This window comes from Mustela putorius, unplaced genomic scaffold (assembly GCF_011764305.1).
Source record: "Mustela putorius furo isolate JIRA1106 unplaced genomic scaffold, ASM1176430v1.1 tig00003869_pilon_pilon_pilon, whole genome shotgun sequence".
NCBI classification, from domain to species: Eukaryota; Metazoa; Chordata; class Mammalia; order Carnivora; family Mustelidae; genus Mustela; species Mustela putorius.
In genome coordinates this window covers 10,223,693-10,295,781 of record NW_025422021.1, presented here as the reverse complement: position 1 = coordinate 10,295,781, position 72,089 = coordinate 10,223,693, and the positions used below count along the sequence as shown (strand labels likewise).

At 41.8% G+C, this 72,089-nt stretch overlaps 1 protein-coding gene, 1 non-coding gene and 1 pseudogene across 2 annotated transcripts; 2 read left to right on the top strand and 1 right to left on the bottom strand.

Annotated features, from left to right (window-relative positions):
- Window positions 1-17,108: 17,108 nt before the first annotated feature.
- Window positions 17,109-52,532, top strand: LOC101679032 (plasma membrane ascorbate-dependent reductase CYBRD1). Its single transcript, XM_004744064.3, has 4 exons — window positions 17,109-17,399; window positions 33,397-33,605; window positions 47,797-47,951; window positions 48,478-52,532. The coding sequence occupies exons 1-4, from the start codon at window positions 17,207-17,209 to the stop codon at window positions 48,773-48,775; spliced, it is 855 nt and encodes a 284-aa protein (XP_004744121.1). The 5' UTR covers window positions 17,109-17,206; the 3' UTR covers window positions 48,776-52,532.
- LOC123388037 lies at window positions 23,266-23,372 on the top strand. The gene has a single exon (XR_006602571.1). It is a non-coding gene; the product is annotated as a U6 spliceosomal RNA (small nuclear RNA).
- Window positions 26,226-29,010, bottom strand: LOC106004948 (annotated as a pseudogene).
- Window positions 52,533-72,089: the final 19,557 nt, after the last annotated feature.

Below are 72,089 nucleotides of genomic sequence, written 5' to 3'. Positions count from 1 at the left end.
AGTGAAGCACAGAGAGATTGTGCCTTACCCAGCAGTGAAAGTAGTTCAAATACACAGACTTTCTCTGTCAGTCTGCTTCCAGCATATTAATAGAATTATTCTGTTCTAAGTTTCACTTTTGATGCACAATAGTTGCCAGTAATGAAGACCATCCGAGGAAAATAATCTCTCATTCTTTGGAACTGGATTTCAGTAATAAAGAGGACATAGCACTTAAAAGGCTCCCACCAGAAATGTAAAGCTGATGGCAAATATCCTTATGCCCCAAATCATAGCAGTCCAGAATCAATGTAAAGTGTTCTAACTTTAATCTTGAAAAAATATTTAAGGTCAGAGTATATGAATATATTCTTCTCAACTTCAGTGTCTATGCCAAACCACAGAGCCAAGGGTGGACTTTCAGATCATTAAACATTTCCATAAAAGGCCTTCCTGTGAGTTTAACATGGGTGAATCATGCAAATTCTCTGACAGAATAAATTCTAAAGTTAACTCTTCTGAAGGATACCAAATAAAATTGTATTTTAATCATACATATTCATTGTACTCATCCAGTGTACATTTGCTGAGGTAATGGAGAATTTATTTTGAGGATATGTACATAATATATACAAAGAGACAGCAAAAATGTCTGGAAAGATATATAGCAAAATGTTAGTAGTTATTTATGGAGGGTGGGAAGGTTATAGGTGAGTGTCTTCTTAATTGGCTATCTTAACTTACCAGGTTTGTTTGTTTGTTTGTTTCAAAATAAGTATTACTTGGGTAATTTTAAAAATTAAAAATACAGGAAGCAAGCAAGGAAAAAAAAACCCAGGTTTATACGATAGTGATACTAACCATCTTACCATCTGGATTCACACACCTTGTCCCATATTAAGTCCTGTCAGAGGGCCTGGGCTAAAAGTATGGGTATAACTTACTGCAGCTGCCCAGGGTCCTCACTCTCTAGCCTTTAGTCTGCCTGCATATGAGGAATGCTATCTTGGGACCTCCTGAATGGGAGTTGAACTCTGAACATGATGTCTTTGAATATGTCATTGACTGCTTGGGACCACCTTACGACTCCAGCCCTGGGTTCCAGCCTGAGAGACGGACTTCCTTTCCTGGTATTTGGCAGGAATCTGGAGATTAATGTAGCACTTTACTCTTCAGGCAAAGCCTGCATCCCCTCAATACCCATTCGCTAGGTGCTCTGCATGGGTAGATGTTTTTGTGATTTGTCTCATAGAACTGACCACCTGGGCCTGCATGTACACAGGCTAGGGAATGTTGTTTGTAAGACTTATGCTCTGTGATTAACCTTAGGATCCTAATTGTTTAAAATATATTATCTAGGGGCACCTGGGTGGCTCTGTCGGTTACACATCTGTCTTTGGCTTAATCATCATCCCAGAGTCCTTGGATTGGAAGGCTCTGCGCTCAGCAGGGAGTTTTTTGAGATTCTCTCTTTGGCTCTGCACTCAGCAGGGGAATTTGGCTTGAGATTCCCTCTCTCCGTCTCCCTCCGCTCCTCCACCAGCTTGTGCGCGCCTGCTCTCTCTCCATCTCCCTCTCTCTTGCCTACACTCTCAAATAAATAAAATCATTTAAAAAAAAAAAAAAAAAAGAAATGTATTATCTGGCCTCCAGGTCAGAGCTGGCCCTTCTGTCGTGGATGCCAAAGCTACAAATCTTGTCTCACGCCCCTTCCTGCTCCAGGCTGCCCCCTGCTCCCGCCCCAGTGGAAACCAGAAGGGGAGGCAGACACACAGAGCCCAGGCTCCTTGAAATACAGAAACTTGATAACATGGAAATGCAGCTCCCTCCAAAAGGCACGTAGGCAAACAACTGTTTAATTTGAAACCTATTACTTGCCCTGTAAATACGGCCCTTAGGGGCATGGTCAGTTGGAAATTTCACCTGAGAGGAAGGCCTCCACCCAGGCCTCTCCAGCCTGGCCGTTTCCACGGGGCTTCCCTAGCTAATGAGGTTGGATGTTGTTAAGAACCCGATTTGGTGTAACTTTTGCCTTATTCTCATTTATTGCCTACTATTACCTTCATCTATGTGTAGATTCCTTCCCTCTTCTGTTTCTATAATAATAATAATAAAATTTTCTTTCCTTTTCAAAGCTGAAGCACGGTTTGGCGAATCTTTTGCAGGACACCAGGATGAAAGCTTTAAGAGAGCACTTTGTTTTGTTCACTGCTGTGTCCCAAGAGCCCAGAAGAATGCCTGACACATAATAGATTCTCAAGATATTGAAATAATTTCTTCTGTACAGGAGGAAATGGCTTGGTCTTTTACAGGCCACAAAAAATAATAATCTCTTTATATTCTAGGACAAGGCTATTTTTTTTTTTTTTTTTTTGCTTTCTCTCTCATTCTCCACCCACACTTACCGCATCTCCTGGAAGAGGAATGCTGATTAGTTTGTCAGAAATTTGGACAATGACTGAGTTTTCTAGGGATAGAGTGTTCAAAGATGTTAAAGCTCAGTAAAAGGTCACAGTTTTTGAGTGAATGGCCTCCCCTCAAGTTATCTGCCTTCCACATCCTCTCACACCCTGGGGCTCCATTCCCCTGCTGCTAGAAGTGGGTACTGGATCTCCTTTTCCTCATATTTGAACTGATTGCAGGTCCAGGACTCAGGTTTAGTATTTGGAGGGGACTGGGAGTTCTATGAGGATAGAGACCTTGTCAGTTTCTGCTCTCAGTTATGTTCTCAGTGCCTAGCATGGTGCCTGGCCTCTCTCTCTCTCTCTCTCTCTCTCTCTCTCTCTGTCTCTTGTCTCTGTCATCTCTGTCTCTCTCATCTATCCAGGTTGTTTTAAACGAAAGAATGTGGTTGGGACACCTGGGTGGCTCAGTCATTAACCATCTGCCTTGGGCTTATGTCATGATCCCAGGGTTCTGGGATTGAGCCCCATGTCAGGCTCCCTGCTGAACAGGAGACCTGCTTCTTCCTCTCCCACTCCCCCTGCTTGTGTTCCCTCTCTCACTGTCTCTCTCTCTCTATCAAATAAATAAAATCTTAAAAAAATAAAAAAAATTAGTGAATGAATGTGGAGAGGTAGAGCTCAAACCATGATTTGGATAATTTAGGAGAAAGGAGACTTCCTCATGATCTAGCTTGGCAGATCAGAGTACTACTATGAAGTATGGGGTCAAAATCCACTCATTGTTAAATAAATGTCACTTCACCTTCTATGTGTTGGTCATTGAACTAGGCATACATTTCCATCAAGAATCTTGAAGTTCTGGGGCACCTGGGTGGCTCAGTGGTTAAAGCCTCTGCCTTCGGCTCAGGTCATGATCCCAGGGTCCTGGGATCAAGCCTCACATCAGGCTCTCTGCTCAGCAGGGAGCCTGCCCCCTCCTCCTCTCTCTCTCTCTGCCTGCCTCTCTGCCTACTTCTGATCTGTCTGTCAAATAAATAAAAATCTTTAAGAACCTTGAAGTTTTACTGGGTTCTCTGATCATAGCATCATTTAAGTGCCTCAAATCTCATCCTATTTTCCAACACGAGTCATTTTTTAAAAAAGTTATAGCATCTATGCAAGAATTATGGTCAGGCTCTTAAAGGAGACCTTTCAGGACAGATTGTAGCCTTTGAAAAAGCTTATTGATCTGAGATACGGAGCCTTGGAAAATTACAGACCCCTGTCTCTGGCACTAGCTAAGCATCTGAAAGGTTCGCAGCTGGCCAGGCTGTGGTGGTTAAGTTGTGATTGCCAGGTGCTAGGCTACTTGAGGTGGAGCTTCTCAAACTTTAATGTGCTTATTAATCCCCTGCAAGTTTATTTTATTTTTTTTAAAAATATTTTATTTATTTGACATAGAGAGAGAAATCACAAGTAGGCAGAGAGGCAGGCAGAGAGAGGGGAGAAAGCAGGCTCCCTGTGGAGCAGAGAGCCCGACGTGGGGCTCAATCCCAGGACCCTGGGATCATGACCTGAGGTGAAGGCAGAGGCTTTAACTCACTGAGCCACCCAGGTGCCCCCCCTGCAGGTTTATTAAAATGCAATGCAGTGGAGCCTGAAGTCCTGCATTTTTTTTTAAAAAGATTTTATTTATTTGACACACAGAGATCACAAGTAGGCAGGGAGAGAGAGAGGAGGAAGCAGGCTCCCTGCTAAGCAGAGAGCCCGATGAGGGGCTTGATCCTAGGACCCTGGGATCATGACCTGAGCCCAAGGCAGAGGCTTTAACCCACTGAGCCACCCAGGTGCCCCAAAGTCCTGCATTTCTAACAAGCTTGTCCATAGATCGCCCTTTGAGTAGCGAGCACCTAGAACACTGACTCCCTCTTCTTCACTTATGCCCAAGTTGCCCCACACGAGTAGAGCATAAATAGTTTTTGAAAGTGACAGACTATTTAAGCTTATATCTCTGTTTAATTACTTTTTTTTGATAAAACTAATATTTGGGTAAAGTCCTTTTTCTTCAGTATATGTTAAGCAATCACCCAGGAACAGAGTGAATTTTTTTTTTTTTAAGACTTATTTATTTGGGGCGCCTGGGTGGCTCAGTTGGTTAAGCAACCGCCTTCGGCTCAGGTCACGGTCCCGGAGTCCTGGGATCGAGTCCCGCACCAGGCTCCCAACTCCATGGGGAGTCTGCTTCTCTCTCTGACCTTCTCGCCTCTCATGCTCTCTCTCACTGTCTCTCTCTCAAATAAATAAATAAAATCTTTAAAAAAAAAAAAAGACTTATTTATTTGTTTTAGAGAAAGCACGTGAGAGCAGGAGCAAGAGGGCCAGAGGGAGAGGGAGAGAGAATCTCAAGCCATCTCCACACTGACACAGAGCCTGGGGTGGGGCTCGTCCCAGGACCCTGAGCTCATGACCTGAACCAAAACCGAGAGTTGGATGCTTGAATGACTAAGCTACCAAGGCTCCCACAGAGTGAATTTTTAAAAAACAAACAAACAAATAAATAAATAAATCTGTCCTTTCTTCTGCAAAGGCTTGATTTTGAAATTTTAATCTACTTAAATATCTCACAGTATGATCAGTATAAATATAACCTAATCCAAAGCTGTGAGAAGCTGGGATATTATTTCTTTGTTTCCAGCATAGTTTAGGGTGAACACATTGCATATTAAGCGAGTAATCTGATTTGAGATTAAAGGACTTCTTTTTCTCAGCACAATTTTGATCATGTCTATTATTAATTTCTTTTTTCCCAGCATTATCTCATCATTCGTTTTTTTTTTTTAAGATTTTTAAAATTTATTTGACAGACAGAGATCACAAGTAGGCAGAGAGGCAGGCAGAGAGAGAGAGGAGGAAGCAGGCTCCCCGCTGAGCAGAGAGCCCAGTGTGGGGCTCGATCCCAGTACATGACCTGAACTGAAGACAGCGGCTTTAACCCACTGAGCCACCCAGGTGCCCCTATTTCATCATTCTTATGATTTTTTTTTTTTTTTTTTTTTTTGCTGTGTCAAATTGACTGCTATATGGCCAAAAAAAAAAAAAATCTTATAATTCATTTCACAGTCTTTTCCTTGGTTATTTTACTATAGGCCTAAGAACTGTATAACTGTTGAGAGTGCTAATAAACATGGTTATATTTGCAAAGGACCCCATGAGTCAATTTTATTTGCTTCTTCTTATTTGTAGCTACTTAATCAGACTGAAAAGAGCCATCAGGCAGAAGAAGGCTCATGGGGCCACTAGATTCTAACCTACAACAACAACGTGTGCAAAGTAAAGGTCAGAAATAAGAGCATGACATTTGGGGGGACACTACAAATAATTCAAGATGGCAGCATCCAAGATTGCTGGAGGAGGGCAGAAAGAGATGAGGCTCATTCAGAAAGGCCTTGCATGCCATGGCAAGGAAGTTTTCTTGAAACCTGAGGCCACAGGAAGATTTAATCAAGGGAATGTGCTCAGGTTTATATTTTTGGATATCTTTTGATGTAGTGTGGGAAATGTGTGGCCTGGGGAAGGAGTGGTGAGAATAGAAGCAGAAAACCTATTGGGTGGTTGTTTGCTAATCTAGGTTTGAAAATAGACTTGCTGGAATTAAAGTAGCAGAAAAGATGGAGAGAAATTGATGGATTTCTCAGGGGGTAGAATGGACCCATTAACTGAATGTAGGGACTAAAAAGGGGAGGCAAGCTCGAAAGACACACAGTTCTCCCTCTCCCTAGGGATCTGTGAAGAACATTGAAAATAGAACCTCATGGTGTACAAATTTGAGGTTCCAAAAAGGAGTAATTTAAGGTAGGATGAGTAATAGTAATCAGCATTTATACTAAAAAATGTGACATCTATAAAGGAAGGTTGAGAGAAGAAACATGCTTAGTAGGGAACTGTTTTAGAATACAATTTTTTGAAAAGCAGCTTGAGAATCTCAAGAACAAGATATGGGAACAGAAAGTGATCCCTGGTCCAAAACAAGGTGTTGCTGACTTACAGCAACCCAAGTAAGTTTCCAGGTCTCATGACACTGGAACATTGTAAGACATTGTGAAATCTCAGTCTTGTCCTGCTTAGCGAAGAACTAACATTTATTATTTCCAGTTAAATCTTCCCAAAGCTATATGTTAAGAATTTATTGGGGAGTAAAGATTACACAAAATTATATACACACACACACACACATACATATATATATATATACACACACACACATATATTTATTTTAGAGTGAGAGCGCACAAGCAGAGGGAGGTGCAGAGGGAAAGGCACAAGCAGACTCTTTGCTGAGCACAGAACCTACCCCGGGACTGATTACAGGAAACCGAGATCATGACCCAGGCCAAAACCAAGAGTGGGAGGCTTAACCAACTAGCCACCCAGGCACCCCCTACACAAAATTTTATTTAAATGGTCAAAAGAATCCAAAGGGGCACGTGCACCCGAATGTTTATAGCAGCAATGTCCACAATAGCCAAACTATGGAAAGAACCTAGATGTCCATCAACAGATGAATGGATCAAGAAGATGTGGTATATATACACAATGGAATACTATGCAGCCATCAAAAGAAATGAAATCTTGCCATTTGCGACAACATGGATGGAACTAGAGCGTATCATGCTTAGCAAAATAAGTCAAGCAGAGAAAGACAACTATCATATGATCTCCCTGATATGAGGAAGTGGTGATGCAACATGGGGGCTTAAGTGGGTAGGAGAAGAATAAATGAAACAAGATGGGATTGGGAGGGAGACAAATCATAAGTGACTCTTAATCTCACAAAACAAACAGCGTTGCTAGGGGGAGGGGGTTTGGGAGAAGGGGGTGGGATTATGGACATTGGGGAGGGTATGAGCTTTGGTGAGTGCTGTGAAGTGTGTAAACCTGGTGATTCACAGACCTGTACCCCTAGGGATAAAAATATATGTTTATAAAAAATAAAAAATTTTAAAAAAAATGGTCAAAAGAGAGAAACAAGTAATCACAAAAGACATACAAATGACCGATTAATACATGAGAAATACTACATTGTATAACACAAATTATAATGAGATATCATGTGATGTCCATCAGATTGGCAAACATTTTGGAAAGAGGGGCAGAGAGAGAATCCGAGGCAGGCTCCATGCCCAATATGGAGCCCCATGCAGAGCTCAGTCTCACGACCCTGAGATCATGATCTGAGCCAAAATTAAGAGTCAGACAGTTAACGGAGACACCCCCAAACATTTTTATGTTTTTTATTTTTATTATTTATTTATTTATTTTTTAAAAGATTTTATTTACTTATTTGTCAGAGAGAGAGAGAGCGAGAGCGAGCACAGGCAGAGTGGCAGGCAGACAGAGGGAGAAGCAGGCTCCCTGCGGAGCAAGGAGCCCGATGTGGGACTCGATCCCAGGACACTGGGATCATGACCTGAGCCGAAGGCTTTAACCCACTGAGCCACCCAGGCGTCCCCCCCAAACATTTTTAAAATACAGTAATGTATTTTAAAATACAATAATGCCCTTTATTGGCAATGATGTGAAGGGACACAATCATACAGTCTGGTCAAATTGCTGCAATCTTTTGTAAGATAATTAAGCAATTCATTCATTTAAAAAATTTTAACCTGGGGGTGCCTGGGTGGCTCAGTGGGTTAAAGCCTCTGCTTTCGGCTCAGGTCGTGATCTCAGGGTCCTGGGATGGAGTCCCGCATCGGGCTCTCTTCTCGGCGGGCTTCCTCCTCTCTCTCTGCCTGCCTCTCTGCCTACTTGTGATCTCTGTCAAATAAATAAATAAAATCTTAAAAAAAAAAAACTGATTTAAAAAAATGTTAACCTGGTAGTTTCACTTTTAGGAATTTGCCCTAAAGAAACAACCAGAAGTGTAAAATTATTTATGTATGAAGACATTCATGAAGGCAATTTCCTGGTACTGAAAAGCTGTAAACAACATAAACGTCAACTCAACAAACAGGGAATTTGTTACATAAATCATGGTAGTTTAGCATAGTATTCACAAGTATAGGAACGGAGCCAAACTACTTGAGTTTGAATTCCAACCCCATGACCTCCTTGCTGTGGGAACTTGGGCAAGTTGACTACCTTCTGGGTAGCTCAATTTCCCCATCTATAAAATGGGATTGTTGTAAGAATCAAATTATTTAATAACATGAATAATTTATAGAACTGTGCTTCGTGTATGCTCAATTGTCAATAAGCATATGTGTAATGCTCATGGTGTTAGTATGACCACCAATACTCAGCATGAAAGAGACCTGCAATCACTCAATATTAATAGATTGTAAAAGAAGGTTTCATCTCTATCCGGGGACCTTGATGGTAGTAGGAAGATCTGAGTGTTGGGGGTTCTTGTACGAAATGTGGGTGTTGGGAAGAACAACCAGGGGAGGGAGAGGAGGCTACCAAAAGAGGGAGCAACAGGACACCCATGACAAACAAGTAATGTTTAATACTCTTGCCTAGCTCAGCTATGCTTTTAGACCACATCTATCAAACCATTGGTAAATAAAGATTAAGCAATGAAGGAGCAGGCTTTTATTTTTGAGGAAGTATGACACTCAGGACAAGTCAGCATTTAAGAGTAGCTCTGGATTAAGAGAATACAAGGCTTTTCTAGGTTGGCTTTTCAAGAGTTGTATCAAGTTCTTCAAGTATTGTTTTTTACATTCGTATGTAGTAGAATGGTGACCGTACTTTGTAAGATGTGATTTGGATTGAGTTGATAGCCTGCCCCTGGATTTCTGGGTTAAAAAAGCAAAAATAAGCCCTCGAGGTCATTTAACTCAGGGGTTCTTAAGCTTTTGTGAGCCATGGACTTCTTTGGCAGGCTAAATAAAACCTATGGACCTCTCCACCGAATGTTGTTTTAAAATGCATAAAATTCAGGGGCATCTGGGTGGCCCAGTGGGTTAAAGCCTCTGCCTTGGGCTCAGGTCATGATTCCAGGATCCTGGGATGGAGCCCCGCATCAGGCTCCCTGCTCGGTGTGGAGCCTCCTTCTCCTTCTTGTGCTCCCCCTGCTTGTGCTTGCTCTTTCTCTCTTTCTGTCAAATAAATAAATAACATCTTTTAAAAAATAATAAAAAATAAAATGCATGAAATTTTTAAAAATAGGACTACAAAGAAAACCAATTACATTAAAAAAGGAGTTATCACAGTTTAAAAGGAAATTATGATATGTGATTTGTTATTGATGCATTAACAAGATCTGCAGGTCTAATAATTGCTGTGACTCTGAAAAGTGCTGAGTATAAATGATACACTGAGGTGTCTGTAACAACTCTTAACGAGACATAAAAATATCTATGATTTCTATTGGTGACAGGGTCATAGCCACTGCGAATACTAGTGGGGTTTGTTGTCTGCATTCATAATTCAAGAAAATGCTAAGTTTCAGTTATAACATAAGGAAAATAACGTTGCAGTTTCCCCCCACTGCAGATCCTATCCACAACCCTGATCTAATTCCAAGCTGTCCTGTCACAGATTAGCAAACCGCAGGCCAGTTTTGGGCCCCTGTAAATTGTCTGATTATACAGCAAGCGAGTAGCAGATTGAAGCCCCAGAGCAACGACCGCTTCCTCATTCCAGACTGCTTCCTGCTGACTGGAGCTCAAGGATCTAGTCTTGGAGGCAACATACAAATGACAAGAGGCCAAGCTAAATTATTCTGGAACAAAAATAAAATTTGAACTTATACCGTTTGGTTTTCTCTTTAAAAAGAACTTCTAAGAGGGGCACCTGGGTGGCTCAGTGGGTTGATCTCAGGGTTGGGGGATCCAGAGCCCCAAATCGAGTCCAGCTCCGTGGTCAGCGGGGAGTCTGGTTGGGCTTTTCTCCCTCTCTTCTATCCTCCCCATCCTCTCCCTCTCCCAGGTTGCTCTCTCTCTCTCAAATGGATTGATAAATCTTTTTTTTTTTTTTTTTAAAGAACTTCTTATAGTAATTATAATCTCTTCCCGAGATCCAGTGCGGTCAGTTTAAGCTGTTTGCAGATAAAAGTTATTTAGCCAAATATTTGAACAAGTAAGACAGCCTCTGTGTTCTACTTTCAGAGTTCTTTTTTGGACATGCATGATTCTTTCAAACTTCGATAAGATCCTGAGATCCATGAGTCAAAATTCTAGAAATACATTTCTGAATCTGTGAACTCCCTTAAAAAATTAGAATAGCTTAACTCCTGTTATTTCAGTGCCAAAAAAGGAAGCATCCAATAAAGTTCTCCAAAGGTAAAATGATGTTTGGCTACTCAATAATACTATAACCCAATTTTTAACATACTTTGATATCCCACCTGAATAGTCCAATGCACTTATAAAATCTGGATGAGGTGGCAGAAAGGTTTTCCAGAACATTCTTTCTCTTGCAAATTCCCCGATTTGACCTCAGGCTCTCCAATCTAACCCTACAGTCAGGCAGTCCACAAACGTGTTCTTAAATGCCTTTTCCCTGTCAACAGTTGTCCTAGGCTGTATTAACTGTCTTTTCTTCTTTTCCATATTCTTGATGCTCTGGCACCTGGGGCCCTGTGCACCTGGGGACTGCCTCTCTGAGGGTTAACTAATTTCTAAAGATAACAATTGGCCTGCCAGCACACCTTTGCTATGTAGATCAACCACTTCAGAGTCCACTCCCCTACCTAGCTCTTTTAGCAAATTCTAGTACTTCCCGGGCACCATCCCCTGGCCCTAATCACCACAGGACCAGGAACAAGACTACTGCGAACCTCCTCAATAAACCAAAACCCACGGAAATTATTCCAACTACCCAATCCTGAGTTTGTTCCACTTGCTTACCTTGCCTCACCCATTCCTTCCCTTAAAAACCGCAATGAAGTCTCCAGCCTGTGGTTCCCCTTTCTGCCTACTCATTTGGTTTTGGCCCTTCCCTGGGTGGCCCTGCAGGGGCTCGGCGTACTTCCAGTGCTTCCTGTTCCTTGAGGACTATGAATATAAAAAAGTAACCTCTTCCTTCACCGCAGTCCTTTCCACGTCTATGTGTCCAATGCACCCAATCACAACAATTCTCAGCACTTTTAAAACACAGACCCTAAAAGAGCAGCAGCAAATAAGGTAGACCAAATCCTCACCTTCAAGTTTACATTTTAATCTAGGGTTTTTAAGTTTGTGTGGGGAGGAGGGCTATAAAGTAAATTGAACCTAGGTATGACCAAGCCCCATTCTGTTCTTCTTCATCTGGCTATTTCCTGCTAATGTATGAAATAAAGGTGGTGGATGAGATTCGGAGAATCAGAGAATTGAATCCTATTTATCTTCTGCCTGGGCAAAGGCCAGGCTTTGCTTGGACAAGGCTCGGCCTACTAATGTCTTGGGCTGAAGAGTTAGCGCCAGAAGAGGAACATTGTAATTTTACTTTGCCAGATGGTTAGGAGAGGGCAAGATGATTAGGAAGAATTACTAATCCCTTTCCTAAGGGCTTCCTGCCTCATCAAACTCCCAAAACTCTCATGGGATGATGATGGATGCCATTCTAAAAATTAAATGAAGGGTCAGTTAGATCTTACAGAGCAGTATAGAGTGGGCGAACAAAAGCAACACCTTGATATGACCACAGCCCCCCACCCACCGACCCTCCGGGGGAAGAGGCCCTTATTGAGTTAGGCCTTTTGCTTGGGCACCTCTTAAAGTGCTTTACTCGCTTCCTCTGTTCTCCCTAGCATCTTCCTCTTCTTGTGTCTGCTTCCCAGGCTGGTGGCCCATTCTGCTTTCTGAGGAAGAGAGCTACTTTCTGCCAATCCCCAAACTAGGGTTCCTGAAATGAAATCTATCTGTATTTCAGCTCTGCCCTCTTGGGGCAGGTAGATTCTGAGAGCCTCTAGAGTTAGAGAGATAAGAGAGGCTGACTCCACAGCCGGTCTCCCCACAGCCAGAGCTGGAGCTAATCTCCTCACCAGTTTTCCCTTTAGAGGAGAAACATCTCAGCAAAGCAGACATTCGGTTTTTTTTCTACAAAGACAACAGTCTAGCCTCACATGGGGAAGTATATTCCTCTTATTAACATGGGCTTTTGTTCTTTTCAAAGTCATAATCCTTGCTCTATTTTGCTAAGGAGCCTTGGACTACTGCCCGAGCTTGGTTACATCTTGGGTCAGGGTGTCAGCTGTGAGTCACCGAGACAGCCTTCTGATCCTCAGATCTCTTGTCCAGTAGAAGGGAGAACAAGATGTTTGAGTTCATTCCTCCTACTTGTGGTTTTTTCTTGGTTCATATATTTGTCCTTTCATAATATGTCCTAAAAAGGCATAGGCAATTATGTGGGGCTAAGGGAAAAGTCACACTGGTGAGACAATTTTTCTACTTGTCTGTCAGAATCCTGGAGGAAACAGCTGGTGTGTGCCAAGTTTCATGAAAGACAGTGTAATAAAGGGAGTATTTACAGAGGTGCAAACAGGCTTAAGAAAAGCCAACAAGGAATAGTGAAGACAAGGGACAAGCAAGGGGGCGCTCACACTGCTGGGCTTGTGGGCATGGTGTTACCTGACCCTGGGAGAGTTCCAGATGGAATAGGGGTCACTCAAACCTTGTTATGGCAAAGGAATGTACCATTGCAAAAACCATGGCCTGGGAAGGAGGCAGAGAAAGATAAAAAGGTGGACCTCTCTTTCTTCCTGCCCTCTAATCTCCATCTTTAGCACATTGGCCAAAGCCCATTGGAAGCCAATTGTCAAGGAGCCTGCCAGGGCAGAAGACAAGGCAATGAAGGATGGAGAATGGAGGGTCAAATAGAGTAACCAACACACAGTCACTATTTGAAAATTTAAATAATGGTCCACTTATTCCATAAAGCAAACCAGTAGGCACAATTTACTACACTTCACATTAGAATAGTGGACTTCTGGGGTGCCTGGGTGGCTCAGTGGGTTAAGCCTCTGCCTTCGGCTCAGGGCATGATCTCAAGCTCCTGGGATCAAGCCCCACATCAGGCTCTCTGCTCAGCAGGGAGCCTGCTTCTCTCTCTCTCTCTCTCTCTCTCTCTCTGCCTGCCTCCCTGCCAGCTTGTGATTTCTGAGTGTCAAATAAATAAATAAAATCTTAAAAAAAAAATAGTGGACTTCTGTATGCACCAAAAAAAATGTAACAATACCTCATGCATCTAGGACACCTGGTTCCTGATCTCCTGATGGGTGGGGTTTGGATTTTCTTTCCTTATCCCTTCTGGTCCTCTCTTTACTCTGCATTCTATGTCTGTCAGGGACAAAACAAAACAAAACCTATACCAACCTGTGCATGTTTGAAGCATCCCAGGGTTTTAGGAAGACTAGCCTGTGGTGTGCATTGCCGCACCCGCAGGCCCCATCTTCCCCCACAGACATCAGGAATCCCTTTGATAGCATTGCTGACAGATTGTCTAGTCTGACTTTGGTGACAAATTGTTTACCATCTCCCAAGGGAAACCTCTGGTATTGAACAACTCTTGTTTTAAAAAGTTGTTAACACTAAGCCACAACAATATTTATTAAAAATGTTTCTCTTTCAAGTGACAAGTTTTATCAAAGTTAGGTCCTTTAAGGATATTAAGAAACAAATGGAGACCAGGCTTGAAAATTGCCTGAACAGACAAAATGAGTTTAGCCATACAAGCAAAGCTTAATTTAGCTCACTTTGTAAGACTAATTTGACAAAGGTCATTTTTGGCTTATGCCTCTGGAAATCATAACCAAAACTTGGAGTGTTTCAAAAGATTGATATGAGATAACCACTGATCAATTCCCTATCTTTTACAAAAACCTAATATTAAAACCAGTCACTGAGAGGGGTGCCTGGGTGGTTCAGTCCTTAAGCGTCTGTCTTCACCTCAGGTCCTGATCCTACGATTCTGGGATGAAGCATCCGGCTCCCTGCTAAGTGGGAAGGCTCCTTCTCCCTCTCCCACTCCCCTTGCTTGTGTTCCTTCTCTCACTGTCTCTTTCTCAGTCAAATAAATAAATAAAATCATAAACAAACAAATAAATAAAATTAAATAAAAAAGAATATCTAATATTAAAACCAGTCACTGTGAAGGGTGCCTGGGTGGCTCAGTCGGTTGAGCATCTGCCTTTAGCTCTGGTCATGATCTTGGAGTTCCTGTGATCCAGCCTTATGTCAGACTTCCTGCTTGGTGGGGTGCCCATTTCTCTCTCTCTCTGCCTGCCTCTCCCCTTGCTTGTGCTCTCCGTCAGATAAATAAATTTAAAAAAAAAAAAAAAAAAAACTTTGACAAAAAATCACTGTGAAAAACTAATAGTCACCGATTTCTCACTACATAAGCTGCTTTATAACAATATACCTGTACCCCTGAACTTCAATCCATGTTTTGATTTGAATGTTCCTATTCTGTAAACTGTCTTTTTGCTGTGTGCCCAATAAATAAACTTTTACTAGTAACTACTTGCATGATTTATTGGTTTTCTGTTCTTTCTGAACTTTTGACAAGAACGACTTAAAAGTTGAAATCCTCTCAGTTTAGCTTATAAGTGCAAGATAATTCAACACCATCTGTACCATTTGGCCATGTTTTCATTCTCCTAAGATGTTTTGTTAAATGGAATGGAATCCATTAACTGGATTGAATGGAATCTGGAATCCCAGAGATTCTTATTTGCTGCTTCTGTGGAGCAAAATAAACTCCAGAGTGGAGTACAGATGTTGAGTAAAGGAGGTGAAGAGGTTAACTGGGGACAAGGAATAGCTACGTTAAGGGAAAAGAATAGGGACGCAATGACATTGTTAAAGAATTACTAGCTGAAGATCACAAAGGAAGAGAAACAGCATAACATTAAATAGGGAATGTTTATGGCACTCAGGAGCCAAAAAAGTAAAAAAAAAAAAAGACTGGACGATTCGGTGATAGTTTCTCTTCGTTCCTATGGGTTTGCTTCTACCCTTTTCCACCCTGGTGTGTGTCCTGGAAGGCTGATCTATACAGACTACATCAGCTTCTGAGGAGGGTCAGCCATTTGGGACCCTGGACAGGAAACTGGAGGGGAAGAGAGTCAGACTGGAATATTCATCCTGCTTCTCATTCCTCCTGCCTGTGAGGTCGCTGCAGGCTCAACTCAAGGCCAGAACCTCAGTGAGACTGCCCTCTTTACACAGTTCTCTCGGTTCCAGTAACCCTCTTCCCTTCAGGCCTGGGCACTGCCAAACCCTTGTGGTTTCCTATGCCCTGCCCACAACTTTGCAAATAGTCCCGTTCATCATTAAATTGCCCAGTTGGAATGTGTCATCATTTCTGGCCAGGATCCTTATATGCTCAGTCCGCTTCCTTTACTGAGTAACTACTAGATGCCAAGGAAGAATAAAATGATAAATCAGACAGTTCATACTCTCCAGGGGACGGTCTGGGGAGTGGAGACAGCCATAGGAACAGATGATTACATCACAGTTTGAAAATGAAACACAGAGGCACTGGATGGGGAGGTAGGGGAGTGGAGGCATAAAGCAAGGGCAGATTTGGAGAAGGTGTGTTGGTGGAGATGGGGTCAGGAAAATTCAAAGGCAAGGATGTGAGTAGAGGGGTCAGGAGCTGGGTGAGAAGTTTACAGCTATGGACTTCGGGGCCAGTCAGGGTGTGTAAAGACGAGAGAGGAGGGTGAGGCTGGGCCAGACCACAGAAAGCCTTATACTGCAGGCACGGGTCCTTCTTTCCGACATACGTATTCTCCCTCTCTTTCTCCACTAAGGGCAAAGTAATGACAGGTGAAGTGTGCCGCCTCCTACTCATAACCCTTAATCCTGCCCTACCACCAGGGCTCGCCACTCCTACTTCCTTGGTCTTTCTGTTGAAAATCACTTCTACACGCTGCCTGCACATCCAAAGATCTTTCAAAATGGCAACAAGACAATATGGTAAACCAGTCCTTGGAGATGAGCTACAGGGGGAAGCTAGAAGTGAATGTTCCAATGCGTTCTAGAGGCCCTCACAGTCCAGAGTCACGTTTTTGGTTTTGTTTTGCGTTGTTGTTGTTGTTTAAGATTTAATTTATTTAACAGAGAGAGAGAGAGAGCATGGGCAGGGGGAGCAGCAGGCAGAGGAAGAGGGAGAAGCAGGCTCCCTACTGAGTATGGATCTGGACGTGGGGCCCCATCCCAGGACAAAGGCAGACATGCTTAACAGACTGAGCCACCCAGGGGCCCCAAGAGCCACGTTTTCTTTTATAGCAACAGACAACAGGCAACAGACAGTCTAATGGAGACGGTAACAGGGATGCTGGAAAGAGGGGAAAGAGTGAAGTTTCATTTCATCAAAGTGGGGCTTTTGGTCCAGATTAGTCTGTGTAGGTGGGCACTTTTATGATCCATTATTTATCACACTGTGTAGGCAAATTCAGGGTCCAGGAGATGTCTGTCTTCCCTCTCTAAAGCGCAAACTGCAAGGAGTTTCCTTGTTAGGTAAGGCCTCTTGGGCACATTCCTGGCATCTACTGAAGACAGCCAGTCCTCAGGGCTGGGGCCTCAGCAGGCTTCGTTAATCAAAATCAATACACAATCCCAACCTCTCTTCTCAAAACCTAGCGGTAGCCCTACTCCTTAATCATCTCACAAACAATGGACACGGCAAGCGGTGGGTACGTAATCCTTCCAGCTCTCGCCCCAGCAACGAACTGGGTGGGTTACTAGATGCCGGGCCAGGGAGCGGCCCCGAGATTCCAGCGGCTGGCGGGGAAGCCCCTCCTCCCGGGCGGAGGCAGCTCCCAGGAGTAGAAGCCCGCGTCCCGCCCCGGAGTCAGAACCTTAAGGCCGCCGCCACCGCCTGGCAGAGTTCTTGCGGCTGGCTATGGGGCTCTGATGGCCATGGACGGCTACAAGGGCTTTCTGGGGCTGCTGGTGTCGTCGCTCCTCGTCGGCTTCCTGTCCGTGATCTTCACCCTCATCTGGGTCCTCCACTACCGGGAGGGACTCGGCTGGGATGGGACCGCGCTCGAGTTTAACTGGCACCCGGTGCTCATGGTCACCGGCTTCGTCTTCATCCAGGGCATCGGTACTGGCATCTCCTGGGAGGCAGCGGGGAGGGTCGCAACGGCCGGGGCCCGGGACGGATCGCTCTCAGCCGAGTGGGGCCGACGTGGGCGAGCGAGGGGGTGAGGGGGGCGCGCGGGGCGCGAGCGGAGGGCGCCCTGGCGCGGAGACGGCGGGGCGCGGCGGCGGGACCGAGTCCGGGGCAGCGGGCGCGCCGAGCCGTGACTCGGCCGACCTGGGCTAGCCGGGCAGTGGCGGCCCTGGGGCGGCGCGCGGGGCCGAGGAGCGCGGCCAGACGCCTCGGGGAGGAGGGAAGGCAGAGCACAGCTGCTGCCGGGCGGGTGGCCCGCTCCGCCGGCCTCCCTTGGTTAACTCTTTGCTGCGAGTGGCGGGGGCGCGCTGGAAGCGCCGGGTGACCCCCGAAGCCGGGACGCAGGAGGGAGGCTGGAGAGCCGTGCCTCCCTAGCGCAGTAGCCCCGAAAATCGCCCCCTGTGGACGGAGCCTGCGCGGTCCCTGGCGCAGAGAGGCTCTTTAGGCGAGGCCTTTCTCGGAACTTTCTTCAGCGGGGCAGATTGGGAGAGAAACGCAACGGGGGAAATAGTGGGGCGAGAATTTGTCGGTCCCGGTCCCAGCCTCGGTCCTGAGTGAAGGGGCCGGCCGGTCAGCCGGTGGCCAGGGTGAGGAAAGCATCAACTGGGGTTTCACTCCTCGTAGAGCGTTCAGTTCAGGGCAGTCCGGGAAACCTCCGGGACTCAAAAGGGTGTTAGGCTGCCCTGCCTGGTCATGGGACGGACTTGAGCCCAACTTGTTTTTGTGGCTGCCGACCAGGGAAGTTTCCCCTGCGGGCCTTCCCGTTGGGCGCTGGCCCCGAATCGGGCAGGAGATGCCAGGTGAGAGCCTGCGGCCGGCCGCCTGGCTCCCAGACGGGCTTGTGCTTGAGACATCCCTGGGGTTTGCCGTGTCCATGTTTGGCCCCACACGAGCCAGCTCCGGGCCTGCGCTGCCTGGGATGAGGCTGACCGAGAGGGAGGGTTCCGTGGACAGCAGATTTTGTTTTGATTTTTGTTTTGGGGTATAATTGACACACATGTTTCATGTGTGTAACATGGCCAGGTGTATGATTATATTCAGGATTTATAAATCGGAATGGTTACCACAGTAAATCTAGCTAACATGCACCCACTCACATTGCTACACAGTTTTTTTTTTTCTTGTGGTAAGAACTTTGAAGATGTGCTCTCTTAGCGACCTTTAAGATCTACTTTCTCAGCCACGGCTCAAATATACAATATAATATTATTCATGTAGTCATCATGCTGTGCTTATTTTATACCTGGAAGTTTGTAACTTTTGACCACCTTCACCCATTTCACCTCTGCACTCCCGCTTCCCCCCATCCATGGTGGTTTTTACTGTGGCTGTGTAGTGACACTCAGTGTCCTGACAGTTTCCTTCCTCTGCTGCTTGGCTGGAAAGGAAGCTTTAGCTAGTGGTGCAAGCCCCATTTATTTGTAGACACTTTTCAAAAAGTGGAGTCAAGGCCTGGTTGATAAAGTATTTAGAAGAAGGTAGAAAGTGGTGGTGGGGGGTGGTTATAGCTCAGAAAACAATGGATAGAAGCATAAAGGTTTCAGAAAGAGGTGCCCATCAGCTGAAACCTCTAAGCCTTGTCTTTGAGCAGGCCACCTTTTCTCCACCAGTATCTGGCTCTCCAAAACAAACAAGTGAAGAAAAGAGCTCTGATCTCTTTCGCAAAGCAAAGATTTTTGTTTCAGTGTAAAACGTTGCTGCCGCCTTCCACAGGTGTGGCCAGCACCCTCTCACCCTGGGATGCAGTAGTAGGTGTTGCTCAGGCTTAGTTCACCTGGGTTGCCATAGGCAACGGGGTGTGAGGGCCATCAGGCAGCCAAGTTATTTCCTTAGGTAAGTCTAGGTGATTTTGCTACTGACCGAAAATGAGAAAAACATACTCCATTTCCAAAGTTGCTGTCATCAGAAGCACTCTTTCCTTGGTGGTGGAGCCCTGAAGTGTGGCCAGAGCTGCCAACGTCCTCTGTTTGCTCAAAGTAGGAGAAACAGTCTCCTTATCTCTTCCAACCAGCACTTCAGAGCATCTCCTAATACCAGAAAATTTTCCAGAGTCTTCTCATAATTGTGAGGATAAGGGAAACACAGATGATACTAGTTGTTTCCTGATTGACCCAAGAGGAGATGGTCACAAAACAGTCACTAACATTTTATTGAGTGCTTTCTGTATGCCCACTAGTGCATTCTTTCACAGGGATTTAAGAATAAACCAAGACACAGAGCAGCTAAGTACCTTACCCTTATTTTCAGGGTTCATTTCTCTGCCTTTAAGGTAATATGCTTACTTTCTGCAAAATATTCTTAAGAGGAGCAAACACTTCATCTAAAATACACCTTGAAATTCTTTATTCCTGTTAGAGTCCATTAGAGTTTTCCTAAAAGGTTTCTAGTTTCTCTAAACTATGGGCTTTTCTTAATCTGTCCATACTCACTTTGGGGCGAAAACATGTAAATGGAAGGGCGCCTGGGTACCTCAGCCCATTAAGCTTGATTATGGCTCAGGTCGTGATCTTAGGGTTGGGACATCAAGCCCCACCTAGGGGAGTCTCTCACTCTCTCTTACAAAAAAAAAAAAAAAAAAAAAAAAAAAAAAAAAAACTTGTAAATGGATATTTGGGGAATTTTCATCTGTTTATTTTATGCAAACTTTGTTTTCTTAAAGCTTAGTTATGGTATTTGTATCTGTTTTGGAATATCTCTCCTGTTTACTATTTGGATTCCAGATTTGCAAAGCACTTAAATCAGATAATGCATTTAATCAACATAAACATAAGCTGCTTCCTGCAGACAGGCACATGCATAGTACTCCCAAGTTTGTACAAATCTCAGTGGGCCAGTGTCTCCTCGGGTCCAGCAGTGGAAGGATAAGTGTTCAGTAATCAACATTATAGGCCAGGAGGGAAACACACATTACAGACCAGTCATGCTAGAACAGGGCTTTTTTACTGTGTGTAATTGTTTCAGGGAGGAAATTTTTAGGTTTTGCTCTTTCAGATCTCTAGTGATGAAAAGGATGCAACTGAATTTGTCTGTGATGCACAAATATTTAGAGATGAGGAAGGGAAGGCTAAATTACAGTTATTATTCTAAGCATGAAATGCCTTACAAATACAATACACAAACAGTAAGCAATACTTAAAACCATTTGAGAACAAGCAAGAGTCTTGTGAAACACCTTTAAAAAGCAAGCTCTGGGGTTAGCAGAAAAGTTACAAAATAAATGTGTGCACATGGAGGCCCGCAGACACATAGTCCAGATATATTTTGAGAAATACATGTGTTCTAAAAGAGAATATAACCAACAGTGGGATATCTAAAACTGAAATAAAATTTTAAACGAGTGGAATATCTAGTAAATATCTAGTGATTAAGGAAGAGTTTCAAAGAGAACTTAGAAGAGGCTTTGTGCTTCTCTGAAAGGAATGTTTCCCATGAAGTAAATAACACTGCCAGGAAACCAGAGAAACAACCTTCGAAAAGAAGGCTGCAGAAAAGAGTGAAACAAATAAACCCTCTCAAAGTGGCAGCTGACCTTTTAAAAGGTTCAGCAAGGTGGAATGTGTTACTCGGTAAAAGGTAGAAAATTCAAATATTTAAATTTGCGGAATAGAAGTTTCAGCAATTCTATCCTCCTCCGTTTTCCACATGTAGAACTCCGTTTACTGTATAATCTGAGGGGAGAGAAACTGAATTGTGTAATGATCTCAAGTTGGCTTTGTGAGAAAATGTAACTACGTTTCAGTAACATTTAAAAGAGGAACAAAAAGAAACTGAGTACTTCTTTTTTTTTTTTTTTTAAAGATTTTATTTATTTATTTGTCAGAGAGAGAGTGAATGAGAGCGAGCACAGGCAGACAGAGTGGAAGGAAGAGTCAGAGGGAGAAGCAGGCTCCCTGCGGAGCAAGGAGCCCGATGTGGGACTCGATCCCAGGATGCTGGGATCATGACCTGAGCCGAAGGCAGCCGCTTAACCAACTGAGCCACCCAGGCGTCCCAAAACTGAGTACTTCTTAAAAGGCAGTTGGCATTTCCGATTAATGCCTCTAGAAGTGACCACATTCCAAGTCCACTTAAGTGTAGTTGAAAAGGCTCTTGGGATAGAGCCTGGCCCAGAGGACAATGGAGAGAATGCCCCAGATACCTACCCCAAAACCAGTCTTGGGAGCACCACCAAGAACAAAACCTACCAATTTTAGGGAAAGGAAGCTTGCCACAAAGCATAAGGACACAATGCAAGGCAACCCAAAACAGAATTTTTGTTATAAATAAATACAGGCAGATCTCTTTGTAATGTAACTAATAAAAATGTTATAGAAATGATTATTTTGCTCACTTTTTTGTATATCTGGCTCTAAAATAACACCTAGAACTGACAGACGTAGGCCAGTAAGAACAAAGGCATGATTAGCTCTGTACCTTCATTAAACTGTTAGTAACAAAATGCAATTTTACTCATTTGGGATGATAATGATAGCATCTAAAGTAAAAGTGCCCTCCCTTGCCCCTCAGTGATTAGCCTGTTTAGCCAGTTTGGCTGCAAAGATTTATTTAGGAAGAACGAGCATCAAATTATATTGGAAATGCATCTTCTAAAGACGTCAGGCCCATTAGAATGTTGCCATCGAAGTACAACATTTGTCTCCTCTTGTCTACCAAAGACATCAATCCTCCCTTTTTCCTTCTGCATCATAAACTTTTTTCCCACCGTTGGATTATTTCCAACATGTTATAATGTCTGTCCTTATAAAACCAGCAGCACTCTTAATGCCATGTTCCCCCTTCAGCTACTGTTTCAGTTCTCTGCTTCCATTACCACCACAGAACATTTTTGGAAATTTTTGTCAACACCTGAAGTATAAACAAAAAAGTATCTCCCGTTCCTCTCCCTTGTCCTGTTTTGAAGCCACTCCAGTCAGGCTTTTACTCCACTGCTCAGTCAAAATTGCTCTTAACATAGTTACTAGTGGCAAGCACGTAGCTAATTCAATGTCTCTTCTCAGCCTTCATCTTGCCTGATCAGAAAGCAGCATTTGGTGTAACTGACCTCCATGGGACACTTCCTTCACTTGGCTTCCAAGAACACATGGTGTGCTTGGCTGTACTCTCTTCACTGGCTATGCCTTTCAGTGTCCTTCGCTTGTTCCTCCTCTTCTCCCTGATCCTTTAAATTTAAAGTGTCCAAAATCCAGTCTTTTGAGCACTTCTCCTTTCTTGATGCACTCATACTCTTGGTGATCTCATCCAGTCTCGTGGCTTTCAACACTGTCTATTCACTGAATCCGATATTTATGTCTTTGGCTTGGACCTCTCCCTGGAACTTCAGACCCACATATCCATCTGTCTACTCAGAATCTCTGTTTGGATGTCAACTAGACATGTCCAAACCTCAGCTCTCCATCTTCTTCATACCTCCAAAACCACTCATTACACAGGTTCCCCATCTTAGTAAATGGTAGCTTCATCCTTTCTGGACATTCATATGGTCATCCTGGATTCCTCTTTTCCTGACATACTTCTCATCCAATCCTTCAGAAAATTATATTGACTCCAAACTCAAAATACAGTATTATCCAGACTCTGACCATTGACTATTTTAGTTATTTATTCATTCATTGTCTGTCTTCTACTAGAATGTAAGCTACCTTGTCTGTTTTCTCCACTGCTGTATCCATTGTGTGTGGAATGCTACTGAACATCTAGTCCGCATTTGATAAATATTTACTAAATTAATGAAAGTTTGGTCAGTCTTCTAAACCACAAGCCATACTAACAAGGATGGCCTTATAAAATCTATATGAGAGTGCTCGCTTTGGCAGCACATATACTAAAATTGGAACGATACAGAGAAGATTAGCATGGCTCCTGCACAAGGATGACACGCAAATTCGTGAAGCATTCCATCGTTTAAAAATAAATAAATAAAAACAAAATCAATATGAGAAATGGTATAGCACCCACTACTGTGTCTTCCTCTGTTCAACTAAACATTCAGATACACAAGACTGCCAAGATCACACTGGGCACCAGAGCTTGCTGCCAGGGCAGCATTTGGTATTCTTTTGTAATGGGCATCCTTTCTGCAATTGTTCATATAGCAGCCATATATCCACCCATAAACCAGTCTTTCTCTGGGAGACCATTCAGACACCAGAGGCAAGATCTGCATTGGTGGGATCAGAGATTAAGGTCCTCATGCCCCACAGAAGCCAATATATTTATTTTTTTTATTTTTTATTAACATATAATGTATCTTTAGCCCCAGGGAAGGAGCCAGTATCTTCTGTAATACTCTACAGACCTGGTTGCCAGTGTCCCTGAAGGGGATATACAGTGAGTTGAACAATGGCCCCCAAAAGACACATCTAACTCCTAATCTTACAGATCTGTGAATGTGACTGTAGTATCTTTGCAGATGTAAAGTTAAGGATCTCAAAATGAGATCATCCTTATTTAGAGTGGGGCCTAAATCCAATGACTTGTAACCTTAGAAAAGAGAAGACTTGGAACACAGACACAGAGGGTAGAGGCGATGTGAAATGGAGGCAGATATTGAAATGATGTGTCTACAAGCCACGGCACACCAAGAGTTGCCAGCAGCCACCAGAAGCTAGGAGAGAAGTATGGACTGGATTCTGCCTCAAAGCCTCCATAAGGAACCAGTCTTGCCAGACACCTTGATTTTGGACTATTGGCCTTCAGAACTGTGGGAGAAGACATTTCTGTTGTTTGAAGCCACTCCGTTTGTGCTAATTTATTATGGTAGCCCTAGGAAACCATCACAGCTTATAACAGTTTTGCACTCTGGGAAGCCCAAAGTTTGGCTTTATTGGATATTTATAGAATTTTTATTGTTTCTCCCAGTCCATCAGGGGGTAATTTTTATTATAAATTGACGTTGCCTAATAACATTAATGTCAAGCCTCTGGTATCTGTTTATTAGGACAGTTAACCAAAGGTCAGATCCTCGTGCAACAAAAGGTAAATGCCGTGTGTGTGTGTGTGTGTGTGTGTGTGTGTGTGTGTGTGTGTGTGTGTTTGAGGGCAGAGGGGGGATTGTAAAGAATTAGAGAGCGCCTACTCTGGACAAAATAGGAAACTTCTTAGCTGCAGCGGAATGTAGCTCTATGGGGATGCCAGCCCAAAGTGCCTAGAGCTTCCAATTATCCAGGAGAACCCAGATTTTTAAAAACTGGTTCAATCTAGGGGCGTCTGGGTGGCTAAGTGTGTTCAGGCCTTCGGCTCAGGTCATGATCTCAGGGTCCTGGGATCGAGCCCCGCATCGGGCTCTCTGCTCAGCGGGGAGCCTGCTTCCTCCTCTCTTTCTGCCTGCCTCTCTGCCTACTTGTGATCTGTCTGTCTAGTAAATAAATAAAATCTTTAAAAAGAAAAGAAAAAAAACCTGGTTCAATCTAAAAGTAAACCAGCCACAAAACCAAAACAAGGGACGCCTGGGTGGCTCAGTTGGTTGGACTACTGCCTTCGGCTCAGGTCATGATCCTGGAGTCCCGGGATCGAGTCCCGCATCGGGCTCTCAGCTCCATGGGGAGTCTGCTTCTCTCTCTGACCTTCTCCTTGCTCATGCTCTGTCTCACTTTCTCTCTCTCAAATAAATAAATATTTAAAAAAAAAAAAAAACCCCAAACATGATGCTGATCAAACAAAACACATCTATGGACCAAATCCAGTCCATACCTTCCAGTTTACAAGTGACTCCTGCTAGAGCTTCTCATCTTGATTTTGTGGGATTTAAAATTTTTCCCTTAAAAAGTAGAACAATCTTCTTTTTTAAGAAATTAGACCAGAAATCTTTGTTATAACTTCTTTTCTTCCTGTAGAATCTTTCTTAAAAAGCCAAAATAGGCTTTGAAATAACGATACAGACTTAGGCCATACTTTTCTAAGTTCATTCATTCATTCATTTCTCATATCTCATGCTATTTAACTAGCATACATTAATTAAGCGCTTACTGCATGCCAGACACTGTAAAACAAAGGAGTAAAATGTAGTCTTGCCTACAAGTTGTTCCTATTTGAGTTTGCTAGAGCCGAATTATGGTTTCCTTTGGAAAACCTGAGCCATAGGATTTGAAGTTCAGTGCCTGATTTTAGAGATTTTAGAGATCACAAAGAGGTGATGTCAGAGCCAGTACTATTTCTAATCTGTTATATTGATACGAGGCATAAGAAAATATAGCTGATGTTTCTAACAATGCAGGATTTCTGGATATTTATAAATGTCTAGCAATTAATTGGATTTTTCTCTCTTCACACACTATTTGTTACCAACTAGCCGCCTTTGTGATTTCAGTCACTTCAAAGAGATGTTTAAGTGCCAAGATACTAAAACAAATCTTCCAAATCATCCAAATCACTTCCTGCATTTTGATTCTCTAAAGGTTTTCAGTTACATGATATTCATGTGGTGAGACAGTTTGAATACACAGGCATGTTTCAAAATTTAGATTCTACCCCCCCCCCCCCCCCCCCGTGGCAGGTGGATTTTATTGGACTGGGACACACCGGGGATCCTCACCCATGGCAGAGAGTGGGGGACAGGTTGAAGATAAAAATCTGATAGTCACTTGTGGTAGGACCACAAATTCTGGGGCTTTGCTGGATAAAGGGGAAGTGAGAACCAGGTTGCCTGGTAACTGGGAAGCCCGACTTTACTGCTGGTTGCCTGTTCCCCAGAAGCTGGAGGGAGGCAGAGAGTCCGGAGGGTGCATGCAGAGCTTGGGGATACATAGGGTGCAGGAAAAGTCAGAAAAACCAGTCTGTTGGTTTCATCTGCCTTTGTAAGGACCGCCTACCGCCAGGCTGTAGGAAACCTGTCTGGGTGGGCGGAAAGTGCCCTGCGTGGAGCTGTGGCTGTGGCTGAGACAGGTACCGTGCTGCCGGAAACGCCGAAGGTGCTCTGAGCTGCAGACTGGGCCTAACGGCTGGCTAAGTGGGTCCATAGTGAGGCAGGCGGTTCCGTAGGCACTGCTGGGGCCGCCTTGGAATTGACCGGGCTCTGGGCTCCCTGCAAAAGCAGCTGCTGAGCCCACGTAGTGCCGGGTTCCAAGCACTTGGCGTCTGAACATCTGCTTGGTCCTCTCAGCCACCAGGAGGGTACCTTCCAAGGCTCTTCCAGGGTCTTCCAGGGCTCTTTTGCACGCCGAGGAGGTGAGCCCCTGTGTGAGCAACCAGGCTCTGCGGGGCGCAGCTGACGGCAGAGCGGTCAGGTCCCTCTTTGCGCCCGTTCCTCCTCCTCACGTCGAACTTTTCTTGAGCTGCAGGAAAAGCTGGTGCTTCTCTTCCTCTAGGGCCCAAAGCTTCTCCTAAAACTTCAGATTTGTTACTTGGGCTCCTGCAGTGACATTCTCACGTCCATCTCCTTTTTCTTCCTTCTCCTCTGCTCCTCCTTCATCTTCTGTTCTATCATCTTGTCCCCCTCTTCCTCTTAGGGGGGTTTGCGCACAGACTCCATCTCGATGTTCTGGTGCAACACCCTGGGGGTCAGGAGGCTCCAGAAGGGCAGACATGGTGCTGCCGGGGGTCCTTGAGAGGGTGAGGTAGGCACCCGGCTCTGTCACTGCCAGACGTGGGACCGGCCCTACCCAGAGGTGGGCACTCAGGGGGTCACAATTGGCAGTGCCCGGTGGCAAAGCCTGCAGGCCTCCACTGCTACCGCATCACCGGGTCCCTGGCCCCGCCAGCCCCGAGTGCTCCGCCTGCGCAGTGCCTGCAGGCTGGGGTCTCTGCGCTTCAGAGTTCAGATTCTCTTTGTGAGCCACTGCAGGAATCTAAGAAGATTATTTTATTTTAAGATTTTATTTATTTACTTGTCAGAGCTCAAGCAGGGGGAGCAGCAGGCAGAGGGAGAAGCAGACTCCCCGGTGACTTGATTCCAAGACCCTGGGATCATAACCTGAGTCAAAGACGCTTAACTGACTGAACCATCCAGGCGTCCCCCCCAAGAAGATTATTTTAAAACGGTTCTCAGGGGGCGCCTAGGTGGCTCAGTGGGTTAAAGCCTCTGCCTTCGGCTCAGGTCATGATCCCAGGGTCCTGGAATCGAGCCCGGCGTGGGGCTCTCTGCTCTGTGGGGAGCCTGCTTCCCCCTCTCTCTCTCCCTGCCTCTCTGCCTACTTGTGATCTCTGTCTGTCAAATAAATAAACAAAATCTTAAAAAATAAATAAATAAATAAATAAAAATAAAACGGTTCTCTGCTTATACGTGTTTTGTTTTAAGATTTATTTATTTATTTGAGAGAGAGAACATGAATAGGGTGAGGGGCAGAGGGAGAAGTAGGCTCTCCACTAAGCAGGTAGCCCAATGCGGACTTGATCCCAGGACTCCAGAACCAAGCCCTGAGCCGCAGGCAGACGTCTGACTGACTGAGCCACCCAGTCACCCCTGCTTTTACGTTTAACCTTGAGGTCTTTGGATACTTTCTGGCACATTTTTTGGGTGCACAGGGAAATTAGTTGATAATACTGCTTGGAGCCTATACCAAAGATGTCAAAATAATGCTTTATTCAAAGAGTTAAGAAAAGTGTAATAGGTACCCCATATTTAATTAGAATGTATAAGCGTTTAAAATTAGCGTATAAAATTACAATGTACTTCAAACAATAACTTACTCTTATTTTATTTTGGGGTTCACTTAAAGCTAATGTAAAGCTGTTAAGTGGGCCTTAATGAGTGTAAATGAGATACCAGTGAACGAATTACTTACCTTAAAAAGAGCCATTTTCAAACTGTTGTCACCTTCATTTGTCCTACGAAAACCAATTAAATCTTTGAAAGTATATATTTTCAGGTGTTGATGTGCCTTTTCATTTGTCCTTTCTTTCCTTTCTTGCTTGCTTTCTTTTTAAGTTTATCAGAATAGCATATTCCACTACCAATAATTTTTCTTTTAAAAGATCTAACATGTATTTCTCATATATATGTGTTCATGTTTTCCATCATTTTCTGGGGGAAAAAATGGTCTTGCCAATGAGGGCCTCTAACAGAAAACCCTTGTTTCAGTTACAAGTAGCTGTTTGATGCCACTTCCCTTCCTCATGGGCTTATGAGACCTTTTTCTTCCTTCTCGCTGAACCTCAGGAATGGTGTTTAAGTAAATGCCAAGCCAAAGAAGCAAGAAATATTTAAATTCCGCTCTCCAGGAAGTTTTTATAACTGTTAAGAGTAGCTTCTTGTTTAAGAAATGTGGTTTGATTTGTTAAGGTTGCCCTTTCTCCTGAAGTCCACCATGGTTTGGTTATTTATACATTTTTAAAAACATGTAAACACCTTATGCAAACATGGTATTTTGCAGTTATCCCTCACTTGCCTAGGGAGCTTTTGAATGATAGTGAACTATGTAGCAGAACTCCATAGCCAGGATGGGCAGAAAACTCCATGCCTCACTCACATGAGAACCTCTCCAATTTCCACCGACTTAGTAGAGATTAATTCACTCTTAGGTTTGTGAGCTTTCGAAAATATTGTTTTAACTTCAAAACTATTAGAAACTCTTTCAATCATACAGAAAATAACATAACCAATCCCCATGTATTCATCACTCTGATTTAACAGATGTTCCGATTTTTGCCAACATAAAGATTTATAAACTAGAACTTAAAGCTGGTAGGAATAAAAGATAATTCAGGATGATGGAGGGAGGGTAAGCACCCTAACCTGAGCAAGATACTTAAGAGATTGAAGAACTCTAAACTAGATCCCGGGACTGGAAAACCGTAATTGCCTGGGCTTATGTGAATCAGAGACAAGCCCCTCTCCTGCTCAAAGCCCCTAAGGGCTTTCTCTGGCAAGAGGATAATATGTTTCATTGGTAACCCCAAATCCACAGTAAAAGATTGAATTGCGTTCCTTTTGTGTGACTGCTGGAGAAGGAAAGCTAGTGTGCACCCAATCTAAAATCATTTAGGTAAATGTGAAAGGTTTAAAAATCCAGTTTTAACAGTTAAAGGGGAAAGATTTTAGTTTTATCACATTCCTCTGTGACGCCTGTAGTACTTAGAAGAGTAAAGATTCTTTGCTGAACATTTTTGTAGCTATTTTATTGAAGAACCACATACATGCAGAAAAATACCTAAATCATAAGTTACATGTTTTTATAACGTGAACACATTCATGTACCCGAACCATGAAACAACATCCCAGGCATCTGAGAATTAACCATCGTAACATCTCTCAGTCATGATAACTACTCCTGACTTCTAATATCAGAGGTTAGTTTTGACTTTGGGAAAAAATGCAATGTAACAGGATCCAGATGGGGGAGAAAAAGCTGTTGTGATTTATTGTTCATAATTTTGCTTTCCAAGCAAACATATTCCAAGTATTTCCTTTTCATATGTAGATGTTCAAGTTTCCTCATCTAAGATGAGGGCAATGTCTGAGTGATAGGATGGCAATGAAGATGATGATGACAATAATAATATTAATTTTAAAACACTTACTAAGATTACACAAGCTACTTAACCTCTCTGTGCCTTAGCTTCCTCCTCTGTATGATGCTCATGGTAACGGTAATCATCCCTTCCTCACAGAGTTGAGGTAAGAATTATAATGTAAATGTAAACAAGTAGAGTCCTTAGCATGGCACCTCCTATCTAGCAAGGGCTCAGTTGTGTGTGTGTGTGTGTGTGTGTGTGTGTGTGTGTAATAAATGAGGTTAACTCAGAAGAGGGTGAGATGATTGCTAGATTTTCATATTAGCTACATTTTTATTTTACTACTGCCTGATCACACATACTGCAAAATGCTCCCTACCATGTGGATGAAAGGTCACAAAGGCATTGGGTCAAGAGGCATTTGTTTTTCTTGAGAACTAGAAAATCCTATATGGTGTGCCACTGAATCAGAGGAGAAAAAGCATAAGGAGGGGAGGCTGTGTGTTTGAGTTGACTTCAATTTTATTTCTAGACTTTGATCAGCCTGCAGAGAGTATTTTATATTTATTTTAAAAACACTTAATGGGTCACATACACAAATAAAACTAATGAAATCTGAATTAGGTCAGTGGATTATATTGACGTCAGTTTCTTAGTTGTGATATTGTACTATGGTTATGTAAGATGTTACCATTGGTAACACCAGGTGTTGCTAGCTGTATGAAGAGTATATGGGCTCTATCTGTATTATTTCTTTCTTTCTCTTTCTTTCTTTCTTTTTCTTTCTTTCTTTCTTTCTTTCTTTCTTTCTTTCTTTCTTTCTTTTAAATTTATTTGACAGAGAGAAGTAAGAAGAGCAGCAGGCAGAGAGGGAGGGGGAAGCAGGCTCCCCGCTGAGCAGAGAGCCGGATGCGGGGCTCGATCCCAGGACCCAGAGATCATAACCTGAGCCAAAGGTAGAAGCCCAATCCACTGAGCCACCCAGGCACCCCAATATGCAGATTTCCAACTGTGTGGGGATCATTACCCCTAACTTTGCTCAAGGATCAAGCACTATAACCTTGTTTAAGGATCAGCGGGTCTACCTGGTTGCACTAAATGGCTTGAAAAGATTCACCAAATATAGAAATGATTATCCGAAAAGTCCCCACGTCCTCAAGGAAGTATAACCAATCATAGTCATAAGATATCCATATATGCACTAAAATTAGTAAGTAGCAATTCTTCAGACTTTGGATTAGAAAAGAATCCTGTCTTAATGGTGAGGGCTGTCAAGTGTTGTGGAATAGAATGAAAGGATAGGAAGATTGACATTTTGTGCTGAAAGTTTAAAGAGGCTGAATTCACATCTTTCTTTGTGGGTTTATATGTGTCTCTGCCTGAGAATGGATTAGATAATCTCATACATTTTTGTGATCCTATGAAGTTCTTTATATTCAAATTATAAATGTCTTTAGTAGGAATGTGCCCTTTTTTTTTTTTTCTTACTATAACTAAGCAATATACAGGATACACTGTGGATATAATGGAATCTATCTTGCAAGGAAATATTCTTCAAACTTTTTCAACCTGCCCTACATTTTTAGATCCCTAAATTTTCCCTGACATGGACCAGAGATGTGGGAATGAGGGTAGGTAGCAGCAGGATATTGTCTTCAGAACAAAAATTAATCACATGCTGGTTAAGGTGACCATATAATCTGTTGCTTAAACCAGGACACTTAAAAAAAAATGCTTTCAAAAATGTTTTTGTTAAGGGCTCCTGGGTGGCTCAGTGGGTTGGGCCTCTGCCTTCAGCAACAGTCGTGGTCTCAGCGTCCTGGAATAGAGCCCCTCATGGGGCTTTCTGCTCGGCAGGGAGACTGCTTCCCCCTCTCTCTCTCTGCCTGCCTCTCTACCTCCTTGTGATCTCTGTCTGTCAAATAAATAAATAAATAAATCTTTTTTTAAAAAATGTTTTTGTTGAAGTTTAATCTACATGCAAGAAAGTGTACACTGATTCTCCCCTCAGTGAAAACTGATGTAACCTGCACCCAGATGGAGAAAGAGTATTAGCAGGAAGCTAGGAATCCCTTGTATGTTCCTTTCCAGTTACTGCACCCTTTCCTCACAAGGGTAACCAATATCCTGACTTTTCTTATTGCAGACATGAGTTTTTCTTCTTTTTATACTTTGTATAAATTGAATCCATACAGTACATACTTGTTTATGTCTCATTACTTGGCATCAACATTATAGGTGGATTCATATTCTTGGGTGAAGTTCTAGTTATAGATTATTATATATATTATGTATATATATTTTATATATAATACATATATGTTATATATAGTTATTATTCATTCTCTTTATTGTGTATTATTCTATGGTGTGAATATATCACAATTTATTTTTTTAATTTTTTTTTTAAGATTTTATTTATTTGACAGAGATTACAAGTAGGCAGAGAGGTAGGCAGAAAGAGAGGGGGAGGAAGCAGGCTCCCTGCTGAGCAGAGAGTCAAATGCAGGGCTGGATCCCAGGACCCTGAGATCATGACCTGAGCTGAAGGCAGAGGCTCAACCCACTGAGCCACCCAGGTGCCCATATCACAATTTATTTATTCATATTATTCAAGATGGTCATTTGGGGAGTCTCTAGTTTTTGGCCACTACAAATGGTGCTGCTAATAATGTTCTAGTGCATGTCTTTTGGTGAACATAAATACATACTTCTTTGGAGAATATACCCAGGAGTAGAATTGCTGGATCATAAGTTATGCTCAAGTTTAGCTTGAATAAATACTGCTGGTTTTCCAGAGTGTTTGTTCTCATATATCTCCTGCTGTGGAACATGAGAGCTCTGATTGCTTTCCATCCTCTCCAATACTTGGTATTTTTCATGTTTAGCCATTCAGATATATAGTAGACATAGTCTTATTTGACTTTAATTTGCATTTCTCTGTTGGCTAATGAAGTTGATATTTTACTTATGTTTCTCTTTCTATTTTTGGATGTAGTTTTTGGTAAAATACTGGGATATATTCTTTTGTCTATTTAGATCGTGTTGCATATTTTTCTATTCCTTAGTTTATCTTTTCTCATCAAAGTAAGATGCACACACACAGAACCAGTCATAAGATTAATAATTTAGTTTTGAATTTGCTGAGCTTGAGATATATGGAGGCATATATACAGAGATGTCAAGAAGCTGTTGCATTATGTGGATCTGGAGTTCAGAAGGAGTTCTGGGCTGGAGATATGAATTTTGGAGTCCCTGCCATGTAAATGGCATCTCAGTGAAAGAGTGAATGAGGTCACCCACAGAGAAAAAGTCTTAGAACTGAGCCTGAGAGCCACCAGAGTTTGTTCATACGTTGGGAGTAAAGAAGATGCTGGCAAAAGAGCCCAAAAAGGAATTCTTGAAAGGCAGGGAAGAGGGGAGAAGCAGAAGCCATGTGAAAATGGTTTCATGCAAGGGAGTGTTAAGTGCATCAAAATGTTCAACTTATGTTGATTTAAAAAAGCAACACCTCATTCTGTCCCCCTTCGTCTCTTTCTAGCCATCATCGTCTACAGACTGCCATGGACCTGGAAATGCAGCAAGTTCCTGATGAAGTCCATCCACGCAGGGTTACACACCATTGCCGCCATTCTCGTAATTATTGCTCTGGTGTCTGTTTTTGATTTCCACAATGCCCTGAATATCCCCAACATGTACAGTCTACACAGCTGGGTCGGACTGACGGTTGTCATACTCTACATCTTACAGGTCAGTCTTTTGGTGTGTTTATAAACACGTTATAAAAAGTAAAACACTTCAGATACCAGAGATGTTTTCTATACATTCATATTTCTTGGAAATCGCCTTGTCATTCCCCCACTAGACTCTGCTCCGTTTTCTTTCCATTCAGTATTATTCCCTGAGGGGCCACCAGAACTGCAGAATTCAGTCTTGAGTGTGTGAGTTTAGATATGGGCATATCGATGTAGGGAAACTGCCATCTCCTTAACACAGAGGCTGCCATTATGTAGACTTCAAGTTCCATGTGCCAAATAAACAAGCATAGGTAAGAGCTACAGATTTCTTCCCCATGTTTCCTATCACTTCTATTTTCTAACTTTATAAATGAAGATGTAAATTTTACTTCTCTGGTAGATTTTGTAGGCTCAGCGATTAGTTTAGTTTTCCCCTTTCCTCACTTAGTAAAAACACATACTTCGGAGAGTACTGTTTTTAAACATAAGTTAATGGAGTTTGAAAGGGATGTGGCTGTTCTAGGTCACTGAAGGGAAAGGTTAATTTTAGAAGTCTTTTTGGTGTTAACCACCTTGATGAAAAATCTTTTTTTTTTTTTTTAAGTTTTGTTGTTGTTGTTGTTGTTGTTTTAAGATTTTATTTATTTATTTGACAGAGAGAAAGATCACAAGTAGACAGAGAGGCAGGCAGAGAGAGAGGGGGGAAGCAGGCTCCCTGCTGAGCAGAAAGCCTGATGTGGGGCTCGATTCCAGGACCCTGAGATCATGACCTGAGCCAAAGGCAGAGGCTTAACCCACTGAGCCACCCAGGCGCCCCTTGATGAAAAATCTTTGTCAACTATGTCAACTCATTTCCCTTGCCTTGTACAGCATATATCCAGCTACGTAATTGGGATATCAATGTAAACTTCAGTTTTCTGTGAATAAAGGAGAAGGCATATCTTTTTTTTTTTTTTAAGATTGATTTATTTATTTGAGAGAGAGAGAGAGAGAGAGAGAAAAAACATGGGAGTAAAGGGCAGACGAAAATGGAGAGAGGATCTTTTTTTTTTTTTTTTTTTAAAGATTTTATTTATTTATTTGACAGAGAGAGATCACAAGTAGACAGAGAGGCAGGCAGAGAGAGAGAGAGAGGAGGAAGCAGGCTCCCCGCTGAGCAAAGAGCCCGATGCGGGACTCGATCCCAGGACCCTGAGATCATGACCTGAGCCGAAGGCAGCAGCTTAACCCACTGAGCCACCCAGGCGCCCCTGGAGAGAGGATCTTAAGCAGACTCTGTGCTGAGCACAGAGCTCAACATGGGGCTCAATCTCATGACCCTGAGATCGTGACCTGAGATCATGACCTGAGCCAAAACCAAGAATCTCTCAGCCAACTGTACCACCCAGACACCTCCCGCAATAAGGCATATCTTAAAATATGACCTCTTAGAAAAAGACCTCTTACCAGGTATCTGTCATTTTTCTTTTTAAAGAAAGGCTTTTAAAGACATAAAGCTTCTTGAATTTTAATTAAATAAAAGTGAATGTATGTATGGACTGTATTGATTATTTCAGTTTGCATTACCATTGAAGGACCCCAGGTCAGAACTATAGTATAGCCTATAAGTTTTAACATTCTTTTTATAACCAGCTTATGCTAACTAAGAAACTGTGGCCAGCTGACCATAGATAAGGGAGTCAACAAGCAGCACAACAGGATAACGAATAGCAAAAATCTGTGTTTAACCCAGCTGTTTCTGGCTTCTGTATAATAATGCTTCTAATGCTTTGCTAAGAAATGAAAAATTGCTTAAACCCTCGCTCGCTGTGTAATCAAATAAAGTTATACCCTTCCCCTGTTAAGAATTTCCCCTACTACTAAGTAAAATTGATAAGGGTTGTCTCCCGTACCAAGGCCGGAGACGTGCGGTTCAGCACGTACGCTAGCTGGAGACGTGCGGTTCAGCACGTATACAGATAATGGTTAGAAACGTGCAATTTGGGGCGCCTGGGTGGCTCAGTGGGTTAAGCCTCTACCTTCGGCTCGGGTCATGATCCCAGGGGCCTGGGATCGAGTCCCGCATGGGGCTCTCTGCTCAGCAGGGAGCCTGCTTCTCCTCATCTCTCTCTCTGTCTGTCTCTCTGCCTATTTGTGATCTCTCTCTCTGTCAAATAAATAAATAAAATCTTTAAAAAAAAAAAAAAAGAAACGTGCAATTCAACACGTACCCTCTACTGTACACTACCTGAACGGTGACTGGCCAGAATGTATGGTTGATTTTAAAGGATTGGCTACCTGTGTGTAGGCCTTACTGTAATGCTTTGAAATTACTGGCTAGAAAAGTGAGGGCTCTGATGTAATGGTCTGTAAAATTCTATATTAAGTCATTCCTGAAACAGATCGGGGCTCTCAGACACTGACCCATCCCTCATGGATTTCGTGGTCAAGTGTCCCTGGGAGTCTGAGCATGCCCGAATAAAATCCTCTTGCTTATTGCATCCAGTGGTCTGTGAGTGCGTCCTTGGGTGCGGGTCCCCTAGGGTCTTTCACTATGACTGGAGCTAGGGATCTGAGAATGAAAAGGGGCTAGACAGGATGGGAGCACAGAGAAAACCCTGGATCAGACACTATCTTACTGATAAGAAGGAAAAAGAAAAGTATCTCTAATTGGATACCTGAGTTTAGCTCAGACCTCCTGTCCTCAAGGTTGATTTTCCCTCCGTGTTTTCTCATCTGGGAGGCAGCTTCTTTTCTCCCCCAGCAGCTGGCGGATCCTCCCTGTTCAGAGAATAAGAGGCTAGAACAAAGGCCATTGAGATGCTGCCAGTTGCTTTAGGGCCCCCCTTGGCTTCCTGGTGTCTCTTCAGAACTTTCCTCAGCTCCGTGTTCTGCTCTCAGCTGTCCATTCCCCTCACTTTGTCTCCATTCCTCTGCACCACTTCAGAATGCCAAACACAGAAGCCAGAGCTCTGTGTGAAGCATTCTGCTTCTCTCTCCTGGTCCTTCTTGGGAGATGGCCTTTGCCGGGGCTGAGGAGGCAGGAGTTACACAACCAGTGGCAGAGCTGGGACTCATGCCCAAGTCCGCAGCCCTCCCCACGAGCACTTAGTTCTGCCCTTCCCATGATGTCCCCATGATCACTCAGCTAGCCTTCGAGCATTCTCATCTGGAGGGTGTATCTCTGAAGAATAGAATGGAAACCACCCCAAAGCTATGTAGCTTTTTCTTTCCTGTGAGAGAGTTCTGTGGTTCTGAGTGCAGTAATTAAATGGGACTAGATAAAATACCTTAATGGAGTCATGTGGTTGTATAAAGCTGTCCAGATAATTCAAGATTATCTCCCAATCATAAGATCCATAAACTAATTACATTTACAAAGTGTCTTTTGCCACGTAACATAACATATTCACAGCTTTCAGTGATTAGGGTGTAAATATCTTTGCATGTGTTGGGGGCAGCATGATTCAGCCTACCACAACTATGAATAAAAAAATAGAAGAAATTCTAAATGAAATGAAAAGCTGATTCTTTAAAAAAAATAGACAAACCATTGCAAACCTGATTGAGGAAAAACAAAATATACAAACTTCAGAATAAGAAAGAAATATAATCATAGTTACAAATAATATTTTGAAATTAGGACAGGTTATTAGATTTTTAATACACAGTAATATACTTAAAAATCTTAAAGAAGAAAGGACTATTTTCTTGCTAAATATAAACTACCAGATTTGATCCAAGAGGAATTAGAAAACATAAACTGGCTAATAATATTAGACAAAATTGGTAAGTTTTTTTGAAATCTATCACTCAAAAAAGGCATTGGGTCCTTACCGTTTTATACTTTTGAACTTCTAGGAACAGGTACTTTCAACTATTCCAGGACACCAAGAGAAAACAAATTTTCTTTGATATGACCCCATTGTGTGTTACATACCACACCCAAGATGGCGGCTCCAATGAGATACATCTTTCCTAACATCCAGCATCAAACACCAGCTGAAACTGTGAAACACTGAAGACATTTCTGTCAAATTGTCATTCAACTTTACCATGGAAATTTTAGCTACAAGATGAAGAAAAAATCAGTATAAATAATAGAGAATTATGACCTTTTTTTTTTTTTTTTGATTTGCGGATCATGTAACATATGTCTAGTAACCCAAGAGATGGCTAAAGTAATACGAGCATTTGGAAAGGTGGCTGGGTATAAGATAGTCATTCATAATTCATTAACTTTTGCCTAAACTGGAAATAGCCACTTAGAATAAGAAGTAGAATTCATTTAAAATGTAGATATAAAATTATAAAATACCTAGGGATAAATTGAACAATGGAGGGTATAAAATCTATATGTAGAATACGTAAAATACTACAAAATCTTATTGAGAAAACATGGTATAATTAGAGAGATACCATATTACTAAAAGAGAAAAATTAATATGGACATTATCTGTCCCTCTTCAATCATATTTATGTTTCATATCATTCTCATTTTAAGCCCAATGGGAGTCTTAAACTTGCAGAGCAAATACCAAGGATAATAAAAAAATTTTTGAAAAAGAAGTGAAGGGATACTTGCCTTATTCAAAACAAGTTATTAACACAGAGGTAAACAAAATATAGTCATGGAAAGACCAGAGAGAACAAAAATGGTCCAAGTATGTAGGAGAGCTTTTTTTTTTTAAATGACACTATAGTGTTTCAATTTAGTGGGAAAAAATGCTTATTTAATAAATGTTACCATCAGGGGCACCTGGGTGGCTCAATCCATTGGGCATCTGTCTGCCTTCCACTTGGGTCATGATCCTGGGCTCCTGGGATTGAGCCCGGCATTGGGCTTCCTGCTCAGCTGGCAGTCTGCATATCCCTCTCCCTCTGCACCCACCTTGTTCGTGTGCATGCGCACACACACTCACTCTCTCTCCCAAATAAATAATATCTTTTTTAAAAAAGTTATCATCATAATTGGTTATCCATTTGGGAGAAACCAAATAAATAAGCAAAACAACTCTGCATATAAAACAAAAGAAAATAGATTCTAGATAGATTAAAGTCCTAAATATTAAAAAAAAAAAAAAAAGCCAATGAAAAGAGAAGAAAAAAATTAAGAAGCATATAATCTGATTTTGGGGAGTCCATAAGGTTGATAAGAAATCCAGAAGTCGTAAAGGAAAAGAAAGACCTATTGGATTACATAAAATTTTTTAAAAATTATATGGGACGAAAGATATCAAGGTCAACAGAAACTGCACCAGGGGATATGAGGAATAATCAAGTCGTGTGTTAAGGGTTAATGCATTTAACATATAAAACAGTTTTCTCTTTTTGTTTTAAGATTTTATTTATTTGTCAGAGTGAAAGTGCACAAGCAGGGGGAGTGGCAGACAGAGGGAGAAACAGGCTCCCCGCTGAGCAGGGGCTGTAGGACCCCATTCCAGGACCCAGGGATCATGACCTGAGCTGAAGGCAGGCGCTTAACTGACCGAGCCACCCAGGTGCCCCTAATATATAAAACAACTCCCAAAAATTAGTGATAAAAAGGCAACCTCATAGAAGAATAAACAGGAAATTTGAATAGGCAGGTCAAAGAAGAAAAACTTAAATTACCAATAAGCATATTGGTAATATGCTTACCTCACTAAGGTAATATGCTAAGGTAATAAGCCAAGGTAATATGCTAAGGTAATATAATAAGGTAATATGCTAACCTCACTAAAAAGTTAGGAAAATGTAAGTGAGGACAATAAAATGGTCATTTTCCCCCACAAGATTATCACAACAACAGTGGTGATGTTCCTTGCTGCCAAGGGTGTGAGGTAAAGGGTGCTCTCTTCTGCTTTTCCACTGCTGGCAGGAAAATACATTGTTACCAAATTTTAGGGAAGTAGTTTGTTAAGAGCTACTATTTTTTTTTTTTAATTTGGTTACCCTTAACCTAACAATCCCACATTTGGAGAGAGTGGAAATTAAAAATACTATAACATAAGGGACTCTAAAAAGGATTTTTAGTGGGGCACTGTTTATGCAGGCAGGAAACAAGAAGCAACTGCAATCTCCATCAATAGGAATGGTTAAATAATCTGGGGTAAATCAGTGGTGGATATTATAAAGCTATTACAAGGAATGTAGCTCTGTCTACTGACCAAAGTAAAATCATCATACGTTCTTCAGTATAAAAAATACTGAAGAGGGATGCTTGGGTGGCTCAGTCACTTAAGCGGCTGCCTTCGGCTCAATACATGATCCCAGGATCTTGGGATCGAGTCCTGCATTGGGCTTCCTGCTCAGTGGGGAGTCTGCTTCTCCCTCTGCTTGCTGCTTCCCCTGCTTGTGCTCTCTCTCTCTCTGACAAATGAGTAAGTAAAATTAAAAAAAAAAAAAAATACTGAAGAGTAAAATGTATAGTAAAATGTCATTTAAAAAAAGACAAAAAAAGGAGGGGCACCTGGGTGGCTGGGTGGCTCAGTCAGTTAAGCATCTGCCCTTGGTTCAGGTCATGATCCTAGGTCCTGGGTTCAAGCCCCATGTCAGGCTCCCTGCTCTGCCTGAAGCTTGCTTATCCCTCTCCCTCTGCCCTTCCCCACTGCTCATGCTTGCTCGATGTCTCTCTCTCTCAAATAAATAAATAAAATCTTAAAAAAAAATAAAAATAAAGGAAAGAGAGAAAGAAAAAAAGCATATATGTGTTGATGTGTAAAGAAGGGTGTGGGAGAATATACCACACTACTACATTGTGGGAGTGGGTAGGATTGGTTGGGGGGGGTATTTTTAAATATGTCTTGTTTGACTTGTTTGAACATGTGGCTCTTTTGTTTTAAATATAAGTAAGTCATATGTTACATAAAAATCATATATACATAGTTTTTTTTTTAAGATTTTATTTATTTGAGAGAAAGGTAGAGCGCACAAGCTGGGGGAGGGGCAGAGGGAGAGAGAGAAGCAGACACCCTACTTCTGCTCAGTGAGCCAGACTCGGGGCTCGATCCCAGAATCCTGGGATCATGACCTGAGCCCAAGGCAGATATCTAACTGACTGAGCCACCCAGGCGCGCCCCTGCGTAGTTTCTAAAACTAAACAAGCAAATGGGTGCCCCTTACCACAGTTGTGAGTACTCACATTGTGCTTGGTGCCTGTGGTTGAGGTGAACATGTCCTGTCAGGGAAAGAGGACTCCATTCCAGCTTTACTGCTTTGTTGCATGACGACTGTTTTCAAGTTATTTGCATTGCTTCTCCATGGAAGTGACAGAATCGATCACCCAGGTGTGCTCAGGAAATGATTACATTGAAGAATATTTCCTTTCCCAGAGGAAAGAAACCAATTGTCAACTTGCTTTCTTCACTTCAAGCTCCCTCCTTACTATGATTTACAAAGATTCCTGCCTGCATAGTCTTAGTTGTAAAAATTGATGAGCCACAAAAATACGCTTCACCTGAGATCTGCTTCTGTCAGATTTCTGAAGTCAAAAGTACAAAAGGGAAGCAGTATCTCTGTCTGAACCAAGATGAGTTCTAGGCAGAGGTTTTTGGAGCTGCCACTTGTAGGTGGAGAACAGGAAGCCCCAGTTTCCTGGAGCAGCAGCAGCTGCAGTCTTTCTGCCGGCTTCCCTGGCCCCCGCAGCCTGCACTAAAGTCCCAGAGTTTAACTGTGTGTGGACCATTCACCGAGTTTGAGGTTGGTTTGCACTCCCTGCCCCCACCAAAGAACACTTCAGGAAGCAGTCCTACTACAGAGTATGAAGAGCGCAGAAGAGATGGTCAAGTTCAGATCCTCTTACCTTAGTGCTTAAGGTTGGCTTAGCTTCCCTGTCCGGATTTATCCACCAAGTGAAGCCAGTGTCAGGTGATTTCAGCAAGTAAAGGAAAGAAGGAGGCAAGGAACAAAGGCCACAACCAGAAAAGGCTGAAAGGTCTTCCTCCTTCCTCAAGTTTCGCTATGGATTATAAAGCGTTTCAAGTGTAGAATTCTTTTCAATTTGTGACATCTAGCCTCTCGGGCATTTTTTAAAAATAACAAACTATCAGAGGTCCAAACTGTACTCTGACTGGGCTGTGTTGTTGCATATCTGACCTCTGCTCCCCTCAGCCTGTTGCCGGGGTGGAAATAGGTGGATCCTACGATCCTTGACCTACCCCCAAAAAGAGAGGGCCCATCTTTCCTGAGTCCATAGATTAAATTCCATAAAAATGTGTTTGGGTCTACTTGTCTGTTAGATGTTTTCTAGAGTGAGGACTTGGGCCCAGGGTTGGACCAGCCTGGATCATCTAATCTGCCCCCTGCCCAATCCCACAGCCCTGCCAAGCAGAGATCCTTTGTTTACCCTTTCGAGGAAGAAATTAAGCTGAAGTTTCTTTATGAGAGTCTTCTCCCAGATTTTGCTAACACATATTTTCTTAAGATTTTATTTATTTATTTGACAGAGATCACAAGTAGGCAGAGAGGCAGGCAGAGAGAGAGGGGGAAGCTGGCTCCCCACTGAACAGAGAGCCTGATGCAGGTCTTGATCCCAGAACACTGGGATCATAACCTGAGTTGAAGGCAGAGGTTTTAACCCACTGAGCCACCCAGGCGCCCCCGAAGAGGGCATTTTAAATTTTATTTCTGCTATAGATCTTAGGCACCTTTGTGGTTAAGAACATATATTTTGTATCAACGAAATTTTGTTCAGGAGTCCATCCACTTATTCAACAAAGCTAAATTACCTACTATTAGATTCCTTGCTAGGCTGTAGGGTATGTGTTGTTCCACAAGACAAGCATGGATACAAAGAAACATGCTTTCTGTCCTCATGCAACTTGCAAGGGAGACTGGTCTTTCCCTATTTGGTAGATAAGGTGGGTACGGAGTATTCTGGGCAAGCCCTCATATGGTATAGGAATTAAAGGAAATCAAACTAAAACCTGAAGTCATGAGGTTGGTGGTGAAAAGGACATATTAGAGGGAGATGGGACAGTATGTGGGTAAAAGTTTGTTTTGTTTGAGGAACAAGGAGGTCAGACTTCCTGGAGTGGAGTATGGTAGATGAATTGGAGGCTGATTACTCATGTTTCTCTTCTCAGAAATACCTGTTTGTATCTTTTGTCCATTTGAAAAACAAGGGTTTCTTTTGTCTTTTCCTTGAAGATATGTAGGAGTTCTGTGTCAGATTCCTTTTCATTCCTTTCAGGTAGATAGACTAGCTTGAAAGTATTTACAGAGTTTCAAATGAGAAAGGATGGTGGCCTGAAATGTAGCAGCAGCAGTGACCAAAGTGGATAATTTCAAAAGATAGTTCAAAGGTGAAATTAACGAGATTTGGAAAGTCAGCATAAGTATGGGATGAAAGTCACTTGCAGGCTTAAGCAAGTAGGGGATGAGAAAGGGAACATTAGAGGGGAAGCAGAGGGCTTGAGGAGTGTCAGATGCTCTAAAAAGTCAACGAAAATAAGGTCTGAAAACTGTTCTTTGGGTTGAGTGACCTGGAAGTCGCTGATCACTCTGGAAAGCAATTTTCTTGGAGGACAGAATCCAGATTTCAGTGGATTGAAGAAGGGTGGAAGGTGAAAAATAGGCAACTCAGGAGGTTTGGCTAAGAAGGCAAGGAGCGAGAGGATGGCAACTGGAAAAGGAAGGATGAAAATCAAGGCAGGTGTTTGGTTGTTTTTCTTTTTTTCTTTTTCTTTTTCTTTTTTTTTTTTTTTTTTGTGAGAAGCTCCGGTGTGTCAAAATGCTCCCAGGATGGCCCCAGTAGAGAAGGAGAGGTTGTAAATGCTAGAGTGAATCTATAGCTATTTCTTCAGGAAGCAGGTTGCCAAGCCCAGCTGGAAAACTGAATAGCGACCGTATTATAATTGAAGAAAGTAGGAACTGTTGGCTTGGGGTGCTTTTTTGGTTTGTTTGATTTGGTGGCAGAAGAGTGAGACTCTGTTTTTCCCATGAGATGGTAATAAAATCATCTGCTGATAGAAGGCACACAGGACAGCGAATAGTTTGAGGAAGAAGGAACTTGGAGGACGAGCTGAGAAATCGGACCATTGAAGGATTGTTGAGCAGTGTCAAAGTGCTCATAGCTGTGAGGATCATAACCATGATTTTTAGTGATGTCATTCGCTGTGTGATTTACTTCAGTAGTACCTAGCAGACCAGAGATAGTCCTGGAGATGGCTGAGCCAGTGCTGGGCTATCTATCACCATGTGCTCGTGATGCCGGGCAGTGCAGCAAGAAGATGTGGGATACTGACAAGTGTCGTCTCTCTTTATAAAAAAACTGTGGACATATTTTAGTTGGTGCTGACTATATTTTTTAATCGCTGGAAGAAACATGCTTTCATATTTGAAGAATGCAACTTGGAAATGGCCCAAGACAGAGCTTCTCAAAGTTGTGGTCCCTAGAACAGCATCATTAACATCACCGGGGGAAATAGAAATACAGATTCTGAAGTTCCACTCCAGACCTGGTGAATCAGAGACTCTAGGGATGGGACCCAGGAATATGTGCTTTCGATCCAGGAATGATTGAGTACATAAATAGAGAAACGGAGAGGACCTCCATCTGTCAATCACGTGATTGCTCATTAACTCCACTTCTATAGTTAAAAGAAAAAGGAAATCATACCGAATACAGAAGTGAGCTAGGCAGATATTTCCTGGTTTCATTAATGATGTTTGCAAATAAAAGCTCTTGTTAGGGGCACCTGGGTGGCTCAGTGGGTTGGACCTCTGCCTTCAGCTCGGGTCATGATCCCAGGGTCCTAAGATCGAGCCCCGCATGGGACTCTCTGCTCAGCGGGGAGCCTGCTTCCCCTGCTCTGCCTGCCTGCCTGCCTCTCTGCCTACTTCTGCCTAACTTGTGATTTCTCTTTCTGTCAAATAAATAAATAAATAAATAATCTTTAAAAAAAAAAAAAGCTCTTGTTAGCTCTCAAAGTTCACATGTATCTTTTTTTAAAAACTCATTTGTTTCATACATGAGATAAAACTGGAGTAGCAAAATACATTTTTGAGTGGATAATAATAATTAACTGAGAAAGCCTAGGTATTTGGTATAGGAACTTTAAAAGTAAACTTTTATTGTCTATTTCTAATTATAAAAGGAATATATATTAACTTTAAAATTTATAAAATATAGGAAAAAAAGAACCAAAGTCATTGATAATGCCACAATCTAGAGATACCGTTATATTTTGGCTTATTTCCTTTAGGAAATTAGGGTCATACTACACTTTCACTTTAATATCTAAATAATAATTTTTTAATGAGATTTTATTCTTCTTTAGCTCTCTTAAGAACTCCATGTGGGGTGCCTGGGTGGCTCAATGGGTTAAGCCGCTGCTTCGGCTCAGGTCATGATCTCAGGGTCCTGGGATCAAGTCCCGCATTGGGCTCTCTGCTCAGCAGGGAGCCTGCTTCCTCCTCCTCTCTCTCTCTCTCTGCCTGCCTCTCTCCCTACTTGTGATCTCTCTCTGTCAAATAAAAGAAAGAAAGAAAGAACTCCAATGTGGTGCAGAACAGTTTTTGCAGGGTGATGGTTTCTAAACCCTGGAGCACTTTGTTTGCCCATAGTTGGCTCTTAATACGTGTTTGAGACTGAAGGTAATGGAAGATTCCACCGCCTTCACTGTTAGGGATTTTCCAGACTGCAGTTAACCCATATTTCTGAACCAATGTAAGTAAATCAAAAGCAGTGATCTTCAGACTTTCACATGTATTAGGAATCGCCTGGGCATTCTGTTAAAATGCAGATTGCTGAGCCCAACTCCCAGGAGTTCTTATTTAGCAGCTCTGGATGTTTCCCAAGTATCTCTTTTTAAAAAAAGGCACAAGCATTTCTGATTCAGGTCTTCAAGAACCACTGACTTAAAAGGACAGAGGGATTTTCTTTCAGTCCGCTGGGTTTCAAGCTAGATGGTAAGACAAAAAGGAAATAAAGAATGATTATTCTAAATTATAAGCTTTTATAAGTTATTATAAACATGCATCATTTGGAACACTTTTAATCAAAGTGAAGCATTCTGCAAATTTTCCCCTTTCCTCTTAAAAACAATTTTCTTGGGGCACCTGGGTGGCTCAGTCGTTAAGCATCTGCCTTTGGCTCAGGTCATGATCCCAGGGTCCTGTGATGGAGCCCCACATCAGGCTCCCTGCTCAGCAGGAAGCCTTCTTCTCCCTCTCCAACATCCCCACTCATGTTCCCTCTCTCCCTGTGTCTCTCTCTGTCAAATAAATAAATAAAATAAAATAAATAAATAAAATCTTTAAAAAAAAAAAAAAAAAAGTAGGGTGCCTGGGTGGCTCAGTTGGTTAAGCAACTGCCTTCGGCTCAGGTCACGGTCCTGGAGTCCCAGGATCGAGTCCCGCACCAGGCTCCCAGCTCCATGGGGAGTCTGCTTCTCCCTCTGACCTTCTCGCCTCATGCTCTCTCTCACTGTCTCTCTCTCAAATAAATAAATAAAATCTTCAAAAAAAAAGTAATTTTCTTTTGCCTATATATATATATTTTTTTTTTTTTTTAATGATGAAAGTAACATTTAAAGGGCGTTAAATCCCCTGGGGTCCTATAAGCCTATTTCTGGCACCTCACTGTCTTCGATCATTGAGCCCTACAGGATTATAAGAGGTACACATGGTAAGTCCTGAAAGAAAGAAGAGAGTATACAGTCTTAGGAATGAAGAGTCAGGAGAACAGGAATGTGGAAATACATATTCCGAAGCACAGAAAAGGTGTGGTGACTTTACTCACACAAGTGTAGGTGCACTAAATCCTTGGTGGCCACTTACCTGAGCTCCCTTTTCATAGAGAAGGCACAACCTGTACATCAGGATGCTTGCCCTTTGATACTAATACAATCACTAAACTTCACTGAAGGAGAATTAGCAGCATTCTGAACCGCCAGGGGGGACCCTCTGTACCATTTTTCATACAGCGAGGCATTTGTGGCCTTAAGTGGACAACAACATAGGCACAACCAGCCTATCGCATGCATTTTTTAACTTCCATTCATTACCATGTCCCAGAAGCTGATTCTCAATGTGTTTTAGGGTCTCAGACCCCTTCTGCCTTTATTCTTCTGGTGTGCCTCCCGCATTAGTCCTTTGATCTGAGGAAAGATGAACAGTGATGTTCAAAACAGTGTTTTCTCAGGGTGGTAGGTCCAAAGTAGGCACCTGAAAAAAATGCCCCTTTAAATTCAGTGGTCATCTTCATCGATGACTCAGTGGTCATCTTCATTCTCCTGAGAAGAGGAGAATAGTTAATCATTGATCTGGGCAACAAAACAAAACAAACTGCAAGTGTCACCTGACTATATTTCCTTAAGAATCTTGACATTCTCTGCAGAGAAACATCCTACTAGGGCTTTAATTGTCAAGCAAATGGACTCTGCAGGATTCATTTTTTCCTCCTAAAACAAAATTTTCAACTTCTCGGCACATACTGTTTTAGGCTGAACTGAATGTGTCCTATTGTATCTGCTTTTAGTGACTTGAAAATCTTTTATTTCCTCTTCTACTTGGCATCCATAAGCAAATAGATAAAAACAAACAAGAAGATACCAGAATGTTCACTGTAACTTTGTTAATGATCAGAAAAAAATAGAAACAGGAACATTCATAGAGAGAGAATTGAGTAAATTACTAGAAGAGTAGCCATGAAAAAGAATAAACCAGATGCACATGAGCTGTCATGAAAAGATCTCCAAGGTATACTATTAAGGGAAAAAAGCAAGATGCAGAACAAGTATGTAGAGTAACATGCCATTTATACTTTTTTTTTTTTAAAAGTTTTTATATATTTATTTGACAGGCAGGCATCACAAGTGGGCAGAGAGGCAGGCGGGGAGAGAAAGGAAGGGAAGCAGGCTCCCTGCTGAGCAGAGAGCCCAATGTGGGGCTCGATCCCAGGACTCTGGGACCAGGGGACCTGAGCCAAAGGCAGAGGCTTTAACCCAATGAGCCATCCAACTGCCCCGCCATTTATACTTAAAAAAAAATCTCTCTCTGTCTTTACACACACACACAAGCTTGTACAGGCATAAATATTTTCTGGAAGGGTTCTTGAGAAAGTGGTAAGAGGTGTTGCCTTTGAGTGGTGGAACTAGAGCGTGGAGATATACCTTTCATCTTATGCCCTTGGCTCTGTAGGAAGGTTCTTCCTTTTACACATAATTGCTTTTACAGTAATAATTTTAAAATTCATTAAAACATAGAATTAAATGATAACCTTTGTACTTGTTGATGTTCAGCTTCTCCTAGGGGTTTTCATCTTTCTGCTTCCTTGGGCTCCGCTTTCCCTCCGAGCACTTGTCATGCCCATGCATGTCTACTCTGGGCTCCTCATCTTTGGAACGGTGATTGCCGCAGTGCTTATGGGAGTGACTGAGAAACTGTTCTTTGCCCTGTAAGTTGCATAGTTCTCCTAATTATATTATTTGAGCTATAAAATGTTAAATACTTGTTCCTTGGAAAAGCATAATTTAAAGTAACAAAATTTTTAAAATTAAAATGTATTACGCATGTGGTATAGCATTAATAATGCTTGGAAGAAGGACCAAAAAGTCCAAAAAACTGTATCACTCTTACAAAACAACTACTGAAGTTAGGCATGCCCTTTTAATCTTTTTGATGTACATGTTTTTAAATTCATTGTGATTTATGGTATACATACATTTTTATATCATGCTTTTTCCAATTTTTAAGTGCTCTAGGTGTTCCAGGTTGCTATAGTATTTTCACACTTACCATTTTTAACAGTTACATGCTATTTCAATTGAGTTATTTTGGCACAACTTAAATTTCTCCTTAATGTCAAACTTTAAGGGAATTTATAAGGGGTACCACTGTGCATTTTTAAGCAGATAAATTCAAGACTGACATGTGGCTGGATCGCCCTATTTGTAATTGGACACACTCTCTCTTTTTTGTAGGAATAGTTCTGGATACAATAAGTTCCCACCAGAAGGTGTTTTCACAAATACCCTCGGCCTCCTGATGGTGCTCTATGGGGCGCTCATTTTTTGGATAGTCACCAGACCGCAATGGCAACGTCCTAAAGAACCAAATTCTGTCCTGCTTCAGCCAAACGGAGGCGCTCAAGAGGGAGCGGGAGGCTTAACCGTCAACTTCAGCAATGTGGACGCACCAGATTCAAAATTAAACCACGAAGCCTCAGCAAAGAAAAGAAACTTCACTGCTGATGAGGTCGGCCAGAGATCCACCATGTAAAATGTTGTAGAGATGTGGCCCAATAACTTCACTTTGAAAAACCAGCCTTCCAGTTTAACTTCTCCTGGTTAGCCCCAAGATGATTGAGCTGTGCAGTCGATATTTATTTTAATCATAAAGTAGGATTCCTTGAAAGAGTTTGTATGGATTGAGGCCTATGATCTTACCTGAATTGGAAAGGAGACGATCTGTGTAAATAGTAGAAGATATAAATGGTGGTTATGTTACTTCTTTCTTATCATGGACCAAAATATTTAGCACAGTGCCTTACATAGAACAGATCATTAAAAGGTGTCTCTCCAAAACAAACAAACAAAAAACTTAAAAAAACCAAAATCAAAATCAAAAATATGTCTCTCAGTTGGTAAATGCCATCAGTTGGCATCATCTCTGGTCTCTTGTCATGAAGTCATTTCCTGTTAATTCCAGGAATCCAATCCTAATGTTTTAGAATCAGATCTGGGGCAGGGTTTATGCTACACAGATAAGGAGTAGAGTGCAGAAAAATTCAGGAAAGTGACTGGTTCCCTTCTCCCAGTGACTGTCCCCTGCTATCTATCCCCCTCACTCATTTGAGCTCAGATTGGCCCTGGAGACCAGGGTTTGTATTAGAGAATTTTGGAGTGATGACTGAGCCAAAGGTAGCTAAAGAAATCTTCTCTTGTCAGACCTGGAAGTTTTTTCCAAAACTCCACTTCATCCCAAAGTTTCCTTGGGGTTTGGTGTACTTTCTAACCCAGATTCCAAAACCTAATTAGTAGGGACCATGCCTGAAAGTGTATGTAGCATAAACTGTTCTCCACACCTCAAAGGGCACTTTTTCCCAAGTTTCTGGTTTTTTTGTTTTTATTAAAGGTTTTATTTATTTACTTATTTGACACAGAGATATCACAAGTAGGCAGAGAGACAGGTAGAGAGAGAGGGAAGCAGGCTCCCTGCTGAGCCCAATGCGGGGGCTCGATCCCAGGACCCTGAGACCATGACCTGAGCTGAAGGCAAAGGCTTAGCCCAAGTTGTTTTTTATTTTAAAAAGTACTTACGTGGCACTGACTACATGCCAGACACTCTTCTTAGTACTTTATAAATATTAACTTGTTCAATCCTCAAACTTTATACTATCATTATCACTATTTTACCACTGGGAGATCTGGAGGTGAGAAAGGTTAGTAACTCTCCCCAAGGTCATACAGCTCATTGGTAGCAGAACTAAGATTTGACTCGTGGCTGTGACTCCTCAGTCTGTGACCCTAACCACTTCACTCTGCTACATTTTCTGTTTGATACTAGTTTGTGCCTACTCTGATTCACTCCTGGATAAACCCTAGTTGCTGGAGTGTAGTGGTGTTGTTAAAGTGTACCTTCTGTCTCTCTCTTCCAAGGCAGATTCCTCAAACAACCAAGAAAAGAGTTCCACCCGTACCTTGAAATAGATCATGGCACCCCACCATTGCTGACCAGCCGTGGCCCACCCGGAGGCCCCTTTGATCTTAAAATTGTGTCTTGGTAACAAAGAAATGTTTGGGCAAAAACAGCTGTAACTTTCAAGATTAATCAATCACAATTTTTGTTCTTCAGCATCTTAGCTGCTGAATAACTTTGGGTTTGGGGATTAGAGAGACTCACCTCATGGTCTGCCCTTCCCAGTGGCAACAGCTAAGGTCCTTCCTGACTGGTGGAGTTTTAGGAGACATCTGGAGCTTTGGGTTCTCAGTATGAACTGAGACTCAGAGGTGACCTCATTCAAGCGTGGAGACCGCTGTCTAGACTCGGGGCCGACTTAAATTAAAACCTAGAGTTGGAGCACCTGGGTGGCTCACTCAGTTGAGCGTCTGACTCTTGGTTTCCACTCAGGTTGTGATCTCATGGGTCATGGAATGGAGGACCCCCTTGGGCTCCGTACTCAACAGGGAGTCTGCATGAAGATTCTCTCCCTCCGCCCCTCCCCCAGCTCACGTGTATGTACCTGGGCGTGCTCTCTCTCTAAGATAAATACATAAATCTTAAAAAACAACCCCTGCCCCCCGCAAAGTAGTACCTATGCTGAACTGATGCTTTTTATTTGGGTTTTTTGTTTGTTTCCCTGTGATTTTAAACTGGATCATTTTAATGTAGGTAAAAACGTTACAGTTTACACCAAACACATTTAACCTTTTTGGTGCTTAGTGGAGTTCCTTTTAAGTGAAGTGGTAATTACCTCCATAGACTGAATATGAGCTTCACTCCATCCTATCGGTTAAACTTGACGGCTAACCATTGAAGATTTCCTTGCCAAAATACTCTTTTCTTCCTATTTAATTCTATTTCCAAAATTGGTAATGGTGTCGTAAGTATGCCCAGTGCCCAGCCCAGTACCTGGCATGTAGTAGGCACAATTCAATATGGGTAGATGATGCTTCAATTTTGGTGTCAGTTGGAAGTAATAATTGCACTGTCATACACAAACATATTTTTAATAAATGGATGTTTCTTTATGTAAAGGTGCCCCAAATTCCAGGAATTTTTGGAAGGGGAAGGGGTCAGTGACAGTATCAATGATTGAAGCCAAGGAAGCGTTACTAGTGAAGAGTTAATTATGGTTTTGGCATGAGAATATTCTATTCCATTGCAAAGTATTCAAGCACCCATCATCTCAGCCCTTTCTTTTCTCTCTCTTGTGGGCTAATGGGAGAGCAATCTTACGGATATTATAGGAACTTCTTTCTTTCTCAACCTTTATGAAAACAATGCATAGTAAAATATATCTAGAAAACCTTTCCGAGACTCTTCTTTTAATGGGCTTTTTATTCTAATGGTAATTGTACCTTTATCTTTCAAAAGCTGGTATTTCCTACCTAAAGCCATCTCTCCCCAAAATATCTCATTAAAAAGTCCACAAAAAGAAAGAAGGGAGAAGAAAGCCTTAGGTATCATTTCCAAAACAGTGATTGAAATCTTCCCAAGTAATTATAGCTTTTATCATCAGGAGAGGTAGTCTGGCTTGGTTTACCCCATAATCTAATTTCTGGGGTTGGGGGTAGGGGGGAGCTTTATTTTAACACTCATCTAAAGCAACACTAAAGCCTTTTCTCTGGAAGGATTTATTGAGAAACTCAAATGAATATGCTTTTTGAATTAATGTTCTCAAAGGCGTACAGTTTCCTGTGCTTCTATGTCAGACTGAATTCACCCTCCAGAAACTCTCCTTCCCTTGCCTCGTGTGGTTTCATGTAAGCCGCTAGTTCGAAACAGCATCTCAGACCTTACAATCAAATGACAAAGAAGGCAATTGGACTTTCTCAGGAATACTGACAAGTGGTTTCTGTTTTCTAAAGGACGAATTAAAGAGATGTCTTGTTTTTAATTAGGCTCTTTTCCCTGCTGAGTTGAAAATTGCAGTACCATACCGATTGACCACAACTGCCAGATCTAAAAGCTCAAAGAAAGGAGTAAAGTGTTATGCTAATTTTATTGCCGTGTGATAGAATTTTTTATCTTGTTACGCCCTTTCTTAGAGAACTCTGACAGAACACTGTAACTGCTATGTCTCTGAGCTGCACATAAGGAAAGTACAGTGTAAAAAAAAAAAAAAAAACCTATTATTTTTTATCCCTTAGGAGATACCTGAAAACTGAAGTGGAAAATATTAGTGTTTTAATTTTGCCTTCTTCTGGAAAAATACGAAGTAGCCCAAATATTTTATAATTTTGTAGAAAAAAAATACACATCTATTTTTTCTTGACTTTTTTTTATATAGTAATAAAAGTTATTTGGGAAGCTATTTGTGTGTGTTAACCATTTGTCCCACGGCAAGGTGTACTTTCTTCTTCGGCAAGTTTCTGTCCCATGTGTTTTGTTTTGGGGGGGAAATTCTTTTTTTAAGTTTCTTTATTGAAAATGCTGTCAGATTTATTTTTTTTTAAGATTTTATTTATTCATTTGACAGAGAGAGAGAGAGAGAGACGGCGATAGAGGGAACATAAGCAGGGGTGTGGGAGAGGGAGAAGCAGAATCCCCGCTGAGCAGGGAGACCAATGCAGGGCTCCATTCCAGTACCCTGGGATCATGACCAGAACCAGAGGCAGATGCTTGATGACTGGGCCACCCAGGCATCCTGCAGTCAGATTTTTTCAAATGTACGCTGAGTACCATACTTTTTCCATTGCTGGAAGGATGAGAGGATTGTTTCAAAACTGCCAAGGTATCCTCCTCTGTGTGGGAGCGGAACTGGAGCCACAGTCCAGGGCAAAAGGGAGCCGTAGGTTTATGCAGCCAAAGCAGATACGGTTTAAGTTGGAAAAGCATGGAAGGAGGGCCCTATTAAGAGAGCCGATTATTACAGAACTCTGTGCTTACAGTCACTCATCCTTGAGAAAGTACATAACTCATTATGGATGAATTATTAGATTTTTTTTTTCCCAAATAAAAAAGGATTAGTCCCATCTAAGTAGTGCCGATGCTCCTTGCATCCTAATTTTAACTGCTCATATAGCTTTTTTTTCACCTACTTTTTTTTTCTTTCCTGAGAAATGTCAATGGCATTTTATATTGTATACCCATCATAACACCATAATATTACATATACTATTATGCAATACAGCAATAATATTGGGTGTGAACTAATTTTTATGTTACATCATATTTTGTCTTTGATTTATATTATTAACTTCAGGGGTGCTGTATTTTATTTCAAATTGACTTTAATAGACAAGTACTTTTGATACTTTATAAACACTTGGCTCAAACACAGTAACATGTAATTTTACATATGTTAGCTCATTTAATTTAATTTGCAGTTGTACTGGACAATTACTGAACAATTGTCCACCATGCCCAGCCTTCCCAACACAGCTCTGCTTTACTGACTATGAGGTGATAGATAACCTGTTTCCTTAGCTGCAGCTAATTGGTACCACTTGAATGTCGCCTCTCCAGAACTGGCCAACGCACTGTGAAGTAGCCTGGTACGAAACGAAAATGTCCTCTTTCATTTAATTTCAGATTGAGGAATGAGCATTTCAGAGGATTTTGGTTCTCTCCCTTCTAGGAATTTGAATAGGGAAATATTTCAAGAGTAAGTCAGGGAGAACAGAAGTGAAATGAATACCTAGAGACAGGAGCCCTGAGGAGATCTAGACCAGGGGTCAAGAAATGGTCTATAAAGAGCCAAATAGGTTTTGTGGACCACATGCTTTCTGTGACAACTACTCAGCTCTGCCATTGTAGCCAAAAGGGGCCACACACAATAGTAAATGAACATGACTGTGTTCCAATAAAGCTTTATTTGTAAAAACAGTGGCAAGCTACATTTGTCCCACAGGCCAAAGCTTGCCAATCTCTGGTCTGGACCATGAGGTAAGACCATGACTGTTCATGAGAGACTGAAATGATGAGAAATCAAGAACTATGTGATAAAAAGAAAATACCTGTCTGGTAGAGAGGAAGAATCGGTAGGTAGTAATAGGAAACATATAAGTGGGCAGTGGAGTAGTTGTGGGAAGGGTGGCCAACTCAAATTAATGGCAGGTACCAGAGTGAAGAACCAAGAAATCCTGCTGAGGGTTTCTCAGGGAGGCAATAGATTCAGTTCCATTGAAACTGCCCCTCTGGGAATTATGGGAGATTCCAGTCTCTTTTTTGGTCCTAAATAAAATTCAGTGAGTTAAATACCATGTATCCTGTCATGAATGTGAGTTCTCTTAAGGTATGGGCTCAGATTCTCAGAATGTCACTTCTGCATTCCGTTGGCTAAAGGAAGCCAAAAGGTCAGCCCAGATTGAGGGAAGCAGCAACAGATTTCATCTCCTGGCGTAAGGAGCAGTGTGTACATACAGGAGATGAGGAACTGATCGTGGTCATCTCTGGAGATGATCTCTCATGGTAGCATACCAGAATGTCTACTTAACCTTGTTAAAGATACTTAAGCTTTATAAATGAATAGGTGGTGGTTTATCTTACAATATCAGACTTTGTTTTCTAGATTATAGAGTTTGGTTAGGTAACTTTTGAGCACACTGAAGTGTTGGTTCAAGAGTGTAGTGAAAAGCATTCTAAACTTAAGAGTCAGAAGACCTGTGTGTGTGTTTTGATTGTTCACCAGCTGGGGGACCTGGGCAAACACTTAATCTTTCTGAACCTAAGTGCTCTTGTTTGTAAAGCAGGATTCATGGTATTTAACTCACTGAATTTCTCAGAAAAGGAAAGAAGGAAGTTAGGAAGGAAAGAAGGGAGGATGGAAGAAGGGAAGGGGAAGGTAAAAAAAAAAAAAAAAAAGCCTTTTCCATGTATTTACCATTTCCAATGTTCTTCACCCTTCTTGAAGTCTATGTTTCCAATAAAGCATCACTTACCCTCCTATTGAAGAACTTCCCTTGGTATTCCTTTAGCACAGATCTGCTATTGATGAATTCCTGTTTTCATTTTTCTAAAAGTATCCATATAATTTTCATTTTTGAAAATATAGTCCTTGGATATAGAATTCAGGGTTGGCAGACTTTTTGTTGCAGTACTGTAAAGATGTCCTTCTACCGTGTTCTGGCCTCAATAATTTATGATCCTAAAACAGTAGTTCTTTATATCATTGTTCCCTTGTATATAGTGTGTCTTTTGTTCCTGGCTGATTTTAAGATTTTCCCTTTGTTTTTGGCTTGCAGCAGTTTAATTATGATATATCTGCATGTAGGCTTTTTTTTTTAATCATACTTTGAGTTCATTGTACTTCTTAAATCTATACGTTGATGTCTTTATCAAATTTGGGATATTTTTAACTATGATGCCTTCAAATATTTTTCTGCCCCATTCTCTCTTCTCATTTTAGAATTCCATTTATAATGTGTTTGACCTTTTTGTTTTTTTTAAGATTTATTTATTTATTTATTTATTTGACAGAGAGAGAATGAGCAATCACAAGTAGGCAGAGAGGCAGGCAAGGGGCAAGCAGGCTCCCCACGAAGCAGAGAGCCGGATGCAGAACTCCATCCCAGGACCCCAGGATCATGACCTGAGCCGAAGGCAGAGGCTTCAACCCACTGAGCCACCCAGGCGCCCCATGTTTGACTTTTTTTATATTGTTCCTACATCATTGAGACTATTATTTTTTTTAATTATATACATTTTTACCTATATGAAAGCTCCAGTCATTTTACATTTCTTTAGATATTTTATATTCCCTTTTCTTTACTTTAAAAGAAAACTTTTAACTTTGAAGTAATTACAGATTCATGGAAAGTTGCCAAGATAGTACAGAGAAGTCTTGTCTATTCCTGATCCAGTTTTCACCAATGATTATATCTTACCTAAGTATAACACAATATAAAATTGATGTTGGTATAATGTAGGCATATAATCTATGATAGTTTATCGTGTGTGGTCTTGCAAAACCACTATCACAACCAAGATACAGAATTCTTAAAAAAAAAAAAAAAGTTACAGAATTCTTGCATTACCACAAAGATCTGTCTCATGTTATTCCTTTATATTCATACTCACCACCTCTCCCCCAATACCACTGACATCCTTTTACCCTCCCCATTTATAACACTGTTGTCTTAAATATTTCCTCTATCAGTTGAGAATCATATCAAACAGTGTTACAATTTTTGCTTCAACCATCAAAAAAAAAAAAATTAGAAAACCCATTAAGGAGGAAATTTATGGTATTTGTCCCATATATTTACTTTTTCCATTGTCCTTTCTTCCTTCCAGGTATTCCAAGATTCCTTTCTTTTTTTTTTTTTTTTTTTTAAAGATTTTATTTATTTGTCAGAGAGAGCGAGCGAGAGCTAGCACAGGCAGACAGAGTGGAAGGCAGAGGCTCCCTGGAGCAAGGAGCCCGATATGGGACTCGATCCCACACTGGGATCATGACCTGAGCCGAAGGCAGCTGCTTAACCAACTGAACCACCCAGGCGACCCCAAGATTCCTTTTTTTTTTTTTTTTAAAGATTTTTATTTATTTATTTGACAGAGAGAAATCACAAGTAGATGGAGAGGCAAGCAGAGAGAGAGAGAGGGAAGCAGGCTCCCTGCCAAGCAGAGAGCCCGATGCGGGACTCGATCCCAGGACCCTGAGATCATGACCTGAGCCGAAGGCTGTGGCTTAACCCACTGAGCCACCCAGGCGCCCCCAAGATTCCTTTCTGTTTAGAGAACTTATGTTAGCTGTTCTTTTCAGTTAGGTCTGCTGACAACAAATTCTCTTAGTTTTCCTTCATCTAAGAATGACTTTATTTCCTCTTCATTCCTGAATGATGTTTTCAGTGAACATGGAATCATGGATTGACAGCTTTTCTTTCAGCACTTGAAAAATGCAATACCATTTCTTTTGGCCTCCGTAGTTTCTGATAAAAAAAAATCTGTGTTAATTTTTACTGTTTTTCCTTTGTAAGGAGGGGGTTTACTCTTGTTGCTTTGAAGATTTTTGTCATTTTTTTCTTTTGGAAATTTGATTATGATGTGCCTTGTTATGGATTTCTTGGTCCACTCATTTCAAGCATATTTTTCATTTATACCCCTGAGCATACTTACAGTAGCTGCTTTATAATCTTTGTCTATTAATAACAGTGTCTGGGTCATTTTGAGATGCAGTCCTATTCTCTTGAATTTGGGCCACATTTAACTATGTCTTTGTATATCTACCAATTTTTATTGTACCTGGACATTGAGAATGGTAGAAGAGACTCTGGCTATGTTATGAAGAATATTGGCTCTTTTTTTTTTTTTTTTTAAAGATTTATTTATTTACTCAGAGAGAGAGAACCTGCACAGGCAAGTGCGGGGAGGGCCAAAGGGAGAGAACCTTTCAAACAGACTCCCCGCTGAGTGAGGAAACTGCCAGAGGGCTCAATCCCACAATTTTACGAGATTATCACCTGGGCTGAAACCAAGAGTCAGACTCTCAACAGACTCAGCCACCCAGGCGCCCCTGACGTTTTGTCTTAATAAGCAGTTAAGTTGGTTAAGATTCAATCTGCAAACTCTATTTACCCTGAAGCAAGCAGCAGCTGAAACCTCTCCTCTGTTCTTTTAGCCTTAGATGGGTTGCTTAGTCTGCCCTATGTTATGTATAGTTCCAAGTTAGCCAGAGTTATGAGTAGAGTTAATGTGCAGAATTTAAGGCTCTTCTTAGAGGTTCTCTTCTTTCCAGGACTCCCCTTAGTTTCAAGCTGCTGTGGTCACACTGAATTTTGTTCTCTTGTTCTTCAAGCCATTAAACCTGATCTGAGTTTTAGAGGAGGTACTGAATTTAGCAAGGCAGACAAGGCAGGGTGATGTTTGGGTATGTTTTTACCAGATCCTGACCATCTCGTAAGCTATTATAGGGCAGAGATTAGTCCTAAGCGTAGCAGGGAACCACTCCTCAGGATAGACCCTCCCTGGCTCCTGCTGCTTGGCTTTCTCTGTTGCTTGGTCTGAGTGAAGTGTTTCTCCTCACAGCGTTGAAAGAATCCTGTTCTCTCCCCTAACTCTTTTTATCAAACTGTATCTATTGGTCATTATTTCTTCCTCCCTCATTTCTGTAACTGTTGGGGCGTTGGGCTTTGTACCCCAGGCTTATGGTAGGGTGAGAGAGACATATGTTCAATGTTTATGAAAAGTTGATCAACCAGATTAGTAGGCTATGACAGGAAAGAGAGGTGGTCAGTGGTAGATAAGAGAAAGAAGCATGGGGAGCATAACTGGTGAGGGCTGCTGCCCCTTTGTGGCTGGACAGGAGGGATTGTTGGTTGGCCCTAGGCTGAATTAAATCTCCCTTCCTGGCTCACTGGCATTTTTTCTTAATTTCTTCACTCCCTAGTGTCTCAGTGCCTTTACCTTACTATTTTTCTCTCATGGAAGGCCATTCGCATTAATGTGCATGGCAAGATGGAAATGAGGGAGGACACCTCTGACTCGAAAGAGTTTTCTTGGGACCATCTGGAGAGCTTGATATGTGCCCACAGTGGACTAGTGTCTGCCTCCACCTGGAAAACAGGTAGAGAGACACTCCCCCCCACCCCAAAAAGGGTGAAGAGATAGGCTAGCTAGTTGTTCAAATGGGGATGGGGGGCGGGTAGAGGCGGGGGGATAGAGGTGACTGCTGCGCTGGGTTAGACCTGCAGATCCAGAAGCTGTTGGGCAAAAAGGGCATCTCCTCTGTCACTTACTCTGGCCTTAGCCAGCACCTAGAAATCTGGTGATACCTATGCCATTTCTTTTTTAAGAGGGTCTTTTGCCTTTTTAGGTAGTCCTCTTAGACAAGAGCTAAGATGACTTCTCACTGTGCACCTCCCCTTGGTCCATATCTCTTCTTACAGAGATGTGGACTTTCTTCCATGGTAATTTGATGCAGGGAGGACAATCTTGGACCCCAGAGAATAAATCTTTAATTATAGAATGTTAGGCTTTAGGCAGCTAGAAAAGAGGAGAAGAGAGTATAAGTTGAAACGGATCTTCCTCACTCGCCAGGGAGGCATGACCTATAAGGCTACCCATTTTAAGGATGGGCCAATTTGGATGGAGAAGATGCTGTGTAAATGAGGTGTATTAGTTCCCACACTCTGCCAACCTCTGTTCTTGTTGGAGGTAGGCCAACATGCTAATGTGTATTACAAATCTGGATAAGAGGGTATGCATTAAAAAACAAACAAAAAAAGACAAAGAAACCCTATGAAATTATCTAAGTTTTCTTATTTAGATCTTAATATAGCTAGGGAGTCAGCTACCATCACTTTCCTCTTGTGAAGGAAGAGTGAGGTTTTATGGATTGAAAAGTAGCATTCATGAGTGATTGATGAGTGCTCCATTAGGATAGGATTTTTGGCAGTGGAGGAGGTTTTCTGATTGACTTTAAGTACATCTTTGATTTGTTTGGTATCTACTGGTACATAACTGGGATATTTCCAGGCTGAGTGGAATCATAGGGGTTTTTAGTCTCAACTAGAAGGACATCTGGCCCTCAGCCTCAGGGTCAGAATCTTGCTTAAGCATTTTCTCCTGTTGGGCAATGTTATGGTTGAAATTTAACCTGAAGCCCAGTCCAAATAAATATTACATGTACTCCTATCTATTCACTTGAGTCTATCACACTGAGGTTAGACTGAGGCTTGTTACCAATTTTCTTCTTGTAGCATGAAAGTGAAAAGGCAAAATGGAAGCAACCGTTGAATGTTGCATAAGGTCTGGGATTCCTCTGAAGTTAAGATTCGGAGGTAATCTTCCCGAATCTGTGTCCCAGGGGCTGGAGGGCCAGCCCCCAGTTCAGCACCCGCACACACAGATAAGCAGGCTGGAGTCCAGGAGCCATTCACTGTTTTTCCTTCTCCCTTGTGGCGCAGCTGGGGGAACTTGGAGAGACATGGAAGCATCCTCATCTCTCCCAGCTCGACCCAGCTTCCTCTCTCTTCTATCAGAACTCCTGTTTCCCCTCATGTGTCTAGCAGACTATGGAGGATTCTGGGCCCAGTGAACTCGCCTGGAACACTCAAATGGAGGAAGGAAAGCAAAAGAAAGGGAAGCAGCAACTTTTAAGTATGACTTTATTCACCATAGAGGGAACAAAAGTACAAGTATAATTCAAGGGTGTGCAGAAGTATGGAGTGGTGATCATGAGTCAAGTCCCGTGGCATAGAAAATCATCCCTTCCTCACCTAGCCTTCCACCTCCATGCCCATTCTCTCCTTTTCCCTGAATCATTCTCTCTCTGTCTCTGTCTCTGTCTCTCTCTCTCTCTCTCTCTCTCACACACACACACACACACACACATCTATCCCTTCCTAACATGTGATTTATCAGTTTAAACCAGCATGCAAAACTGGATACGTGTTTCTTTACTTCATTAAAAAGATTTTTTAAAATTCTACTTCTACCCTGCAAGATTATATTAAATTTATAAAGTTGTTCTCCTCACCTCTGTTCGATTCCTTGATTCCTGAGCTTACCAAGCACAGATATTTGATTGATTTGGAGAAGGAGACCCACGAGATTTGTGAAAATCTTTGTTCCTTCAAGGAAGACTAGGAAAAGGGCACTGAGGTTAGATGGTCAAGTTCTGTTTTCCTCCAAAGCTCTTGTTCCCAGAGGCAGCCCAAAGTACATGGCCATGCTCTCTTTCTCCTATATCCAGAGCACTGGATTGTGGGTGAGATGCAACAGAAGACTGAGAATCACTACTTCAGTGATTATCTGTATGACAAATCATCTTTAAAGATTTCTTGTCTTTGGAAACAGTGTCCAGTAGAAAGAAAATGGACAAATACAATGTCAAACTATTTAAGAAAAAACTATATTACCAAAAATTACACTATAGGTGAGTATTTATCAGTATGGAAAACTGTTCATAAAGTATTAATAAGGAAAACAAACAGCATATAAACAACTTGTAAATGTTAACATGCATAATATATATGGTTATATGGTTCTCATTGAGGCAGAGTAGGATAATGGACATTTTAAATATCCTTTTTTGTTTTATTTGCATTTTCTATTACCAACATGTGTTACTTCTATACTGAGAAAATATCACAAATACTTTAAAATATGTATTATCAGATATCTGTGGGGTGCCTAGGTGGCTCAGTCTGGTTAAGCCTTCAGCTCAGGTTATGATCCTGGGGTCCTAGGGTCAAGCCCCACATTGGGATCCCTCCTCAGCGGGGAGTCTGCTTCTTCTTCTTCTTCCCTTGCTTGTGCTCCCCTCTCCCCACCATCAAATAAATAAATAAAATCTTTTTTTTTTTTTAAAGGAAATCCATCTGCCTGGTTGACATAATCCAAATCTTTGTTTTGCCTAATTGAGCAAGATATCAAAGATGATATCTTAAAAACCAATATAAATGCTTTATCAACACCAGAAAAGTCAAACCAAAGCATGTACTGGAGCCCAACCTGGTCAGACACCAGACCGGACTGGGGACCCACTTGCTTCGCAGCACTGATGATCCTCAGGTCCCCATAGGCATCAATAACCCCAAGTCTTCCAAAGGTAATGTAAGTTACTGGACACTGGTCAATGTTGAATCATCCAAACTGGATAAAACAGGAAAATGTGGATTCTTGTAAGAACTCTGTCATGGTCCAGGAGTGTAACCTTGGACAAGCCACTTGATCTCTCCATCCTCTCCTAACCCAGGTCCTTCTTACTCACTCACCAGTGATTCATGGAGGTGCTCCTGGGTACACAGGCAGTATTCACTGGCACTGCCCGAGGCTCCTGTTACAAAGCTATGTTATTTTATAGACTTGCTCCCAATTGAATTTATACCACCATTGCCATACTTCAGCACAGAATTATCCAGAATTTTCAAGGCTTAAGAGTGGAGCAGAACTATTGTAATCTAAGTATTCAGTCTTCCAGAAATAAGAAAATTAGTGTGGATTTTTTAAAGCTGACAAAAAAGGCAAGGCTAGGGTAAGGGATAAACTGAATGAAGAGTTAGAGATGGACCAGATGGGAATCCACTTGGCTTAGAACAACTTGGAGGAAGGGGGCAAAGGGGAGAATTCTGGGTAAAAGCAATGGGGAACATTATAGATCATGGTGGTAAATTCCCAAGCATAGTAGTCTAAAAGCCTTATTTTCCCTCAATGTACAATTCATTGTTTTTTTCAGACAAGAACAATCTGAACCAAACAATGTTCCTGTGTTTTCTCTTATTGCAAGAGAGGGAGAGCCAAACATCTTTGTCCTTGAATATTTAATATTGTACATGATGGTAAGTTCATGGATTTTGACAAATATGGGAAACATGAGCCAAAATCAATAGAGAGTGGTGTTTTGTTCCAGGAAAAAACTACAGAGAATAAACGTGGCCATACAGGGCATAACAGTGGCAGGAAAAGTTATTTTTATACTTCTCAGAAGATTTTTAGATACATTGCTAGGCATGGCAGTTTGGGTTTTGGTATATTATAATTTGCTTTTTTTCTCCTTGTCGCACAACAACAGGCTTACCAAGAAAATTCAAAGGGGCACCAGTAGTTAACAACTAGAAAACAAACTAGTTGAAAAGTGCTCACATAAGGACATGTACTCACACTCAGATGCAAACACATACAGACAGAGGTATATGTCACATAAGAAAAAGAAATAGGGACACCTGGGTGTTTCAGTCAGTTAAGCATCCACTCTTGATTTTGGCTCAGGTCAAGATCTCAGGATGGTGAGATTGAGCCCTCTACTGCGTGTAGAGTCTGCTTGAGATTCTCTCTCTCCTTCTCCCTCTACCCCTCCCCCCCCTCTCTCTTTCTCTCTCTCCCTTTCAAATAAATAAATCTTAAAAAAAAAAAAAAGAGGTATTCAATAAAGAAAACTGACCACTAACCAGAAATTTAATTATGAGAACAAAAATTCCTTTGGGCAAAAGTTGGTGAGCACACTTCCTCCATTCCCTCTTTATGGGGTTCTGAAGAGCCCACCCAATGTCATGGGGAACAAACTAGTTGAAACAACATCATGTTATTTTAAAGAACTCTGCCATCCTCAGTTATTTTAGTCAAATATGGGGGTAGTAAAGTAAAAGTGCATTGTGTGTTAGAATAGACAGTGCTTGAGGGAAAAATCAAACCTATTTAGACACTCTAAGGTCAGGCCTGAAGATGTTCCTGGCCAGTATGACAGCTGGATTCATTAAATGAATATGAACAGCAAATTAAACTAGTTTTTCATTATACAAAATAATAATAATAATAATAATAATAATAATAATAATGTTCCATGATTCATCAACTCTATAGTTCCTTTACTTGTGTTAGGGAGCTAAGAAGGCTCAATTGAGATTACTAATGTTTACTCTCTGGAGTCCAGAAAGGTGCCATTTGGGGACTTTCGAAGCTATTACATGTGCACAAGGTATTCTATATAGATTCTAACATTAAAGGAGTATTTTGTATATGCAAAGACCTGCTAGAAAACTTCTGCCCTTGCCTCCTTCTCCTTCACACATACAAATCTCTGCTTTCCTAAGTGAAATGCTATAGCATTACAATGCTTTATGGAGTGTACATGACATATTATGTAATGAGAAAAATGAAGTACACTTGATCCCGAGCCTTATCCCTCACTAACTGTAAGATCTTCAGCAAGTCCATTTCTGAATTACAGCTTCTACATCTGTAGAATGGAGCTAAGAATACCTTTTTATTGGTGGTTTTACAAACAGGTTCCCAAATTTTTGGACACCCCTCCCATGGAGATGTGGAATCCAATTCCCTTCCCTTAAACACATCCCAGACTTGGTGACTCATGTCTAAAGAATGGAATGTGGCAGAAATCATACCATGTGACTTCTGAGACTAAGTTTCCCCTGGCTCTCTCCCTCGGAAGGATTGCTCTTGGAACCCAACCACTTCACCATTTGGTGGAAAAGCCAAGCTGCCACAGGAAAGGTCACACATGCAAGTGTTCCAACAACAGTTTCAGATGAACCTCCAGATGACAACCAATATCAGCTCCCAGACACATGAATGGGTTTTCAGATTATTCGAGCCCCCAATCTTTGAGCCACCCCTGCTGACACTGAGCACAGCAGAGAGAAGCTGTCTCCTCCAAGTTCTCCCAAAATTACAGAGTAATGAGCAAACAGATATTATTACTATTTTAAGCCATTATGTTTTGGGGTGGTTTGTTGTGCAACAACAAATAATTGGAACAGATTTGGTACCATGAGAAAACAGAAAACAGGTAGCAATGACTTCAGGACCGGTCAGACTGCTGCAGAATTTGGGAAGGTCTTCAAGAAATTGCAAGTGGAAGCTTCATGGCCTTTTTTCCTTTTTTAAAAAAAGATTTATTTATTTATTTTAGAGAGCAGTGGGGGAAGGGGCAGAAGAAGAGGAAGAGAGAGAGAATCTCAAGCAGGCTCCACACCCAGCACAGAGCCCCACTTGGGGCTCCCTCTCACCTCCGTGAAATCATGACCTGAGCTGAAATCAAGAGTCAGACACTTCACTGACCGAGCCATCCAGGCGCCCCAGCTTCATAGGTTTTGAAGAGGTTATCGGTGAGGGTTGACAGGAAAGTGAGAGTTTCCGTAATGTAGTGGTTATCACATTCGCCTAACATGAAAGTGAGGAAAATGTTACTGCAGCTGTGACAAAGTGGTAGATAGTTCAGCAATGCTGTTATTTGTGGTAATATGGAAAATAGAAAATACACAAATTAACTGAATGACCTAAGGAGACTTTCCGGAAGAGTACTACAGGGGCTGCCTGGTTTTTCTCTGACTACAGGAAAATGCAAGAGGTGAGAGAGAAGAAAGAACTGTTCTATATAGAGAAGCCAGAAACTGCTGGACTGGAAAATAAGTTTATCTTTTCCCACCTCCCCAAATGGCAGATGAAATGGCTTCCAAGTGAAGATCAGATTCAGAATGCTCTCAGGAAAACACAGCTCAAAGGTGACACCACCAGTGTGGCTCTAACACTGGCGAGCCCTGGCAAAGATTCCAGGGGTTGCTTTGTCGACATTTATAAGCCACGGAAGGTCCACAGGCGGAAAGGGTGTTTGCAGACAGCAGCTTTGCAGAATCTAAGGTAGAAAAGGGCTAAGCGAGAATTATGCGAGTGCCTTTTGCCTGCGTTGGTAATAAATTGATTCATATGAAACCCACAACTTTTTTTTTTAAGAATTACCATCAGCTTAGACTGAGAAGCGCAGTCTGGCTGTTGGAGCCCCAGACGTGGAAGGGCTGAGAGCCACCTGAAGAACTACTAGGGCAATCGTGGGCTGCTGTTAGTGGAGAAGGCAGACTGGCTCCAGCGATGCAACCACGGGCACAGTGGGCGGAGCCTAAAGCTACTTCTAGGAAGTAGGACTGAGTCCTGAGTAAGGAACAGTGGCGAGCTCAGGTGGGTTTCAGAGCTGCTGTGTACCAGCAGGGAAAATGCCTCCCATTTTTCTTTTTTGTAATTTATTTTATTTTTTAAAAATATTTTATTTATTTATTTGACAGAGATCACAAGTAGGCGAGCGGGGGGGGGGGGGGTGGCGGGTGGCGGAGAGAGCCCGATGTGGGGCTCCATCCCAGGACCTTGAGATCACAACCGGAGTGGAAGGCGCAGGCTCAACCCACTGAGCCACCCAGGCGCCCCCCCCCCCCCCCATTTTTCTTTTTTGAACCCATGTGTGTACAGTGCTTATCCTGGGCGTGTGGCATTGGTTTTCATGCTTAGCTGTATTAGATGTGGTTGGCAGATGGCTTGTCTTTTGATTCATTGGCCTTCAGACTGAAAGGAGAACAGTACCCAAGGAGCCTCTGCTCCACCTGGACCTGATTTATGTGTCCACATCATGACCCTCAAGCTTGAAAATGAGGTTACAGCAGATGCAATGTAGGTATGGAGTGTGTGTGTGTGTGTGTGTGTGTGTGTGTTGGGTGATGAGTGTATTTTGCATGTAGGGAAAAATGTAAATAATTTATGTACAGTGGGTGAGTTGTGATCATCTTAAAACATGTCCTCAAATTATTTCAAATTCTTCCCAACAAAAAGTAGGGCCTAATTCCCCTTTCTTTGAATCATGGTTGGCTGCAGGGACTTGCTTCTAACAAACAGAATATGGCAGAAGTGATACTGTGTGACTTCTCAGATGAGATCAGAAAATGAGAGACAGCTTTCACCCTGTTTTCTTTCTCTTGGGTTGTTTGCCTTGGAGCCTAGCCGCCATTTTGGTAGGAAGACAACAGCCACATGAAAAGGTCATGGTCATGTATAGGTGTTTGGCTCCAGTTCCAACTGAGGTACTGGCTCACAGTCAGCATGAACCAGCAAACTGTAGTAAATGAGTTTTCTGATGGCCTCAGCCAAGAGTTTCAAGCCACCCCAGGTGACAGGGTGCCATAATGCTATAGGGAGCAAAGGGAGCAAAGGTCACAGGGAGCAAAGACAAATTGCCTTGCCCAGTGCTGGTCAAATTACAAATTCATGTGAAAAGTAAATGCAGTCATTGTTTTTTGTTTGTTTGTTTTTGTTTTTTTAAGATTTTATTTATTTATTTGACAGACAGAGATCACAAGTAGGCAGAGAGGCAGGCAGAGAGAGAGGGGAGAAGCAGGCTCCCTGCTGAGCAGAGAGCCCGATGTGGGGCTCAATCCCAGGACCCTGAGATCATGACCTGAGCCGAAGGCAGAGGCTTTAACCCACTGAGCCACCCAGGCACCCCATGCAGTCATTGTTTTAAGGCACTAAGTTCTGGGTTGGTTTGTTAAGGAGCAGATAACCAGGTACTGATCTGCAAATATTTACTAGAAATACCCACATATCTAAACAAAACCTTGTAACAGTCACAACATTTTATACATCATAACTTACAGTTACTTTATGGTCCCTAGCTTTATCACTTCCCAACTCTGTGGCCTACAGTAAGCCAGTCTTCCTGAGCTTTATTTTCTACAACTGTAAGAGATAAAAATACTTGTCTTTTAAAAAACGATTTATGAAGATTATATAGCAGTAAAGAAAATGATGATATATTGTAGGTTATAAAACTAGATTCAAGCGATTACAACTGTAAATATGTGCAGATGAGAAACAGATCAGATTAGTGGGCTTAAAAGTACTTTTCCAAATATCTGTAAGATTATTTACTTTAAGAATCAAAAAAACATAAGTGTTTTTAAAAAATCCCATTGTGCATTCCCAGCCCAAACCTGGGGAATGGGTTTGGTTATTTCTTCTCATTGACGTCCTTGCTGGTTAAATCATGTAAAGTGGCTTGGAAATAAAATGGGGACAACACAGCATCCTGTTACTTGGAGTCTGGAGGTCACGCAAGGGTAGACTCCAGAACTCAGATGTCCTGCCTCCCCAGCCAGTACACCATTCTTTCATACTGCAGCCTCTTAATACTGGTTAGTTTTTAATCTATATGGGCTAAGCATGAAAACCAATGCCCCAGTAAATGCTCATCTTTTAAATAGCCAGCAGTCCCAGCTATCTGAGCTCAGAGGCCATGGAATCCAATGGTCAGGGCCATTGGTCAAAATGCATGGGTTGGAAAACTGCCTCTCCCACATATTATCTGGGGTCTTTGCAAATGTAAGTAAGGATCTTGACTGGAGATCATCTTGGATTACACAGATGGGCCCTAAATCCAATGATAAGTGTTCTTATAGAAGAGGAAGACAGAGAGAGCAGAAGACCATGAGAAAATGGAAGTAGAGATTGGGGTTACGTAGCCACAAACCAAGGAATGTCTGGAGCCATCAGAAGACAGAAGAGGCAAAGAAGAGTTTCTCCCTTAGGGCTCCAGAGGGAACACAGCCCTGTGGACACCCTGATTTCAGGCGTCTATCCCTCAGAATTCTGAGAGAATACACTCCTGTTGTTTTAAGTCACGCAGTGTGGGCTAATTTGTTATGGCAGCCCTAGCAGACTAGTGGAATGGGTGAGTCTCACAACCATAACATTAGACAAACAAAAAAATACTCAGTATGGGGAAAAAATGACACTTAAATCAAGTTCCAATAACACAAAAACTGGTACTTTGATTATATTAAAATATTATATATTAATAAAAACATAAAGAAATACATGGGAATGATAAACACCAAATTCAGGGAGTGGGAGCTCTGAAGGGAAAGATGGGAACACCATGGGAGTACACAAAGGGCTCCAGCTGTATTGATAACACTGTTTCTTTTTTCTTTTGTTTTTTCTTTTTTAAAAAAATTAATATATAATGTATTATTTGCTCCAGGGGTATAGGTCTGTGAATCATCTTACACATTTCATAGCACTCACCATAGCACATACCTTTCCCAATGTCCATAACCCAGCCACCCTATCCCCACCCCCCCCATCCCCTAGCAAACCTATTTGTTTCGTGAGATTAAGAGTCTCTTATGGTTTGTCTCCCTCCTGATCCCATCTTGGGGGGACCACCAAGTTGCCTAAGGAGGGGAGAACCAGCCCAGGTCGGAAATGGAGCAGGTCAAAACTCCCGAGCTGATCTTTTCTTTTCTTTTTTTTTTAAGAAGATCTTATTTATTTATTTGACAAAGAGAGCAAGTAAGCACAAGCATGGGGAGTAGCAGAAGGAGAGGGAGAAGCAGGCTCCCCACTGAGCAGGGAGTGGGTGGTAGCACAATCCCAGATCCCTGGGATCATGACCCCAGTCAAAGGCAGATGCTTAACCAACTGAGCCACCCAGACACCCCATAATACTGTGCTTAAGGTGAGTGGTGAGGTCAAGCATGACCAATATCATATTTTTAATACCATTGTGTAGGACTAGACTATTTCATAATAATTAAATTTAAAACAGCATTTAGAAGGAAATAAAAGAGAAGGACAAGAGGGAAAGTTGATAACACCTTGAGAGCGGGTGCCTCTTCCTTGGATAATGCGTGACCTTTCAAATGTCAGCCAGAACAACATGATTTGGTGCCTGTGTTATCTCCTGATACTTAACAAGCAGATGAAAATCACTTTGTTAATATTCAGAGTTCTGATGCCGTTTATAAATAATTCCAATAGTAACCTTTTTCATTGGAAAAACACCTGTATAGTGCTGACTCTGATTACTCCCTGTGGATATTGCTTAGCTAAAAATTAATATATCATACTTTCTAGAATGACAGACTGTGGGCTGGAATAAGAGAAAACAGTAATTTATAAGATGGAGTAATTACCGGACCATCCAGGTCCTATTTACTGACTTTCTTCTTTGTTCTCAAGCCAACAAAATTATTGAGTCCACAATCCCAGAGTCTTTTATTAGCCTTAATCTTAGGTTGTCTATCAAAAACAATACTGTCGTGGATTAATAAACACCACCAACCCATAATAAGCGGCACAGACCCTTCGTCCTCCGCGGTAGTAAGTGAGCTCAGCTGAAGCATTATCAAAGTGTGACTGACTAGCTGGGCTGCTAAGCCCGTGCTCCCTTACTATGGCTGAAGCCGCCTCCCCGGCTGCGCTATCTGAAATATCCACGAGGTGGCAGCAACTCCTCGGCAGCCAACCAGGGGCTCCATGGGCAACTGAGGCCGCCTTTGGCTTCTTTCTCACCAACAGGGCGGTTGTGGTTTCAGTCAGATTTAGTTGTTTCATTTGTGCTGGGATTTAGAAAACCCTTGTGACCATTTTCAGTTAGAAATCATTCTGATTGAATCCCAACTAACATAAACCATAATTTGATACCTGCTATAAGCAGTCTCACATTTTTACCTTCGTTTTTTTTTCAATACACTTGGTGAAATACTTTATTTTTAAAACATGTCTGTTTTCCAAAATGCACTAGACATATGAATAATTCTAACTAATAAGATCTTTATATTGTGAAGGTACAGGGGAAGTCAACATCTACAATAATCAAAGAAACAGATAATCTTCCAAACAATTTGCATTTTATAAAGGGCAGAATCATGATAACAGGTAAAACATGGCTGGTACCAGTGGTCTCTTCTTTAGGGCTCTGTCACTAAAATCCAGACCCAGCTGGGAAATGTCACACCAAGTCTCTAGTTTGCTTACTCTGTCTTATAATGCCCAGATTCAGAAGATCTGAACCCTTGAGCACTAGGTCCCTAACAGGATGATAGTGATCCTCAGAAATTTCTAGACTGACACTGCCAAAAAAAAAAAATTTTTTTTTAAAGTAGGCTCCACATCCAGCATGGAGCCCCACACAGAGCCTGAACTCGAGACCCGGATATAAGACTGGAGCTGAGATCAATAGTCAGATGGTTGGGCGCCTAGGTGGCTGAGTGGGTTAAGCCTCTGCCTTCGGCTCAGGTCATGATCTCAGGGTCCTGGGATTGAGCCCTACATCGGGCTCTCTGCTTGGCAGGGAGCCTGCTTCCTCCTCTCTCTCTCTGCCTATCTCTCTGCCTACTTGTGATCTCTGTCTGTCAAATAAATAAAATCTTAAAAAAAAAAAAAAAAAGTTAGATGGTTAACTGACTGAGCCAACCAGGTACCCCACCTAATTTTCAATAAAAGGAAGACTCTCATGCATCCCCCAGATGTAAATATTCTAAGGATGTTTGGGATGTATAAAGAAAAAGCACCATTGGAAAAAAAAAAAAAGAAAAAGAAAAAGAACCATGAACTAGAAAAATGCCTTCTCTCAACTGTTCATAAATGTAGAACACTACAAACAATGTGGTGAGAGAAAGAACACTACCTTCAGCATCTGGGAACACAAATTTGAGCCCTTTCCCTAAGGAACTGTGGGATCTGGGATATCTCTTTGGTGTAATGGATTTAATAACTTCTCTCCTCCTGACCTCCTGGGTCTGTGAAACTCACACAAAATGAATTATCTAGCTCAATAAGTGTTTGTTGAATATTGCTAAAATCAGTATAAATGATGGTGACAGGACTTTAAAAAATGTACTTTAATAAACAACCCAAAATATATAACTGTAGGGTTTTATAACTAAAACATAATGTAGTCACAGTTTGGAGAAATGAACAATGAGTATCCTTCCACCATACTGAGTAGTGGTTTTCAATCCTGGGAAGCTTTTCAAAATTCCCAGTGCCCAGGGTTTTTGTGTTGTTTGGTTGGCTAGTTGTTTGTTGGTTAAGCCCTCTGGGTGATAATCACAAGCAGTCAGGATTGAGAACCACTATTCTAATGTGAAAGTTAGTACCATTACCGAATGTTGGTTATAATTGAATCAGAGCAGAAATGAGTTTCTAGTTGAAAAAATGTCTAGTGTTTCTGACCAGATACAGGGCTATGTCTGGATCATTTTTCTTTGTTATGACACTCTTCTTTTTCTCTTTGTACAAAAGAAAAATTGCTTGATGCAGAAAATGTAAAAAACACAATCCAGACAAAACAACAAAAAAAGCACTCTGTATCTGTAGCCCCCCAACACATTGGGGGCATGCCCTTGCAGTTTCTTTTTTTCTTGTATATATATGTTTATTTCTTTTTTTTTTTTTTTTAAGATTTTATTTGTTCATTTGACAGAGAGAACACAAGTAGGGGGAGGGGCAGGCAGTGGCAGAGGGAGAAGCAGGCTTCCTGCTGAGCAGGGAACCCGCTGTGGGGCTCAATCCCAGGCCCCTTGATCATGACCTGAGCTGAAGGCAGACGCTTCACTGACTGAGCCACCCAGGCACCCCTATATGTACATTTCTAAAATGAAAACGGAATCAGGCCACGTTTTGTTGCCAGCTTGTTTACTTGGGAATATGACATGGACATCTTCCCATACCAACAAATGTTCTTCCAGGACATGGCTTTTAATGCTACTTTGTAGCTATTAGATCCATCATCATTTCTTTAATTTCTTTTTATTTAACACTAGATTGTTTTCAGTTATTCCATTATAAAGATATTACAATAAATTCTGTAATAGTTTTTGCACAAAGCTCTGATAATTTCTTTGAATAGTGGCCCCACTTT

Coding starts and splice junctions, on each gene's coding strand:
- LOC101679032 (XM_004744064.3), top strand. CDS start 17,207: ATGGCCATGGACGGCTACAAGGGCTTTCTGGGGCTGCTGGTGTCGTCG. Junction 17,400..33,396: donor CGTCTTCATCCAGGGCATCG/GTACTGGCATCT, acceptor GTCTCTTTCTAG/CCATCATCGTCTACAGACTG. Junction 33,606..47,796: donor TCATACTCTACATCTTACAG/GTCAGTCTTTTG, acceptor GTTGATGTTCAG/CTTCTCCTAGGGGTTTTCAT.